This window comes from Topomyia yanbarensis, chromosome 1 (assembly GCF_030247195.1).
Source record: "Topomyia yanbarensis strain Yona2022 chromosome 1, ASM3024719v1, whole genome shotgun sequence".
Taxonomy (NCBI): Eukaryota; Metazoa; Arthropoda; class Insecta; order Diptera; family Culicidae; genus Topomyia; species Topomyia yanbarensis.
This window is the reverse complement of record NC_080670.1, coordinates 113,685,685-113,757,773: the sequence shown is the minus strand read 5'-3', so window position 1 is coordinate 113,757,773 and position 72,089 is coordinate 113,685,685. Positions and strand designations below refer to the sequence as shown.

The 72,089-nt window shown below is 39.0% G+C and overlaps 1 protein-coding gene across 1 annotated transcript; it reads right to left on the bottom strand.

The window, feature by feature from the left end:
- Positions 1 to 12,234: 12,234 nt before the first annotated feature.
- Positions 12,235 to 62,888, bottom strand: LOC131679320 (uncharacterized). Its single transcript, XM_058960061.1, has 4 exons — positions 62,827 to 62,888; positions 15,370 to 15,596; positions 15,069 to 15,301; positions 12,235 to 12,511 (listed from the first exon to the last, which is right to left on the bottom strand). The coding sequence occupies exons 1-4, from the start codon at positions 62,846 to 62,848 to the stop codon at positions 12,445 to 12,447; spliced, it is 549 nt and encodes a 182-aa protein (XP_058816044.1). The 5' UTR covers positions 62,849 to 62,888; the 3' UTR covers positions 12,235 to 12,444.
- Positions 62,889 to 72,089: the final 9,201 nt, after the last annotated feature.

Genomic DNA, 72,089 nt, shown 5'->3' with positions numbered 1-72,089 from the left:
TTGGCGTTGAGAGATTCTCTTTGTTTGCATTCTTCTCTGTTCATGGATTGGCCGTTTCAACATTTACCTCTTTACTACTTGCAAAAACCGTAGTCTTTCGATATGTTAAGGGAAATTTGTGGAAAGTATTTGAAAGTAGCAGAGACTAATTGAGACGGCGGACTCACGAGTTTTCCGTGGCTCAAGAGGTACTAACTCAGGTAGTACTAGACGGTCCCTCGAAATGTCAAACAGAAAACGCGTTGATCATCGAGCATGCTTTGCTTTTCTTTGCTACGTGTTTTTATTTTTCCTGCTGGGTTATCTGTTGTTTACGAAGCAGTGAAAAAAATAATTGTACAGCTGCTTTTAATGGAACTAACAGCTTTTTATGAATCTAACGGTTTTCAATTACGAGTCGCTCACCCCACAAACGATTTTTAGTAAACTTTCCTAGAACCATCCCTAAGTAAAGGTTGATGAGTTCTGAGCAATTTTTGTTTTCCAAAATATTTTAAAGCAATATGCAAAACACGCAAAGGTTTCATAGTTTTCAAACAACAGTGGCTTGACATTACACCCGGGAGAGAAAACAATACAGTGGCTGAAACATTACAAGAAATAAGATCCAAAAACGAAGTTTATGGTGCATCTTTCGTGCACCGAAATGCCTCGTACGCTATGGTACACATAGTTTCAGCAATTTAAATGCATACAAATTGCGATTTGTCATGAAATCCCCGAACGATTACAAGTTGGTCTGTGGTTGAAAGGGCAGAAAGTGTCGTTGCGTAGATGAAAAACGGAGACATTTTTGCATGTAAACAAGAAATGCATGCAGCGACGATCCTAGCAACGGTCAATAAATAATACCTGCTACCAACTTTACAAGCCCGATACAAAGGGGAACACTTTGGTTTGTTAAGGTTGGCAAAACTGAAGGGACCGTGATACTTCTACTACTTCTTAAGATCTAGTACACAGTGTACCACGGAATTTCGATTGTTTCTTCGTCAGTTGGTAGTCTCTATTAGTCTCTGGTAATTGTGATCGGCGGAGGACAGTTCGGCTTGGTAAGCCGAAGTCGTGTGCGTAAATATCTCTACGTGTGCGGTTTGTCTTGCAGCTGTTCGGTCGAATCGGATGGCGTAGCACTACATAATTTAACTGCCTCTGAAGTTTATGCAGTAGTTTGGCATTTTGATCATGTGCCGCGAGGAGTTTATAATAAATTATATATCATATCACTACATGCTTTACATGTACTGCAGTCGTCACATTCATTATATGCATTATGATTATTACAATCAATATATTATATCCGATGCAGAATATTACTAATAATCCCGTTTAATTTATAGTGGTAACAAACATACAATAGAGCAGAATGAATATGCACATTATGCTATTTATAATATTTTATTATATACCTAATATAACTGTAGATATTTTACGTTCCTTATATTTATTACATTTATTTGATTAACTGTACCAAAAAATTTTAATGTAAACATTTTACATTTTTGTGCCTCATGAATTTGCATATTATATTCAGTATATTTGTTTATTAATTTAGTTCAATGCCTTATTCTCATTATTGCCGCTATATACAACACTTTTTTAAATTATCTTAAAAGTATCCAAATTTTATATACATATAATATATATATATATATATATATATATATATATATATATATATATATATATATATATATATATATATATATATATATATATATATATATATATATATATATATATATATATATATATATATATATATATATATATATATATATATATATATATATATATATATATATATATATATATATATATATATATATATATATATATATATATATATATATATATATATATATATATATATATATATATATATATATATATATATATATATATATATATATATATATATATATATATATATATATATATATATATATATATATATATATATATATATATATATATATATATATATATATATATATATATATATATATATATATATATATATATATATATATATATATATATATATATATATATATATATATATATATATATATATATATATATATATATATATATATATATATATATATATATATATATATATATATATATATATATATATATATATATATATATATATATATATATATATATATATATATATATATATATATATATATATATATATATATATATATATATATATATATATATATATATATATATATATATATATATATATATATATATATATATATATATATATATATATATATATATATATATATATATATATATATATCCGTGTACATTCAATACAATGGAGATTGAATATCATATTTATTATGTTTATAGGCCAATTTCATAGATGTTTCATAAATTTATTGTAGGCATTATATTTATTACTCATTTTCAGTTTTATACGTTTGCTTATTGTATGTGTTATATCCATTAAACTCATACTGTATGTTACTGCACTTTATTTTCGTACCACAATCAGTATATTTTCAGGTATACATATTATAAACACTACGCCGATAATGGATGTTAACATTTTATGAAAGAGAAACGTTTTCTCTGTCGTCTACTGCTATGACTTATAATATGTGATTAATGGTTTGTCCGGAATTTCCCTTCAAAGTGAATTTTGACAGTATGCTTATTGGCCCTTTTCAAAAAACACGCGTGATCTTTCGTTGGTCGGATTCGTTTGATGTTGTATTGAACTGACGATGGTTGTCGGTCGTCCCGTCCACCCGATTAACGTATAGTTGCTATATTCATAGTTTGGCGGACACAAAATCCGAAAAACTGGCAGTTCTTGCTTTAGAAAGAAAACACAATAAGCCAATTATTGATCAATATATTGAGACATCTTGCAAATGTTGGTTCCATTGAGCTCTTGTCACCCGGTCGCACGAATTCTTAAGGGGACCCTATACGAGACAAGGATATTGTCAATAAAAATATTGACAAAACTGCTTCAATAAGCGGACCCTACACGTGACAGAATATTTTCAATAAAAATATTGACAAGACTGCTTCAATACGTCAATCCCATTTAAATTCTACAGAATCAATATTTTCAAAATGTCATTACACGATCAATATATTGATCAATAATTGGTTTATTGTCCATATTTCTGCTCGTGTAGGGTCCACTATACGTCAATCCCCGAGGGGCCAGCACTAGCAGGTTTGAGTGCGTCGTATTGAAAATAGCTGCGTATTTTAAATGTAATTAAAGTAATTAATGAAAGTAATTAAAACTACTTCTGTTGTATTTATTATAATACTTAATGTAACTAATGTCTTTGTAAAAGTACTTAAAGTAATTAAAGGACATAAAAGCGAAATTTAAAATATTTAAAGTCGGAAAGAAAACTTTCCGGTAATAGGGATCTTTAATTTGGAAAAATTGTTTCAGTTTTTCATATGTATTGATAGCGGGTGTCCTTACGAGTACACTCACATTGTTTTTAAACCTCGATTAGTCTTTTCTGAATTTTAATTTAAAAAAAACCAAATAAAATTCTGCTAACAAACTGACAGTTGTCCTACTAAATGACGATCTGCAAACATGTTCGTTTGCCTTATTGTTAACCGGGACAGCACACCACACAGCATGGTCTGGTACTTTTGCAATCCGCTAGCAGCTTGCAATCCCAAGTTTAATTTGCAAACTATAGTAGATCTTATGAGGCAACCTAAAAAGTCGTACTAGTCTCATGGGTTTGAATATGTTATTGTCCTTTGTTTCCTAATTAAAAAATGCTTTTTTCAATAGTTTCGGTCCTAGAAATAAGAAAAGGATTGAGATATTAACTCACAGTAATAACCTGAATCAGGAAATGCCGTAACCCGCATACCGCTAAAGATCCCTATTAAATTACAGTCAATTTGTCCTGTACTTTTTAAATATTGGCGGTACTTAATGTACTTTATGGTACTTAACGGTACTTAAAGTAACTAATTAAGTACGAATTTTAGCACTGCGTCGTATTGAAGATTTAGTGCTTGCCCCTCGTCAATCCCATTTGATATCTACATGATTAATATTTTCGAGATGCCCCTACACGGGACAAGAATATTGTCAATAAAAATATTGTCAAGACTGCTTCAATACGTCAATCCCATTTGATTTCTACATGATCAATATTTCCAAGATACCCTTACACGATGAATATATTGATCAATAATCGATTTATTGACAATATTTCTACACGTGTAGGGTCTGCTTTACACCATCAATATAATGATCAATGATCGATTTATTGACAATATTTCTGCTCGCGTAGGGTCCGCTTAATGCAGTACAGTTTGTTGGTTGGAAACAATCACATTTGATTTTACCCTATTTGTTTATTATTTTCAAACACGGGCTCTGCACGAGACAGCAATTTTGTCAATAAATATTTTGACAAGACTGCTTCAATTCATCAATCTCATTTAAATTCTACAGAATCAATATTTTCAAGATGACCTTACACCATCAATATATTGTTCAATATAGATTTATTGTCAATATTTCACGAGCAGAGATATTGACAATAAAACAATTATTGATCAATATATTGATGGTGTGAGGGGATCTTGAAAATATTGATGCCATAGAATTTAAATGAAATTGATGTATTGAAGTAGTCCGTAAATATTTTTATTGACAATATTCTTGTCTCGTGTAGGGTCCGCTTTACATATTCCATATATTGATCAATATTTCGTTCATTATCAATATTTCTACCACTGGAAGCTCTTGCAATACAAATTTTCGGTACGACGATACCTATTTCTATTTTGTTATTATTATTGTAATCTGAGTTTATTTTCTTTTCAGGTACTCAGAATTACAAAAAATGGTGTTATCGTGCAGGTGGACTTTACATATGTTACAATTCCTATCAAAGTATGTATGAAATTTTAATATTTACTTATTGTTGTAATAAAGTTTGGTATAATATATTCATGACTTTTTCTCTTTATTTACGTGTATTTCAAAAATTATTTTCCAATATTTTACAATTAATAAACTAATTGAAACACAATGCAGTTTTTTATAACAGACCACAGACAGACAACAGGACACACGCTACATTGCGTGTCCTCAAATAATCACCATGAGCTTGGTTCGAAAATCCATAGTGGTTATTTGGGGACACAATGTGGGGTGTGTCCTATTACCTCATCTGTGATCTGCATAATACAATATTCAACAATCTTTCATATCACACAAAAGGTGGAATTCAATGCTAAATCACATGATTTTTACATATGTTTTAATGCAATTCAAAAGCACACCACGTAACTACTATTAAAAAACTTTATAAAAGATACGGGAGAAATCACGTAAGTATTACGTGAAAATCCGGTGGAACGACAATTCATTTTTTTTAATAAAAGTTACCAACGCATCATATAGGTTCTATTGAGTTACTTAATAAAAAATACGTGAAAAGTCACTTAAGTATTACGTGAAATACGGGTGAGTGTTCATGAGTTCATTCTGTGTTATCTATGGTCCACCTAAGTGTTAAGTGAAAAGTGCGATGGAAAAAAATCACATATGTTTTCACATAGCATTAACGTGTGGATTATTTTGAGTGTAATATTTCAAATCAAGGATACTACTAGGAAGGGGGAGTACTACGAAAGGCCGAATCACATAAGGCCGAAGCACAAAAGGCCGAAATCACTAAAGGCCGAAAACCACAAAAGGCCGAATCACATAAGGCCGAATCACAAAAGGCCGAATCACAAAAGGCCGAATTACAAAAGGCCGAACTACAAAAGGCCGAAGCACAAGATCAAATCGCTAAGGTCATTGTAGTAACCCATGGCGTTATTTATGAGCTGGTGCATATCATATCATGAATTGATAGCTGAAAACTGCTTCAATTGATTTTTGATTTAATTAAATTAAATTCAAAAGAACAGCTCATGTTAAAAAGAAGGAAAAATACCCGAAAAGATAGTACAATAATTAACATGGCAGAATTTCTAAAAATCTGTTCAACATTGATTGACCATTTTTCGTTAAAATATGCACTATCCGCATTACATATTTTCTGATAAGGTCTTTTCGGGCATTTTGTAGTAGATTAGAACGATGCTGGGGGTCATTAGTCAAAGTGTTATCCGGCGGAAGGATATATAGCCGAATAGTCATTAGGGCGAGGCACACTAGGTCGAATGCACCAAATACGGTGAGAAATAAAGTCTTTGAAACTGAAAACAAGATTTAAACGAATGATCAGCTTTCAACAATTTAATTGGAACCTTTGAAAGAATTTGATTGGAACCATTGAAAATAATGTTTAGCATATTTACGTCATCTTTCTCGCTGTAAATATGCAGCAAATATCAAGGTGCTGGGACATTAGGCCGAAAGCCGGTAGGCCGAATGTCGTTTCGCCGAATGCAGTTAGGCCGACTGGTCCAAAAAGAATGACAAATATGTAGAGCAGTTGGAACTGAAAACTTTCAATGATGATATAGTAAATAATATCAGTTTGAGCGCAACTTTCCATACTACCTATCATGTAGAATGTTAAACACGGCAAGTTGGCCGCTGTTTCACAGGCTACTGCTTGCGTTAAGCCTAATATGGTTCCATAATCACCAACTCGAGACGGAACACAAAGAAGTTATTCCACGAAGTTGCCAAAAAGCGGGGTCTCCAAAATGTCGATATACCTTTTCAGTATGGTAAATATGTAGAGCGGTTGGAATTGGAAACTTTCTAAGAATGATTTTTTACGATTTTTTTCAATATAATAATAATGTTTGGAATATTTACGACACTTTTCTCGTTGCATATTTGCCGCATTAGTGGAATAAATAAACAACACGAAGCCTAATGTGGCTACGCCACATCGCTTCATGGCAAGTGCTGTCCGACATCGCTCCGCTCCGTCGGACATAAACGTCAGAAATGTCGGACAGCCCCTATGTTTCAGTAATCCGGGCAAACGAGTGGATCACAGGTTTGCTTGCGCGAGGCCGCCGCTTCCGACGGCGGGTCGGCGGCCACCTCATCCGGCGGATCCTCAGCGGCTTTACGCCGCTTCGGATCCTTGGCCTCGGTTATGCGGCTAGGCCGCATCGAACTGGCTTCGCCGCATGCGCTAGAGCAGTGTAACAACCAAACAATGGTTGTGGCTAGCGGTTACATTTAGCCAAACTGACTTTTTTATATCAATTTTCTTTTATTATCTATGCTTTTTATAAACGCGATTTTATTTTAAAATATTAGTCATAGGCAATACTAAAGTATCATCAATACCAACAGATTAGATCATTCAATTTATGATGCATGTTAGACTTGCGGTTTTATGTGATTCGGCCTTTTGAGATTCGGCCTTTTGTGATTCGGCTTTTTGTGATTCGGCCTTTTCGGGTTTCGGCCTTTTGTGGTAGGTTAGAACATCTTCGGCCTTTTGTGTTTCGGCTTTTTGTGATTCGGCCTTTTGTACCGCTCCCCTAGGAAGATACTTTTAGAAAAAGTCGTTGTCGAAGTAAAGTTTTTGAACTATGCACGCATGCACTTCAAAGGTAGCGTGATATAAGGAGCTGCGATTTCAATTCTTAGTTCATAGTCGCGTTGGAAATTTGAGTAAAGTATAAACTTCAAATCGATTAAAAAAAAATCGATTTTTTTGCTCAGCACAATATATAACCCCTTAAAGAAAATTCAGTTTTCGCACCACAATGCATTGATTGAGGAATGAAGACTGGCAACACGTGCGAGAAACGATCACACGAGTATTTCGCGAGTTATTATTATTGTTATTTATCAGTGTACAATCGGGCTGTCTCAACAACCTATTTCTGCAACCTATGTGCATTAACTGTACACCTACCGTCTATCCGTTGCATTTGACAGTGTGTGCAGTGCTTTATGGTCACACCTATGACCGCGCACCCGGCTTCCCATGAGCGTTTTGGTGGCTCAGAGGTGTCCTTCCATGTTGCTCAGGGATACATTGGTCCTATACACATCCATGCATACAGGCATACATTATTAGCGAGCATGATGCCAGTCGGGCTGGTCATTCGGGAAGATGAGGAGTGCTTTGAGCTACGTGGAAATAGGGGAGCCCGCGAGCGCACCAGGGTGACCTCGGTCGCCAGATGGCAGCGTGAGTGGGACAACTCCTCGAAAGGTAGGTGGACCCACCGGCTGATACCTAGCATATCGAGCTGGGTGGGAAGACCCCATGGGGAAGTTCACTTCCACCTGACACAATTCCTGTCAGGCCATGGCTGTTTCCGTCAGTACCTCCACAGGTTCGGGCACGCGGAGGTCCCAGTCTGCCCGGACTGCCCAGGTGTAGATGAAACTGCCGAACACATACTGTTCGTATGTCATCGGTTCGACGTCGAAAGAAGAGCAATGCTTGACGTCTGTGGCTGGGACACAACCCCGGATACCCTTATCCAGCGGATGTGTCAAACGGTGGAGAAGTGGAACGCAGTCTCGGCTGCTACCATCCAGATTGCCAGTAGGCTACAGGTAATCTGGCGAACCGAGCAACAGACGGCGGGCACGGCTAACTAGTGATTGGTTAGTTGGAGCGAAAAAGGCCAAGCGCAAAATAAGAGAGTGAATGGTCTGTTCATGCCGAGGTAGGTTGGCGCAGCGAATGGCAACCGCGTAAGGGGTAAACCCAGCCACCCCGAAGCAAGACAGAAGAGTGAGTGTATAGGCGTATAAGTGGACTGCCTCATGCCAAGACGGGAGGGTCGTAGCGTAGTATGTTGGAACTAAGCTATCGATGCCTCATGGCGTGGCAGAGGAGTGAAAGGGTGAGCATCCAAGTCAGTCTCACACTGCATGTTAAGGGTGAGCATAAAAGTCAGCCTCACAGGTTGGTAGAGGCTAGCACAAAAGTCAGCCTAGCAAGGAATGAAAAAGGTGAGCACAAAAGTCAGCCTCGCATGGTATGTCAGAAGTGGGGCCTAAGAAAAATGTCCCACATGGGATGCCAGAGGGAGTGACAAAGGTACAATAGAGTGGCACGATTGAGAGTGAATCAGGTGATAGGGTGAGCACCTAAGTCAGCCTCACATGTATGGGTAGGGCGAGCACAAAAGTAAGCCTAGCAAGGAATGAGCAAGGTGAGCACACAAGTCAGCCTCGCATGGAACGTAAAAGGTGAGCACAAAAGTCAGCCTCATGTGGGAGTGTTTGAGAGTGAATCAAAGTGTGATTGAGAGAGCACCCAAGTAAGCCTCATACAGGATGTATGATCGCGTGAGTGAGAGTGAATGAGTACATTTAGTACAGCCATCCCCCCAGAAGTAATACCGAGAGGTAGTTCCTGGGAGGAATGATGGCGGAGCCCAATGGAGTTTAGTCGGTATTAATGGCTGGTCACCATTCGAGTCCGACACGCCCCCAGTGCACCCCGTGTGGTAGATTGGACCCTACCGTTAGCACGTGTACTGGGCTAGGACATAAAGGTCTTCTCCATTGTAAAAAAAAAAAAAAGGCATACATTCGGGCTTACATTCATACATACATACAAACTATTTGGCGCAAGTTTAGAGCGTGTAACGTCGTGTCATCTAGTCTGTCATCCTATGGAAAATCATCCTACCATCGCCTTGAGGTCAACGTCATATTGGCAAATTTCGCAATGAATCCGCTTCTGTCTCTTCCTAATCTCCTTTTTGTCTCCTAGGTCCGAAGCGGATCAATCGACTATTAATTGAAACGGTAAACATACTAGCAGTATTATTAGTCCTTACTCGCGAATACTTTTCCTACGACTGTGCTGTTTCTACTCTATCTTATAACATAACTCGATTATCCCTGTTCTAGACAATATACATATTTATTACATTATGGACCAGGCAAACCCTTAATTTTTCTATTATTATTATCCTGAGTAGCTACATATACCAGTGAAGGTATTTTAGGATTTTGTTAAAAAGAATCTCTGCCAATAAAGGCGTAAGCAATATTTATCCACATAAAGTTTGCTCGAAACGAATGTCCGTTCGACTCGAACAGACCACACCGACCCGAAAGGGCTGCTTATCATTTCTGAGAGCCGGTGTGCTTGATCGAGTTTAATAATCATAAGAACAAATCCTGAATAATTAACTATCTCTTAGGTGCCAGTCCTGCACTCCTTTCCTGAACTAGCCTCATATTCACGATCAAAAGAATCGACAACTAGTAGGATCTACATGTCCCCCACCCAAGCGAATTGATCAACTTGCAAGTAGGAGCACATATCTACCAACCAGCCAAGAAGACTTCCGAATCAATGAGAATGAACCATGCCAGTCGAAGGCCACAGGCCCAGCGCCATCTCGTACAGTGTCATTGTCATTTCTCAGCCCACCCTCTGGCAGACGTTCATCCGCCCATCTAGACTCTGTCAACATGAGAACCTATAAAGCCTAACTGTTCGTATGTGCTAGTCCGTTTAGATTTTGGTTTGCTGAAACGAAACAAGAAAAGCAAAATAATTGTGATTAGTGTCGTAGTTACAATAAATAAGTAAACGATTTCCGTTTCCGTTCCCTTGTTCGTAGTCCTCCCTCCTGTTCCTGATCTGTTTGGGCCACTGGCTTTCCGTTTCCGTTCCCTTGTTCGTAGTCCTCCCTCCTGTTCCTGATCTGTTTGGGCCACTGGCTTTCCGTTTCCTTGGCTGTCACGCTCGAACCGCACCAATCCGTTCATATCATGGCAGGAGAAACAAATGAAAAGACAAAACAAAACAAAATGAAAATAAATGGACGTCTGCTATCTGTGCCTAAATTGATGTTGCTTCTCAGTTTTGCACGACCCAGGGGGGACTTGGCCTTGATCCCAATGCTCTGTCACCGATGTTACGTAATAATCGTTATGGAATATTCTTTGTTTGGGGGCCATTCATAAACCATGTTGTACTTTTTTATCCCTGATCCGCTGATACGTCTAAAATTCATGTTTAGTTTTTATCTCGTTACGTGACGCTCTTCCCCTATTGTCAATATCCATCATCATTTATGAATGGTCCCCTGGTGATATATTTAGAGCAGACAATCCAATGAAAAATGGATTGACAGGATTTTAGTGCGCTGTTGGCGCCTTGTGTCACATCTTCATGTTTGTTATACATATTAAGAATGCCAAAGCATGCGATGTGATGACCGGAAGATTAGAGAAGCAACTCCTCCCCTTCCCCCCCAATCACACGAGTATTTCGCGAGTGAAAATAAAATCGAAATTTAACGTGAAAGAATCGAAGAAAAAGTGGTATATGCCATGTTAAGCCACGGTTGTTGGAGGAAGTTGTAGGAAAAAGTAAAGTTCACCGTGAAAAAGGCTTGTGAAGTGTACGATTGCAGTTACAAATCTGCTTTGAATGGCAGTCGCCATTTTTACTTTCACGCTCTAGTGTGTAATGGTGGTGGTGCTCCAGAGCTTGTGAGCTGAGGTCGAATAAGTGATTCTTATTAGATTTTGAAAAGCAATGTGGAGAGTTTATTCGAGCAGGGCACAGTGCACGAAATATAGAAAAAATATGATAGATTTCTGCCGTGCCTTACGACAGCTCTAAATGCAAGCATATATCATGAAGCATGAAGTACATATGTATATGTGACTACGTCAGTCAACTATATCGATTCTAGTCATCGGAGTGCACAGAGTGTTCCAGAAGCAGCAGAAACGAATTACACTCAGTTTATTTGTGACGTCACCGTAAAGTATTCAATACCCGCAAACACCGCTCACTGGTGCTTTCATTGCGACGGTAATCTGGAAGAAAAGTCCAACACAGAGTAAGTTCGTTCCGATATAAGAGTTCATTACAGACACAAATAACCTCACTTTGTGAGAGTTCACTGGTACAGTGTGTATGGTCTTGGAGGGATTTTGTCGGCTATTCGGTTCACTCGAAACCGATCACGTCATGTACTTTCATTCAAGATTTTAGTAATGATATACTTTCATGTGTACTTCTGCAGAGTTCCCATATACACTGATTTTCTGGGTAATTCATTGATGGAAAACCGTTAAATTTATTGAGAAGAAATATTCCTACCGCATTTACAATATTCTCTTCTTTTTCGTATGTCTATAGTAGCTTGTGAAGACGACGTTCGGCGGGTGGCTATTCATCGGTGGTTTGTTTCTCGAAGGAGGGAGTGACGTCTTGTTCTGGCGACGGAAAATTGTATATTTGCACATGCAGGGTCTTGACTTGGAGCTTTTTTTCTTTTGACAGATAGCGATATTAGTACCTACATGTGGCTTTTTATGTATTTTGGCACACCCGATTGCAATTCGTCGTTGTCTTCTCCGTCTCTCTCTTTCTCTGGGAGTAAACAGTGATTGTTGGTGAGTGGTAGGCCGCTCAATTATACCACGGGTACACAAATGTGTGTGCTGGCATGAGCGACGCTGTGGGATCGGAGCATCACAGGTTACAAGTATTTTTTTATTCTGTCTCCCTCTCGATACGAGTCAGGAGCAGCGTTGCCGAAATTCCTCCTAGAAAATTTGACAAAATTTAGTAAAACTTCTTCAGATGTTGTGAAATTTGTCACATATGCAAAAATTTGTAAAATTAGCATTTTTAATGTTCCCCGCCCCTTACTTTCTTCTGCTGTGAATTTTGTTCATTGAGCAGATTCGGTCTATCCCCTCATTGAATGTTATTGGAGGTGTAAGCCCGAGAATACCTGGAAATAGCGGCCGAGTGGGGGTGGAGATGAAGAGTGTGTAGGTGAATGTTTTTGTTTCTCATGAGCTTTTCGATTGTTGTGCGCCGGTGTGGTAGAGTGCACTGGTTTTTCACCCTTTTTGCGCTTTCTAGCAGAGGTTCAGAAACTGGGTATGTTCCATTGGCATTTCTGCTGGTCTTTTTTCTGCTTCGAAGATGCGTCCCAGACCTTTGAATCGTGGGAAATACTTGAATCGCACGCGGAACCAATTCCCTTATCCCCTATTTTTAGCCTGTCCAACTGGTGTGACAATAACAATTGATTTTTTTTAATATTCTTGTCGCTGTTATTGTACAAAAATCCCTCTTATGACTGTGGAGCCACTACTGGAAGTTTGAAAAAGGTGTTCGCGTGAAACCTTTCGTGTACGTACCCAGTTTTTTTGCGTGTCATAATGCTGGCCTTATTTGTCTTGCTTATGATACGTTGATAGCCCTTATGTTGACGGTGGTTGTTTGCACCAGTTTGTAGACAGCGTCCCGTAAGAAATTTTACAACTCATTGGACAAACGTATGGCGTGGCCAGGTTGGAGACTATTGAGGTGTTGTGCGCGGGAGGATGTTGACCGCCGTTATTGTAGGTAGAGGAATCAGGATATACTATTACTTGGCCTGTCATGCGCATAATAATATCATTATTGTCTTGGGAGGGACCAGAACATGATTATCTACTTCATTTTTTGCATTTTCTGCTTATTCTAGCTATAATTAGTGGATTGCATTCTTGTCGTTCTGCTTGTATTCGGTGTTGCCTCTATTTCTGGTAGTTAGTGTAAAGCGCGCGTCATCGGTTGTATATCTGACATACAAAGCCGGTCGTTTTAGGTACTTAAGTGGTGCCGCTCAAAATGCATTCCAGTTAGCATAAAAACCCGCGCGAATATTCATTGCTTAAAAATCGGTATTTTATTCAATCGTTCGTGAAGAAAAAGCAATACGTAGCTGTCGTTTCATTGACTATAGTAGTATGAATGATGATTAACTATAAATGTTATATTACGAAATCTTGGTCTAGGCTTTATGTTATATTGTATTATTCTTGGACGGTTGTGTTTCGCCTGAAGGAAGAAGCAGGAAATAATAAATTCGTTCATGTCACCTCCAAAAATTGATTCATTTAAGCACAGGCAACACTCCCGGCAACCGGTTGCCCGGAGTTCACGTTGCATTTTTGTTACAAAGTATTTCCGAAATAATTCAACAAACGATAAATCTATCACAAATTCTCGGCAGCCGGCTGCCCAGAGCAACAAACAAATGATAACACTCCAGAGAGTTGCAAAGATCGTATCGCTTATCAAGGTGAATCCTGATTTGTGTAACGCTTTACCCCATCCCACTAACAAAAAATCCTTCCCATAGCAAACGTGGAGATGCAGAGGTATACACGGTCTCCATAACAACGTTTGCCACACTAAGGAAAGGACCCCGATGACTGTAAGGACGTGGCCGGCACCGTTATTGACATTTTAAAATAAAGAACTCTCGAGTTTTGCACATTGAGGATGGATAGCTACTCCCAGGCCCCATCTGTTGATTCTCTGTGCAATCACGAAGTAGCAACTACGAATTGTGCGGTCATCATGCTCATGCTCATGCTTATGCTCACAATGCATTAATTGAGGAATTTAGATATTTTATTAATAGAGCATTAGAAATAATTCGTTTGTATGTCTATCTTATGGGCCATTTTTTCGCTTTTTTTGGTTTGAGATTTCTAGCACTGATGTTGTCCTTTTGCTGATTTGAGCGATTATCTGAGTCTTGCCACTATCCCATGTAGTGTGTATTATCAAAAACGTCGCGAAGCATCAAGTTCTAAATGTTCTCAAATGATATAATATCCGAAGAGAGTGATAAGAGTTATAAGAAATGTCTCATCACACTGTTAAGTGGATTAAAAGCGTTTTTTATCCCTGATCCACTGATACGTCTAAAATTCATTTTTAGTTTTTATCTCGTTACGTGACACTCTTCCCCTATTGTCAATATCCGATATCATTTATGAATGGTTCCCTGGTGATATATTTAGAGCAGACAATCCAATGAAAAATAGGATTGACAGGATCTTAGTGCGCTCTTGGCGCCTTGTGTCACATCTTCATGTTTGTTATACATACTAAGAATACCAAAGCATGTGATGTGATGACCGGAAGATTAGACAAGCAACTCCTCCCCTTCCTCCCGCTAACTTTTGTAATTTGTAACAATATTTGTTTGAGGAGTCAATTTGGTTAATTACTGCAGAATTACGGAATGAAGGTGCAACAAATCGTTGTAACGTCACGAAAGAATGTCATCTGACAATAATGCGATGTACTTACGCAACTTTACCGGAATCGGATTCCAGATAACCAGCAACCAAATACAGATTAGTCGCATATAACACCAATATCGTCCTTGTAGATTCACCCGGTCGACGAATTTTCTGAATTGCTTTTATGAAACCGTTATTGACTGTCCCATTGATTAATATTTGATATATTTGAAATCTATCTTCCATATACAAGCATACTATCAGGTATCTTTTTTTTTCTAGAGTCTGTAATTCTTCAACCTGTAAATAAATCACAAATTACTAAATTATTACTACGTACTTTACTTATTACGGGGAATGTGCCATACCACAAACTCGCTAACTGTGTCGCCGATATCATCAATAGTAGCAATGAGATGTAGTACTAACTGGTCGTCGCAAATAGTCACATGATGTAATTTATTTCCCATCAAAACATGAAATATACCACTGCTGGTAGCTCGCGTGATCAATATTTTTTGTTGAATAGTGGTGGGATTCATTCCAATATTTTTGGAATGCAATATAATATCCAATTTCAATGTAGTATTCAGATCTTAAAATGGAAATAAATATTATGAATGAAACAGTGTAAAATCATTATTATTTTGTAATACTATAAAACAAAATTCTTAAGACACTGAATCCCTCTGGATAGAGACTCGCCATTTATATCTTTATCTTATTATTAATTTGTCAGTGTCACTCCTATCTAGCACGAGACCTCACAAAAATTGTTTCGAATCCATCTGGAACGAGGGCCATTGACAGGCATCGTGCTCGATTGGAATGACATTGAGAGATAAATGGTAAACAAACGACGTATCGAGTCTTTATGCAGAGATTCAGCGTCACTACAAAATACTATAACAAGTACGCGAGGGCTACACGACTTGAATAGGAATGTACAGTAACAAAAAAAAATTTGCCTTTCTCATATAGAAAGGTTATGCAATCGGTCAGAATTTCGACTCTGTAACCGAGGCCCCAAGTGTCTCATATACCATTCGACTCAGTTCCTTGAGATCTGCAAATGTCTCATTTTTTATAGTAACCTTCAAAAGCCGGGCCTATAGTGTATTGGCACTGTGTGGGACTCACGACTCATGTTCGTGCCTAACCAATAAAAACAATCCTTACTTTTCACGCCCTTCTTCCACACGGAAGTACGTCAAGGTATTACTTCGTGGGGGGGGGGGATCGTTGTGCTTTTGTCGCATTTTTTTTTAAATTCTGCAAGCATCCATGCTCGGACAAAAACTGCGTCGAATAGAAGTTCACCTCTCCATGCTTTCTATGCACCCAAGCAAACACATTTCGGATGAGTCGGTGGGTCCAGCTTCCTTTCTCCGCGTTATCCCACTCTTGCTGCCACTTCGCAAACGAGTCCGCTCGGACCGGGGGAGCATGGCGGCAATTCCGCTTCGGACGATATCGTTCTGTACGCACTCGCAACACGAACAGCCATTAAGCGAAACGTGCTTGGCGACTTCGTCCGGTTCCGCTTTGAGTTTAGCGCAGCAGCCCAGGCCGGTACACCATATCTCAGTATTGAGGATGAGACACCCGCCAGAAGTCTCGTGCTGCCTCTTGCACATCCGTGATTTGGCATGATCTTTGCCAATGCGTTAGTTGTCCTCGCAGCCTTCTCATGGCTGTTGTAATTTAGCCGATTGTCGACCATCACACCTAGGTGCTTCAGCGCACGCATCGATGGGATGGATTATCCCTCGACACTGATCTCGACGCGCTGAATTTTTTTAACAGTTGCTGACCAGCACTACCTCGGTCTTGTGGTGAGCCAGCTGCAACTTGACGTAAGCCAACCAGGTTTCCACGATGCCTATTGTCTCTGCCGTCAACATCTCCACCTCTTCAAGGGTCTAGCCCGTTATCATGCGAACAACACCATCTTAAAAGACGACGATCTCCACTCCCCTGGGCAGTTAACACTCCATTGTACATTATATTCCAGAGCGTTGGGCCGAGTGTGGAGCCCTGAGGTACTCCCGCCATAACCCTTATCGATCTCTGGCCCATGTTCGTTTCGTAGACCAGTACTCGGTTCTAGAAGTAACTTTTTAGAACCATGTACAGATAGTCCGGAACACGCAGCACCACGGCGATAGCTCCCTGCTAGCAGCTGTTTTTCACGTTTATCGTTACCACAACGCAGTCGCGATTGTCCCGATTGCTCTCACCGCGTTTGCGATGACTGTGCGGATAGCGCACAGAGGAGTATTTGACCGAGAAAGCTGGCCGAATGTTAAATTTTCAAAAATGCTATCAAGTGCATTATACTACATTATAATATTCCTTAATAATTTCTGAATTATATGGCAACCATGCTGCGTGTACTTACTAAAGGCTGGCAACACTGTTACCTGTCAATGTATCGATTCGAATTGTTCTGACTCAAATATCCTGTTTTCAATAAACCAAAGTCAGGGTAATATTTTGGTGTGGATGGATTCATATAATCTAAAAAATATCAGTTTTTTTTTTAAATTGAAAGTTTATATTCCCAATCCGTCCCAGTGAAAACTCTTGTATCCTGATTAAGTTTATTCTAAATACTACTAGATCGACTAAAAAACTTGCGAATAATTGCGAATTTTGAATGCGAGCTCTTTGGATAATTAGATATTTTACACATTTTCCTCGTTTTACTACAATGTCCGTGTGAAGTTTAAACTTTTACAAGGATATTTCTTATGCATTATTGCCTTTCTCATATAAAGAAAGGCTATGCAATCACTGTAAAAATCGACTTTTTAACCGAGGCCCGGAGGGCCGAGTGTCATACACCATTCGATTCAGTTCGTCGAGATCGGCAAATGTCTGTGTGTGTGTATGTATGTATGTGTGTGTGTGTGTATGTGTGTGTGTGTCATTTAAACTCACACAATTTTCTCAGAGATGGCTGAACCGATTTTCGCAAACTTAGTTTCATCTGAAAGGTATAACGCTCCCATAAGCTGCTATTGAATTTTTAGTTGATCCGACTTCCGGTTCCGGAGTTACGGGTTGAAGAGTGCGGTCACACAGCAAATTCCCATATAAACTGGTACCACCATGATGTTCAAATGATGTAAAACATATTAAAATTGATGTAACATTACTCTAGTTTGCGGGTCTGGATCACTAATGATCAATCAAAGCAGCTTTGACCACATTGGCCACCTATGACGATTCATGACGCCCCCGGGGAACCCGCCAAGTTCCTAAGCTAATATCACACCCATTCCCCAACGAATTCTCTACCGATTTTTACAAACTTGATTTCAAATGAAAGATACAGTAATGCCATTGACTGCTGCTGAATTTCATTCTGTTCTGACTCTTGCTTCCGGAGTTACAGGGGTGTTAGTAAGGATACACTGGAATTTCCCATATAAATCGGTACAATCGTAATACCTCAGAGGCTAAAAACTATTGAAATGGTCACCAAATTACTTCTAATCGCAGATCTAGATCACTGATTGCCAATCAAACATTCTTTGAATATATTGTCCACTATCGACGATTCCGGAAGTCCGGAATTCCGGGCATATTCCACAATTAAAGTCACATCGGTTCTTCGGTGATGACTGAACCGATTTTCTCAAACCAAGTCTCAAATGGAAGGCAAAATATGCAGTTGAGTATTACGTTGCCCCCCCTCCTACCCCCGTCTTGCCCTTACACCTCCCTCCTTCATCACTCCCCTCCCCTTGGACCACCCTCACGCCCGCATTTCCTTCATCTACCCCGTATACCGAAATAAGCTGAAGGATTTCTGACGCATCCTCCACTCTCACTCTACTAACCCTCCATTCCCTCCACTTTCAAACCCATTCCACCAACATTTCAAAATATAATTACATGAAGATAACATTGAACTCATGCTGATTAAGGTAATTAAATACTATTCTTTTGCCTTTCTCATATAGAAAGGTTATGCAATTGCTCCAAAAACCGACTTCCTAACCGAAGCCCGGAGGGCCGAGTCTCATATAACATTCGACTCAGTTCGCCGAGATCGCAAAATATCTGTGTGTATGTATGTGTGTTTGTATGTGCGTATGTATGTGTGCATGTATGTATGTATGTATGTATGTATGTATGTATGTATGTGTGTGTATGTGCGGATTTGTTAACAAAATGTCCACATCGGTTTCTCGGAGATGGTTGAACCGATTTTTAGAAACTAAGATTCAAATGAAAGGTATACTATTCTCATAGGTTGCTATTGAATTTCATTTTCAACCGACATCTTGTTCCGGATTACGAGTTGAAGAGTATGGTTACAAAACAAAATTTGTTGATTTGTCCACATCGGTTTCTCGGAATTTTCTGAACCGATTTTGACAAACTTGATTTTAAATGGAAGGTCCATCAGCTGCTGTTGAATTTTGTGTGGATCCGAGTTCTGGTTCCTGAATTACAGGGTGATACGTACGATCACGCAGCAAATCTTGATTCTAACGAATTCTGCGATGAATGTAAAAAGGTAAAATTTTTGCCTTTCTCAATAGAAAGGTATTGCAATTGCTCTGAAAACCGACTTTTTAACGGAGGCCCGGAGGGCCGAGTGGCATATACCATTCGATTCAGTTCGTCAAGTTCGGCAAATGTCTGAGTGTGTGTATGTATGTGTGTATGTATGTATGTGTGTGTATGTGCGTCTGTGTGTGTATGTGACCAAAAATGTCACTCATTTTTCTCAGAGCTGGCTGAACCGATTTTGACAAACTTAGTCTCAAATGAAAGATACAATGTTCCCATAGGCTGCTATTGAATTTCTGATGGATCCGACTTCCGGTTCCGGAATTACAGGGTGGTGAGCACGATCACGCAGAAAATGTCGATTTTAATAAATTCTGCAATGAATGTATAAAGGTGAAAATTTTTCCAAAATATGACCACAACTGCTTCGATTTGTAGTATTACGTCACTAACATCCATTCAAAGTCTTTTTGGCCCCATTGGCCACCATCATCGGTTCTGGAAGCCCCGGCGGAAGTATCCAAATTCAGAATAACAGTCACATCGGTTTCCCGGAGATGGCTAGATCGATTCAACCAAACTTAGTCTCAAATGAAAGGTGTTGCGCCTTCGTAAATGGTTATTTAATTTCATCCCGATCTGACTTCCGGTTCCGGAGTTACAGGTTGTGGCGTGCGATCACATAGCAAATTGCGATTCAAATCGATACTCCGATGAAAGCAAAAAAGGTAAAAATTTCGCTAAAATGTCTCTCAAACAACTTAAATTTGCTGTTCTAGGTCATCGACGGCCAACCAAACTTTCGTTGACTACATTGACCACCATAGACGGTTCCGGAAGTGCCCGGGAAAAGCGGCCATCTTTCAAAATTGACGTACTCACATCAGTTTCCCGGAAATGGTTGGGCCGATTTTCACAAACACTGTCCCAAATGATAGCTATAGTATCCCCACAGATGTCTATAAAATTTCGTACGGATCGCTTGGATGCGTCCGGAAATATAGACTAATCCATCCGGTCACATATGAAATTCCCATATAAGCCGGAACTAAATTTTTTTTCAAAGGGGGGACCCCATGAAATTTCAGAAATCAAATTCGTTTTTGATGCCAAACATCTTTAAAATGCATGAAACGTCGAGATTTTATGTTATCTCGAAAAATTTTTTTTTATGAAAATCGACTTTTTGGGACTGCCGATTTCGCACCTTTTTGCCTTTCTCATATAAAGAAAGGCTATGCAATCACTGTAAAAATCGACTTTTTAACCGAGGCCCGGAGGGCCGAGTGTCATACACCATTCGATTCAGTTCGTCGAGATCGGCAAATGTCTGTGTGTGTATGTATGTATGTGTGTGTATGTGTGTGTGTCATTTAAACTCACACAATTTTCTCAGAGATGGCTGAACCGATTTTCGCAAACTTAGTTTCATCTGAAAGGTATAACGCTCCCATAAGCTGCTATTGAATTTTTAGTTGATCCGACTTCCGGTTCCGGAGTTACGGGTTGAAGAGTGCGGTCACACAGCAAATTCCCATATAAACTGGTACCACCATGATGTTCAAATGATGTAAAACATATTAAAATTGATGTAACATTACTCTAGTTTGCGGGTCTGGATCACTAATGATCAATCAAAGCAGCTTTGACCACATTGGCCACCTATGACGATTCATGACGCCCCCGGGGAACCCGCCAAGTTCCTAAGCTAATATCACACCCATTCCCCAACGAATTCTCTACCGATTTTTACAAACTTGATTTCAAATGAAAGATACAGTAATGTCATTGCCTGCTGCTGAATTTCATTCTGTTCTGACTCTTGCTTCCGGAGTTACAGGGGTGTTAGTAAGGATACACTGGAATTTCCCATATAAATCGGTACAATCGTAATACCTCAGAGGCTAAAAACTATTGAAATGGTCACCAAATTACTTCTAATCGCAGATCTAGATCACTGATTGCCAATCAAACATTCTTTGAATATATTGTCCACTATCGACGATTCCGGAAGTCCGGAATTCCGGGCATATTCCACAATTAAAGTCACATCGGTTCTTCGGTGATGACTGAACCGATTTTCTCAAACCAAGTCTCAAATGGAAGGCAAAATATGCAGTTGAATATTACGTCGCCGCCCCTCCTACCCCCGCCTTGCCCTTACACCTCCCTCCTTCATCACTCCCCTCCCCTTGGACCACCCTCACGCCCGCATTTCCTTCATCCACCCCTTATACCGAAATAAGATGAAGGATTTCTGACGCATCCTCCTCTCTCACTCTACTAACCCCCCATTCCCTCCACTTTCAAACCCATTCCACCAACATTTCAAAATATAATTACATGAAGATAACATTGAACTCATGCTGATTAAGGTAATTAAATACAATTCTTTTGCCTTTCTCATATAGAAAGGTTATGCAATTGCTCCAAAAACCGACTTCCTAACCGAAGCCCGGAGGGCCGAGTCTCATATAACATTCGACTCAGTTCGCCGAGATCGCAAAATATCTGTGTGTATGTATGTGTGTTTGTATGTGCGTATGTATGTGTGCATGTATGTATGTATGTATGTATGTATGTATGTATGTATGTATGTATGTATGTATGTATGTGTGTGTATGTGCGGATTTGTTAACAAAATGTCCACATCGGTTTCTCGGAGATGGTTGAACCGATTTTTAGAAACTAAGATTCAAATGAAAGGTATACTATTCTCATAGGTTGCTATTGAATTTCATTTTCAACCGACATCTTGTTCCGGATTACGAGTTGAAGAGTATGGTTACAAAACAAAATTTGTTGATTTGTCCACATCGGTTTCTCGGAATTTTCTGAACCGATTTTGACAAACTTGATTTTAAATGGAAGGTCCATCAGCTGCTGTTGAATTTTGTGTGGATCCGAGTTCTGGTTCCTGAATTACAGGGTGATACGTACGATCACGCAGCAAATCTCGATTCTAACGAATTCTGCGATGAATGTAAAAAGGTAAAATTTTTGCCTTTCTCAATAGAAAGGTATTGCAATTGCTCTGAAAACCGACTTTTTAACGGAGGCCCGGAGGGCCGAGTGGCATATACCATTCGATTCAGTTCGTCGAGTTCGGCAAATGTCTGAGCGTGTGTATGTATGTGTGTATGTATGTATGTGTGTATGTGCGTCTGTGTGTGTGTTTGTGACCAAAAATGTCACTCATTTTTCTCAGAGCTGGCTGAACCGATTTTGACAAACTTAGTCTCAAATGAAAGATACAATGTTCCCATAGGCTGCTATTGAACTTCTGATGGATCCGACTTCCGGTTCCGGAATTACAGGGTGGTGAGCACGATCACGCAGAAAATGTCGATTTTAATAAATTCTGCAATGAATGTATAAAGTTGAAAATTTTTCCAAAATATGACCACAACTGCTTCGATTTGTAGTATTAGGTCACTAACATCCATTCAAAGTCTTTTTGGCCCCATTGGCCACCATCATCGGTTCTGGAAGCCCCGGCGGAAGTATCCAAATTCAGAATAACAGTCACATCGGTTTCCCGGAGATGGCTAGACCGATTCAACCAAACTTAGTCTCAAATGAAAGGTGTTGCGCCTTCGTAAATGGTTATTTAATTTCATCCCGATCTGACTTCCGGTTCCGGAGTTACAGGTTGTGGCGTGCGATCACATAGCAAATTGCGATTCAAACCGATACTCCGATGAAAGCAAAAATGGTAAAAATTTCGCTAAAATGTCTCTCAAACAACTTAAATTTGCTGTTCTAGGTCATCGACGGCCAACCAAACTTTCGTTGACTACATTGACCACCACAGACGGTTCCGGAAGTGCCCGGGAAAAGCGGCCATCTTTCAAAATTGACGTACTCACATCAGTTTCCCGGAAATGGTTGGGCCGATTTTCACAAACACTGTCCCAAATGATAGCTATAGTATCCCCACAGATGTCTATAAAATTTCGTACGGATCGCTTGGATGCGTCCGGAAATATAGACTAATCCATCCGGTCACATATGAAATTCCCATATAAGCCGGAACTCAAATTTTTTTTCACCCCATGAAATTTCAGAAATCAAATTCGTTTTTGATGCCAAACATCTTTAAAATGCATGAAACGTCGAGATTTTATGTAATCTCGAAAAATTTTTTTTTATGGAAATCGACTTTTTGGGACTGCCGATTTCGCACCTTTTTTCAATTTAATATTAATGTAGCTGTTTTTTCTTTTACAAAATTTTAGAACTCGAATAGTGATTTTTTCTTGTATATTTGTCATGTCATGTATAATAATAAAATGTAATATATTCATTTGAAAGCTTTTAATACATATAAACAACGCAAACATTCACGTGTGCATGATTGAGAAAGGCACAATTGCACCGCTAGGTGGATTAAAATAGGTTTTCTAGGTAAGATTTAGGTTTAGTTAGCTGCGAAAAAATGATGGTTTTATTGAACCAGCGCTCTCCAAAGTACATCGGCACCAGCTGAGTCATTTCGAAACTCAGTTAAAGCATAATATTTATTTCTTTTTTGCACAAAAACAAATCGATTCATAGCTGAAAATAGAGAATGGCTTCAGAAAACTATTTTATTTGCCTGTTGGAAGGTTCCATCGCACGCTGGGTGCCCCATTAAAATTTTGGAGAGGGAGGCGAATGTAGCAAATGAAAAACAAATAAACTCAAAATCTTAGATAAACTATTCATGTTATTGCATATTATGTACAATTCAGATCGTTGAACGTAGTGCAGGTAATCCAGTTGATTCTAAGATTATGGAAGTTGTTTTACAGTGTCCAGGAAGGCCGTAGAAACCAATCACACTTTGATATTTAGGACCCGTAACAAAATTAAGAAGCATTCTCCTGAATAAGGTTCTACGATGTTTAGTAAAGCGTACTTGACTAGAAGACAAAACAAACTAATGAAAAAAGCGAGCATAGATGTCTTTCCTAGTTAATATATCTTGAAATTTGCTTAGCTAGCTTGTTTTAAATCGAAATACTCTAGAATGATAATTTGGAAATACAATAGGTGAAATATATTTTTACGTACTACATAAGACAATCCTTGGATTGGCCAGAAAGCTTTTGTTGCACTTGTATATGAATACAAACCTAAGAATTACAGTAATGACTCGTTTTTATCAGCTCCTTGGCGAATTTTAAGCTGATAAAACAGGGAAATTGATAAAATCGGAACATATATTTTGCTGTCTTTTTAATAAACCGAAGCTTTTAAAATATTCAACTTTGTTCCTTAGATATAGCCTCGCAACCTTGTCTGATTATTTACTTTAAATTGCTCTTAAGGGGGTCTGACAGAGCAAAATTTTAAATAAATAATATTTTTATTTCTGCATTTTTCGAATCTCTAAGATAAGAAATATATGCCCAATAAAGGATTTACACGAATTCAACTTGGTTCGTCTGCTAGAGCCCATCAAACTACCAACTATCAATTTTCATATAAAGCTGATAAAATCAAGTAAAAACTGATAAAATTGGGGGCTGATAAAATCGGGTCTCCACTGTAATACTAAATCACTGACTTTATGTATGATATTAGCTAAATATTAATTTCTGCTGCAAACAAATGTTAAAATAATTTCGGCCAGGTTTTTCAATCAAATACTCCTATGTGAGGCGTCCACCGTCGACATCCCTTTCCGGAACCCGAACTACCTCTGCGATAGTCCGTCCTCATTTTCAGCGTAGGTCGACAGCCTGTTGAGGATGACTCTTTCCAGGAGCTTACCGAGAATATTCAGCAGGCATATAGGTAGCAAGACCAGCTTCTGCATCTTCCATCTATCCGGGAAGTAGCCATCCAGGCATATCTGTAGGACTATCTCGAACATGTCTGGAAACGCCAGGATCGCAGTCTTCAATGTCACGTTGGGGATACCATCCGGTACATGAACTTTCTTCGCTTTCAGCCCTTTTGCCACTATAAAGCGCTTGTCGTTGGAAACTAACTCAAATTTACTTATATATGCTATGTATTTGTATTTATTTGAAAGATTTTTCAATTCTCCAGCTAAAAAAAAAAATCCATACATGTAAGTTAAACCTCTACTTTTTGCCAAATTGGTAAAAAAAGGAAACGCTGTGTAAGACCCAATAGTTGTGATAGTGTTCCTATAGTTGGAAGTCTATGTTCCCATAGTTGTAATATTTGTTTTCGCTCATCCACATGGGTTATTTCGTACCATTTTAACGAATATAATGATTCGAACATTAAACATTATCGAATTCTAATAGTATAATAGTATAAATTGTATAAACAATTATTACTGTATTTTCAGTTTTTTGGTTTTACAGTAATGTGTTCGACAGAATACACGGGTATCTTTTCATATTTCAATCCATGAAATTCCAGTGTTCTTCTCCAAGCTGGGGATTGGTATTTAGTGACATCTTAGGACATCTCCAAGCTTAGCGTTTTGGGGAATAAAATTAATGATGTGGAAAACGGGGGCCTGAGCAAGGGCTTCTAGATTTTTTTACCCCGTAACAGCCGACAAGGGCACCCGGGTTCCCAAAAACTGAAATGCTCATAACTGCGGCATTGTCTAACCCATTTTGATTCTTTTAGCTTTTGGATTCCGGAACCCATCTACTTTTAGACTCTGTGAAAATGAACCGGATGAATTCATCTGGTTGTCGGGATTTCGGATGTTTCGGAGGAATGATCCGGTATTGGAATACCATTTGTAAATTTCAATGGGATACTGGCAATATGGGTACCAAAATTCATGATTTGACCCCGAAACGGACATTCCTGAACAGGTTTTCGTGGGGCCGTGGGTTGCCGTTTGGATGTCAAAGTATCATATGGTCCCGTAACAATGAATAACAGATTTCTGAAACAATTGTAACAAAGTTTATTTTTGGTTTTTAAAGGTTAAAGGTGTTTTTGTGTTGTTGGTTATAAATCATAAAGAGTAAATATAATAAACGAGGACAATTACGAACAATAAATTTAACAACTGGCTACTTGTGTACTTATTTCTATTTTTCCATTGAACGTCATTTTCGTAATGTATTGTCACTTTGAAGTTGTCAACCTCGTTAAAACGACCCCAATCTATTGAATGGAAACAAGATGTTACATATTCCCAAACTATGTAGGTAGAGAATAGAAAGAAACACAACTCTCATATCAGTGGTAGCTGGACTGGGAGAGCAGGCGATTAAAAAGTGAACCAGAATAAGAGTATGTGAGCAGCAGTGGAATCAAAAAAGAAAACATCTATCCGTACCATTTTGATATGAACTAATGCAACAGGTAACACAACTGTACCAACATGGCAGGTTGATTTGACCCAATAGTCGTGCTATACGTTTTTATGAGAACAAATAGCTATTTGTTTGATACTGGAAACTGCAGTTTAACTTATTTTTATGCATATGTATAAATATTCATGTTGCGTTTTGTTTTTACTTAGCTTTGCAGTTAGAAAAATAAAGCTATTACTATTGCAACTATACCGACATGGCAGACCGTATTGGCCCAATAGTTGTAATACACGTTTTGCGCGAAAAAATAGCCAAAACTATACCTTTTGATATTGAAAAGTACAGTTTAACTTAGTATTTGAATGCATATGTAAAAATATGCATGGTGGGTTATGTTTTCACCTAGTTATGGACTTAAAAAAACAACTGGCTTTACTATTACAACTATACCGACATGTTGGGTTACCCTGGCCCAATAGTTGTAATACACGTTTTTATGCAAAAGAATAGTCAAAACAATAACGTTTGATATTGGAAAGTACAGTTTAACTTCTTAGTAGAAAGTATATGTAAAAATATACACGATCGGTTTAGTTTTCACTTAGTTATACGCATAGAAAAAACTACTCCTGCTAGCGAAATGGTTAGCGCGCTACCGTCGTTATGTAGTCCGCAAAGAAAAAGCATTTTATGCAGATATTTGATACTATTACAGCACAAATTCTTGTAGTATTCTAAGTAATATTAGAAATATGAAATTTATAAACTGATATTTTTCCAACAGTTTTTTCGGCATTTAATTAGCAAGGGACTGGAAGGTGAAGTATATTTTTCAATATTTAGAGCCATAGTACTCAAGGGAGAGCAAGGTGTTGAAGGGAGAATATATGCAAGCTTAGAGCTCACCGGCGACTTAACCTTAACGTTATTTAAATGATCAAAAACAACCAATTCTCATCACTATCACAACTATACCTGCTATCGCAACTATTGGGTCAGCTGCCTTACCGCTGGAAATATTTATTCCTTAAAGAAACTTAGTTTTTAACGGCGGTCTATAAAATGAAAGGGTTTTTGCTATTCGTTAGCTGGTTGCTGTTCTCAATGAATTAAGTTTTTTAGTAATTGAATAATTTAGTGGTAGTTTTCTCTAAACTCGAATGTTCGCGACCAAACCTAGATGTTTTAAAACGATGTACAGCAACAGCAAAAATAACAGAAATACGTATTACCAGCACTCAGTAAATAAGGACCTAATCGTGAGTTTCCCCCCACTTGCGTCTGAGTTGCTTACCATATGTGAATAGCACACACATACACGCAATTGCCTCTGTGCAAGGATAGATGTATCAATAATAATAAGGATATATGTATACAAAATGCGAGTGTGTCTAGATTTTTTTACCCCGTAACATCCGACAAGGGCACCCGGGTTCCCAAAAACTGAAATGCTCATAACTGCGGCATTGTCTAACCCATTTTGATTCTTTTAGCTTTTGGATTCAGGAACCCATCTACTTTTAGACTCTGTGAAAATGAACCGGATGAATTCATCTGGTTGTCGGGATTTCGGATGTTTCGGAGGAATGATCCGGTATTGGAATACCATTTGTAAATTTCAATGGGATACTGGCAATATGGGTACCAAAATTCATGATTTGACCCCGAAACGGACATTCCTGAACAGGTTTTCGTGGGGCCGTGGGTTGCCGTTTGGATGTCAAAGTATCATATGGTCCCGTAACAATGAATAACAGATTTCTGAAACAATTGTAACAAAGTTTATTTTTGGTTTTTAAAGGTTAAAGGTGTTTTTGTGTTGTTGGTTATAAATCATAAAGAGTAAATATAATAAACGAGGACAATTACGAACAATAAATTTAACAACTGGCTACTTGTGTACTTATTTCTATTTTTCCATTGAACGTCATTTTCGTAATGTATTGTCACTTTGAAGTTGTCAACCTCGTTAAAACGACCCCAATCTATTGAATGGAAACAAGATGTTACATATTCCCAAACTATGTAGGTAGAGAATAGAAAGAAGCACAACTCTCATATCAGTGGTAGCTGGACTGGGAGAGCAGGCGATTAAAAAGTGAACCAGAATAAGAGTATGTGAGCAGCAGTGGAATCAAAAAAGAAAACATCTATCCGTACCATTTTGATATGAACTAATGCAACAGGTAACACAACTGTACCAACATGGCAGGTTGATTTGACCCAATAGTCGTGCTATACGTTTTTATGAGAACAAATAGCCAAAGCTATTTGTTTGATACTGGAAACTGCAGTTTAACTTATTTTTATGCATATGTATAAATATTCATGTTGCGTTTTGTTTTTACTTAGCTTTGCAGTTAGAAAAATAAAGCTATTACTATTGCAACTATACCGACATGGCAGACCGTATTGGCCCAATAGTTGTAATACACGTTTTGTGCGAAAAAATAGCCAAAACTATACCTTTTGATATTGAAAAGTACAGTTTAACTTAGTATTTGAATGCATATGTAAAAATATGCATGGTGGGTTATGTTTTCACCTAGTTATGGACTTAAAAAAACAACTGGCTTTACTATTACAACTATACCGACATGTTGGGTTACCCTGGCCCAATAGTTGTAATACACGTTTTTATGCAAAAGAATAGTCAAAACAATAACGTTTGATATTGGAAAGTACAGTTTAACTTCTTAGTAGAAAGTATATGTAAAAATATACACGATCGGTTTAGTTTTCACTTAGTTATACGCATAGAAAAAACTACTCCTGCTAGCGAAATGGTTAGCGCGCTACCGTCGTTATGTAGTCCGCAAAGAAAAAGCATTTTATGCAGATATTTGATACTATTACAGCACAAATTCTTGTAGTATTCTAAGTAATATTAGAAATATGAAATTTATAAACTGATATTTTTCCAACAGTTTTTTCGGCATTTAATTAGCAAGGGACTGGAAGGTGAAGTATATTTTTCAATATTTAGAGCCATAGTACTCAAGGGAGAGCAAGGTGTTGAAGGGAGAATATATGCAAGCTTAGAGCTCACCGGCGACTTAACCTTAACGTTATTTAAATGATCAAAAACAACCAATTCTCATCACTATCACAACTATACCTGCTATCGCAACTATTGGGTCAGCTGCCTTACCGCCGGAAATATTTATTCCTTAAAGAAACTTAGTTTTTAACGGCGGTCTATAAAATGAAAGGGTTTTTGCTATTCGTTAGCTGGTTGCTGTTCTCAATGAATTAAGTTTTTTAGTAATTGAATAATTTAGTGGTAGTTTTCTCTAAACTCGAATGTTCGCGACCAAACCTAGATGTTTTAAAACGATGTACAGCAACAGCAAAAATAACAGAAATACGTATTACCAGCACTCAGTAAATAAGGACCTAATCGTGAGTTTCCCCCCACTTGCGTCTGAGTTGCTTACCATATGTGAATAGCACACACATACACGCAATTGCCTCTGTGCAAGGATAGATGTATCAATAATAATAAGGATATATGTATACAAAATGCGAGTGTGTGCTCGAAATTCTTCGACAAACACCTAACCAGCGCAACCAGACGTGGATTAGATCTCATTGATACGACTATTGGCGATATAAATACAGGCCACTTTGAATGCATTGAGTGTTGTGAAGTTTCAAGTGATTTAAGTCAGGTTTAATTGATTTCATTAATTTTATTGATTTCAATAATATAATTGATTTCATTAATTTAATTGATTTTATTGTTTTTGTTATTTTATTGACATCGCTGATTTCATTGTTTTCTTTAATTTCAATTTAAACATTTTGACATTAACATCAATTTCTTTGCTCTGGCCAACTTTTCCAAATCAAACATATCTACATTTTATGGTTCAGCATTGAAACAAACATCAATTGTTGAACTTTTAACAACTGCTTACAACCAGCCATTTTGATATTACCCCATTGACTCTCAACAACTAATTGAACTCAATTCAGTTGTCTATTCGGCAGCACTGCAGACGAATTTACTGCTTCTTCTTTCAACCGAAGCACCGTATACGGAAAAAGCCAGGCTCGGTTTTCTAAAGCCAAACCGAAACCGTGCTGAGAATACATCAACACAAGTTAAAATTCGTACACACATGTAAACGGTGCTGAGTGGCTCGGTTTGGTTTTGGAAACTGACACTAGGTGGAGGTTTTTCTTTCGTTTACCGTGTGAACGAAATCCAAACCGAATACGATGTGCATCACTCGTTTACACGTGTTGAGATTTTGGGCACAATATCAGTGAATGTACGTACCGGTTGGTTTTCTTACCCACCTCTGCTGCTCACTAACTTCACTAACTTACTAACCAATTCATGTTATCCATCAGCGACGCGTTACAGAATGTTACGTCGATGATAGATTCCCGGTCGTCTTTACGGAATGTGCTAGCGGAATCTTCTTTGCCCAGCTTTACGTCCAGCTTCACCAGTGCTTCCGTCAGCCTGCTACCCCACTCCCGTCGCCCAACTAACGAGTCGGTTAATGCATCCAACATCCGTTTGTACTGTTCTGGTGTCCACTGTGGAGGAGCATGACAGCTATACACGAATACACCGTTGATCCTGATGATCAAGAAACCTTGGTGTGTGATATTCACCACCTCTTGAACAGGGAAACCGCCCATCACTTGGATTGCATCCATTCATGCACTGTCCACCACCAAGTTACCGTTATCGGGAGGGACATGATACGGCTCGGCAATAATTGCAACGTTGCACTTCGTTTCAGTTGTTGACTGCCATAACAGATGCTGTGAAATGTCACAATGATTGATATTAAGCTAGGCTATCCCCATCTTCATTGGCCTACCTTCGCCTTTTTGTACTCTGGGCATAAGAAACTTCCCGTCATGTGGTCTTCACTGTCCACAGACCAAGCGTTTCGGTTGCCTCGTGCAGTATCTAGCAATGCGTCCCTTCTCCCTACATTTTCTGCACAGATCATATCTGTCCGGACCTCTACAGTTTCTTGTCTGATGTCCGAAACCCAGGCACCATTTGTTTAGTAGCTCTATGCGTCAATCGCAACAAGCACACCAACCATCCGATTTTAATCTTACCGGTCGACATAAGCTTGTTGGCTGCGGTTGGTGATAAGCGTGTCACTGCTGTGTGCCACTGTACGCATTCCCCAACCCGATTGATATCTGCTCTTTCTCCAGGTTACATTGCTTTATTAGCGCGCTTCTCACTTTGTCTTCCGTTGTGATTTGGTCCACCCTCCTGCACTCGCCCACAGCTTCCACAACTAAAGCTCTCACATTCGCATTCTCTCCTCCCACCGCTTCTGCCAGGAGTTTTCGATATACCGAGATTTTAATCAATGGATCTTTTTTCAACTAAAACAGAATTTCGCCTTTCCGAGTGCGCCTGGTTCTTATAACGTTATCCCGAGCTTCTTCTACTTGAGATTCTCTCTCACCCTTTTTAAGGATCGCAGCGTACGTCACGCCGTCGTTTGCTTTGACGACTATTGCGTCGCTCCTATGCTTCTGCTGGCGTTGCCGAAGGTCTTCTTTCTTCTTTTTCTCATTTTCATTCTGTGTTTTCCTCCTCTCTCCTGCAGTTTCTACGGTTCACCATTCACTATGCGATTATCGACTGCTTCGCTCTCTTTCGACCTTCTTAGGCTTCTTTGGTTCCTCCTTTCCTGGTGTTTCCCTTATTTTTTCACAGAACGAGAAAACAGGTCACCCTTCGGCATCTCATAGGCTGCTGCTTCCGCTATCTCTCTGGTCTTCCGCATCCTTTTGGCATCGCTTTAGTAACGCATTAGGCTGTGCTATGGCGGATTTGATGCTAATCATTATATCCTTGATCTGTCCGTGCACGTCGCCCTTGCTTTTCAAGAATTCGTAGATTTCTTCAATTTCGTAGAGTTCTTCAATTTCTTGTCTAAACTTCTTTAGACTTCACTTTAGGTAACTCAGACTTGTATTCTGGGTAATTCTTGATTTGGCTTGCGCACCAGAAATCGCAGCTTTAATTGGCGTCCAGTTGGTTTGTCGCTGCTCGTGCTCGGTATGGCCTCTCTAGGCTGCCCTCGCAGCTGCTGCTGTTGCGGTTGCACTTACTGTTGTATTGTCGTTATGCTGGGTTGGCAACCTTGCTACCCCACCTTTGCCGAACGGGTTCACCAAAGTTGCTCCGTTAGAATTTTTATTTTTGTTGTTTTTGTATTGCATGCTTTTTGGGTCCCAACTCCATGCCGCTATCTACACCCGTAATAATTAGTCGCCTCACATGATCCCATGGTTACCTTTGCGGGCGGTGAGGTCGCATGCAAGGGTTGTCGCGGTCCTTCACGGGGTACCGCGTTCAGAGACGGATTGGCGCTAGTCAGGAACCTTCAACTGAACCTACTTCCACTGGTTAAGGTGCAGGGTTTCGAACGTACTAGGAGACCTACCAAGCTGTTTCGGGGAAGTGTCATCCATCCTTACTAGGGTAGTGAAATAGCGCGGCTGTCGGTCCGTGGATAAATTTCGATGAAATACTTATTCACATCCATATTCTGCCGCAAGTATCCCGTAATTAGGATCTTACTGGTAACGATCCTAATTTACTGGTTGGCACTTCAGTTGGATGAGCGTGCTTTATGCTAAAGTCTTGGAAAAACCTTAGCGGAAACGGCACCGACTCGCTTCGACGAAGCTGCTTTTGGATTTATATGGCTTTTTCTAGAGGTTTAGCAGAGCCCAATAATGCCTTGCCCCACCACATCCTAGAGAGACTCCCCAACTCTCGGTAGGTCCGGGGGCGTTAAAAGTCCCTGAGTTTCTGTCCTCCTGCTGCTCCCCAATGCCTGTGTGAATGTTTGTATGTATGTATGCTTGTATGTATATACGTATGTATGTATGTATGTATGTATGTATGCTTGTATGTATATACGTATGGATGTATGTATGTATGTATGTATGTATGTATGTATGTATGTATGTATGTATGTATGTATGTATATATGTATGTATGTATGTGTGTGTGTCAAATAATCTCACCCATTTTTCTCAAATATGGCTAAACCGATTAGTGCAAACTTAGTCTCAAATAAAAGGCACAACCTTCCCATCGCTATTGATTCTAACATTGAAAATGTCTTACTCCACTATCTCGGGCTAGGTGTCATTCTAAAATCTAAAATATGACCTATGCAACGAAACTATGTAAGGTTTGCACGCTTATAGCTCCGCTATTACTAGATGGATTTTAGTCATTTATACACCAAACGAATCAGAAATGCGTAACTTAGATATTGGTATTAATGCAATATCTCTGTAATTAAAGCTTTTGAAAATCGATAAAATTGAAAAGTTCACGAAAAACCGATTTAATCCACTTAGCAGTGAGATGAGAGATTTCTTACACATAACACTGTTGGATCATTCATTAGTTTGCAGAACTCATGCGAAGTAGGCACTCAATTAAAGGTGGGATGAAAACAGTTTCTTGTCCTGCACGAAATCTCGAAAAACTGAATAAATTATACAAAATCAATAGAATGAACGAAATAAAAAACCTGTTTTAATCCACAATTGTGCCTTTCTCAGTCATGAACACGAGAATGTTTGCGTTGTTTATATTCATTAAAAGCTCTCATATGCATATGGTCGGTCTTAAGTCAGACCGGACTAAGTGACAAAATCTTGATTTCGAGAAAAATGAGTTTAAAGTTTGAATCGCAGCATCCTTTACATTTTAACTGGAAATAATTTTTTGCCATAATTCTTGTTTATTGTTAAATATTTACAATCTGACAAAAGTCGGATGTAGCTGACGAAATGCTTTATCCAGTGCTATCATTTTCTCATTTTTTGATATTTTGCGACTTAGTCCGGTCTGACTTAACACCGACCAAATATTACATTTTATTATTATATATGGCATGACAAATATACAAGAAAATAAATCAACTATGATTTAATAACTGGTTCGTACAATATAACATTATGGAAATGTCTTTCATTCTTATTACACTTGGTAAGTATATACAAGAGCACCTTTTTGCATTCATCGCGGTATCGGTTTGAATCGGAGTTTTCTATGTGATCGCACTCCACAACCCGTAACTCCGGAGCCGGAAGTCGGATGGAGATGGAATTTAATATCAGTTTCCGGGGACGCAACACCTTTCATTTGAGACTAAGTTGATCAAATCGATCTAGCCATTTTCGAGAAACCAATATAACCGTTATTCTGAATTTGGATGCTTCCGGATCCGTTGATGGTGGCCAGTGTGGCCAGAGACTTTGAATGACTGTTGGTGACCTAGATCTACAAATTCAACAGTTGTGTTTACATTTTGGAAAAAATTTCACCTTTTTACATTCATCGCAGAATTCGTTAGAATCGGGATTTGCTGCGTGATCGTACGTATCACCCTATAATTCAAGAACCAGAACTCGGATCCACACAACATTCAACAGCAGCTGATGGACCTTTCATTTAAAATCAAGTTTGTCAAAATCGGTTCAGAAAATTCCGAGAAACCGATGTGGGCAAATCAACAAATTTTGTTTTGTAACCATACTCTTCAACTCGTAATCCGGAACAAGATGTCGGTTGAAAATGAAATTCAACAGCAACCTATGGGAATATTAATCCTTTCATTTGAATCTTAGTTTGTAAAAATCGGTTCAGCCATCTCCGAGAAACCAATGTGGACATTTTGTTAAAAAATCCGCACGTACATACATACATACACACATACATACACACACACTCTCCGTCGGCGTAAGCTAGATCCACCGCCGGGGACTAGACTGAGTAGACCGCGACGAAATACCACCAGTCGCAGGTCGTCGGGGCATCAGCGAACCGGACGCCCTGCTCCACCGGAATCGCCGAACTGACCTCGACATCTGGTTGGTTGGCTCGGTTTCGGGAGAACTTCTCTCGCCGGGGAATTCTCCGTCGGAGTAGGCTAGGTCCATCGTCGGGGACTAGACCGAGTAGTTCGCGAACAAGTCTGGTGCTCAATGAGTAAACGGCGCTGAATGGTGCGAGAAGGGAGTTGCGGTGCTAACTGGCATAAATCGGTTCAGAAAATTCCGAGAAACCGATGTGGGCAAATCAACAAATTTTGTTTTGTAACCATACTCTTCAACTCGTAATCCGGAACAAGATGTCGGTTGAAAATGAAATTCAACAGCAACCTATGGGAATATTAATCCTTTCATTTGAATCTTAGTTTGTAAAAATCGGTTCAGCCATCTCCGAGAAACCAATGTGGACATTTTGTTAAAAAATCCGCACGTACACACATACATACATACATACACACATACATACACACACACTCTCCGTCGGCGTAAGCTAGATCCACCGCCGGGGACTAGACTGAGTAGACCGCGACGAAATACCACCTGTCGCAGGTCGTCGGGGCATCAGCGAACCGGACGCCCTGCTCCACCGGAATCGCCGAACTGACCTCGACATCTGATTCGTTGGCTCGGTTTCGGGAGAACTTCTCTCGCCGGGGAATTCTCCATCGGAGTAGGCTAGGTCCATCGTCGGGGGCTAGACAGAGTAGTTCGCGAACAAGTGTCAATGCTCAATGAGTAAACGGCGCTGAATGATGCGAGAAGGGAGTTGCGGTGCTAACTGGCACAAGGGAGCCGAAGGGCTCGGTGAATTAGACAGTCTGAAGTTTGCCGCCCAGACTGTACTCGTAGGGGAGGAGTACTAAGCCTCGACTCACAGCCAGCTTTCCGACTGCCATGCAGAACTTGCCAGTCTGTGTGGATGGTAGAGAATTGGTGGTGTGTAGAGGAGTGGGGCTGTAACCCTGCGGAAGAAACGAACTAGTAAGTAGTTGAATTAGAGTGTGTGCTATGCACATAAATACCCCTCTTCGAAGTAATGCCGTAAGGTAGTGCCGGGGAGGAATCAGGTTCTGGGCAAGAGCAGTGGTTTTTAGCGGGTCGGGTGATGGCAGCCCAAACCCGTTTTGGGGTTTTTTGGAGTGTGTGCTATGTACATAAAAACCCCTCTTCGAAGTAATGCTGTAAAGGACACCTGCTTTAAGATGGTCATTAGAGTGGGACATGGTTATATGAAAAAAATAAAATTTCGCTCCGAGTAACTTTTTGGGTCCCATTTAGCTCCCAGAACAACTCTGCAAATTTTTAGTTCGATCGGTGAAACTATATTTTTGCGCCCACGGTTTAAAGTTTACATGGGATTTCGTATGGGGAAAACGTCTTTTGCAAATTAATTCTTCCATGAATCGCCCGTTACCTTCTAAAAATAAATAGATATCTGATTTTTATAGAAAATTTGTCAAGGAAACAAAGTCTAGAAGACCACGAAACGATCTAATGCTTGTGGAAAAAGTTATTAAGCAAAAACCGATTGATGCCGTGAAGATTGATGAAAATTTCACTTTTCATAGCATCACTGCTGCTGACGGTCGAATTATATACAAAATCTTTAACTTTCTCTTATTATGTACAAAAGAAGCCTCAATTTATCCCTCAAAACTCTTGCGAAGTGGCCAAACCGTATAGATAAATGATTTAGACACATTAAGAGAAGATCAACACAAAATTGCATATAATTGTACAACCAACAACAGTGGTGCTAGAAAAAATGAATATTTTATCAATCGTCAGAGCATCAATTGGTTTCAGCTTAATAACTTTTTTCTCAAGCGTCAGATCGTTTCGTAGTTTTCGAGACTTTGTTTCTTTGTTAAATTTCCTACAAAAGCTACATAACGGTTTATTTTTAGGAAGCAATGGGCGACTCCTGGAGGAATTATTTTGTGAAAGTTAATTTTCCCATATAAAATCCCATGTAAACTTTAAACAGTGGGCGCGAAAATATAGTTTCAGGGATCAAGCTAAGAATTTGCACAGATGTTCTAGGACCCAAATGGTACCCAAAAAGTTGCTCGGAGCTGGAATCTATTTTTTGTCCCACCATTGGTCATTGCATTACGCCTCGATAGTGGTGCATCGAGGAGACCGAGAGGGCTTATGGGCCTTTTTTCATTATTTGTGTTTTTTCATACTCTGCACCAGCCCAAACTAACAGTCAACTAAGATCCTGTGCACACTGGCGTGGCCGATTGGCGGGTCGCCGTGAGTTGACTTTTTCTGTGGGCTGTGTATGCAGATGTTGCTCAACAGCTTAACGGCAGTCTTTGTGAGCACGGCTCGCAGTGGAAGTCATTGTGTGTCGATTTATCGGTCGACCTCGTCAACGTGCACAGGCGCATTAAAAAATAACAGTAGAACCCTATTAGTTGTGTTGTGTTGTAATAATTGTAGTTTTTGGTTCTAGTGTACAATTGTGTGCTAGTCGTGTGTCTATCTGTGTATGTGGGCGTCTGAGTATTTGTGACATATGGACCAGGGAATGGATGCAGAACTGGCTTATATGATGGAATAGTGGGTGATCCTTCTTGGGATTCGTTGGTAAATGGTAAATATATAACATTTTCTGGCATTTAGACGATTCCAAGTAGTTTAATTGCATGGTACATGTGTGTGGTTCAATTAATATTCAATAACAGTACTAACTCTACGGTTTATTTCATTTTATTTTATTTATTTTCGGTCTCATGCGTCATATTCCTCTGATGACTTCTCCGAGTTAATTTTACATAAAAGGGCAACATTGCTGTCAACAATGACTATTCGCTGCCATCAGATGTCGCCAGGTTTTAGAAAAATTGAGATGTACTTTCATACTCAATTGAATCAGATAAAAACAAACTGCAAGTAGAATATTACACATGTCTTATTTTAACATCATGCATATTTGTATTAACATATTATTTACAGAGTTTTAGGCATTTTTCAATGCACGGCTAGCGACCTCAGAAAATAAAAGAAATCCGCTTCAAGATGTTGATTACAATACGCCTCGATAGTGGTGTATCGAGGAGGCCGGGAGGGCTGATATGAGCCTTTTTTCTGTTCTATACCTTTCTTCTATTTACCCTCTCATTGCCGATAAACAACCAGTAACAAATAAATAATTGAGAAAGGATATGTTTGGTGGTGGGCTATTCACGTATTGGTAGAGTTTGAAGTACTAATGTACGTGATGATCATGAATTCAGCTATATCCTGTACCTATCTAATCTATTACGTCTCTCATATGTTGTCCTTTATTTCTTCTTTTCGAGTCCTATACTGCCATTCTACACCCGCCTTCAGCTGGGTCAGCAAATGATAATGAACGTTTTAACACTCACACATTCTCAAACGCGGTCTCAAGCGGGAACCTACAAAAATTCCCTCGCGCACGCGATTACGAATCGATCACGTCCGGAAGTCTATCCTTGATCCTAGAAGCCTAGGTCCATGCCTTCAGCTGGACCAATTAAGAAAATACGCTCATATCTATTAGACAACACGTCTCATGGCGACATGACCGGGAACCCTATCGATATAAACGATCCCACTCTGCCAGAATTCTAACCGCGCACCGAAAATTTAATATCAGACTCACGGTTCGCGCGACCATTCAAGAACACACGTTATAAAATCACGTTAGCGCACAAACGTTAGAGCCCCTCGTAATTTTTCAAGCAACCTACGCCCACGATCTCGCAAACATGATTACACCCCGGTGATAAGGTGAAAATCTCAGCACTCATAAACTTACCAACGCGATCTCAAGCGTCAACCTACAAACTCCCGCGCTCGCGCCATCATGAATCGGGATTGTCCGGAAGTCTCTATCCTCGGTACCAACAATATAGGTCCTTCTTAATTATTAAAAAAATAATAAAATTTAAAAATAACTCCCATATCCACTAGACAAAACGTTCGATGGCGACATGACCGGAAACTCTAGTGATATGGGGTAACTATCTCCCTGTCAGAATGTGATCCGTACACCGAAAACTAAAGATCAGAATGACGGTCCGCTAATGTATGAATGGCCGCAGGGTTTCAAAATCGAATTTATACACGCGAAGTTACATACACGCGAGCACACGCGACAAACACGTCAACATACGAAGTTTAAGCCCTTCGCGATCATCTACGTACACCTATGCCCGCGATCGCGTAAACTTGAGAACACTCCGGCAATTGTGTAAACGTTTTAGTACTTACGAAGTTACAAACGCGGTCTCAAACGCGAACCCGGAAACGCGCGCGATCATGAATCGGTCACGTTTGGAAATCTTTAGCCTTCATTCAAGCAATTTAGGTCCATACATTCAGTGGGACCAATAAAAAAAAAATAAAGCTCATATCCACTAGACCACGCGTTCTACGGCGACATGGTTGGGAACTCTAATGATATGGAAAAACCCACTTTCTTCTGGAATCTGAACCGTACACAAAAAAATTAAGTATCAGATTCACGGCCCGCGCGCGATCATTCTAGAACACACGCGAATGTGCGAAAGGTACACGGTTATGAAATAGAATTTATACACGCGAAGTTACATACACGTTAGCACACGCGACATACAAACGCACACGCGATCGAGCACGTACAAATGTTCGAGCCCTTCGCGATGATACACGCGATCACGAGTCCCTGCGCTCGCACATACCTGAATCGTACAATGGATATCACATTCAGAATCACGGCCCGCTACAATTGGCCTAATGCAGTGTTTTATTGGGCGACATTGCCTGTCTCGTCTGCAAATTGTAGTATGTGATTCTGACGGGGAGCCCTTCCGAGAACCTAGCTCTACAGCTCCAGTAGGACAACTCTCGAAAAAAAAAACCGATTTTGAATATCCGGAATTGGAAACACATCTGTGTGATTCAAGGAACTCGATTTCGAAAATTTACTTAATAATTAATTAACTATTTCTCAAAAATTAATACGAAAGTTCACTTCAAAGACAAAACAATGTGTAAATTCACTTCAAAATGAAAACTTGTCCACAGTTGATGTATTTACCCGTTGGATTAAGCATTGCGTTCAGTCGTGAGAGAGACGTTGGATGCTATATGAATACACAGATCACCAAGTAATCCACCTAGTAGTGAGAGAATAGATTTCTTATATAATTCATAATCATATTATACTTGTAGCATCACCAGAGAGCAACTGTATTTTTGAATATTCAAATTCTAGTGAAAATTTATCTTCTTTTGCAAGATTTATGTTATACTAATTATGGTGTAAAACTTACCAGTTGCATTATGTATAATGAATATGTAAGGAATCAAAATTTCGCCCCATATACAAAAATAATGTCACAGCACTAACCATCATTTACCATTCCCAACTTTAATTTATCTCTCTTAATTTTATAAATTTTTTTAAATATTGTCTAGCTTTCATTTGAGCTAAACTGAGCTTATCTCACATCTAGTTGCTTGCCATCTTCGTGTGAGTCCGGCAAACTAAAGAATGATGCAACAGGGTGTAAGAATTTTTTTTATTTCGATTATAGAGGTTTTAACCTTAAGGTCATTCGCCTCTTCGGGTTAGAAAAATCTCTTATGAAAAATTTCTAACCCTATGTGCGGGGTCGGGACTCGAACCCAGATGCACTGCGTACAAGGCAATCGATTTATCAACTACGCTACACCCACCCCCGGTGTGTAAGAAATGTCTCATCTCACTGGTAGGTGGATTATATCGGTTTTTAATCAAACATTTGCTGTAGCTCGATAAAATTGAAAAAAATATCCTCAAAAAATGGGTTGTAGCGATTAATGTGGGACACAGTGAATAATAAGTACAGCAAAGACCCCTTTTTATCAGCCCCATGGTAAATTTTAGACTGACGAAATGGAAACATTTACTAATTCGGGACATATCTCTTTCTTTCCTTAGAATAAACCGAAGCTGATAAAATATTTAATATAAATTTCCCTTAAAGAAGTTCTTTCAGCATGAAATTTAAAAATGCTTGAAATTTTTATTTTTGCATAATTGCATCTTTAATATAAGGAAAATATGCTCAAGAGAGGATTTACTTGAAGTCAGCCTCATTCGTCTACTAGAACCCATCAAGCATATTTTCATATAACACTGACAATTGACAGTATTCGAAGAAAATTCTTGTGTACGAGTATAGACTTTGTTTCTACTTACTTGGACTCAGCGGAATAGTCAGAAATTCGGTTTCGGCAGGATTTGGTGAAAATCGAACTTACTGTCCAAATGGTATAAACTCTCATATTTGAAGTTTTAAAATTATGGAGAAGAGATTTATAATAAACAGTAAAATCATAATAATGTATATTAATGGAAAATACAAATTGCTTAAAATATTTTGATATCCTGAACACGGAGCCTTCATATCTTCAACAAAGTGGTTTGGAGTATCACTCCTGAAAATGTTGCTGAAGACATTAAGACATTGGAGAAGTTTCTTTGAAGAGTTAATTCTCCATAAATACTTCTTGGAGGATGTAACGCCAAAATTATTTTATCAGATGATGTGCTGTTTAACATTTGTAAAATTCATCGAAGATACCAAACCTTTTGGCGGTTTCAAAATGATGTGATCTTGACTTTAAATTATTGTTTTCGAACATATATTTTAACTATTCATATAATTGGTTATACAACAAAAATCAAATGTTAACAAAAATCGATCAAGACCTGTTAGAGTCGAACGGAAAACGCCATTTTTCATAAATTCCCCTACTTTAGGAAAGTGTTATTCTCGTTATTAATTCTATAACGTTTTCGTCTCAGCTCAGCGCATTCCCAAAATAAAGGCATTTTCAGAAAATGTTGAAGTTATGCAATTTTTCGGTCAGCAGTTTTAGGTTTCATAGACATTAAATCAACTCCAATTTCGCTTCCTATTAAAAAAGACCCTAATCCATATTACAAAACATTCCTTCGAAAGTGAGCTCAATATGATAGGAAATCTAAAGATTATGACAGTTTTCAGCACTCTGAAATGAGTTTCTATTATAATGTTTTCATGCAGTCATTTGATATTGATATGATTACACAACTGTGAGATCAAGACAAATAGATCAGTTGCAGATCAGAATCCCATTTCCACAATTTTTCAAAAGTCATCATGATGTTTTAAACAACAGGTTATCAATGACCTGATCAGATAATTAGAAACATTATTAAATCAGTCAGCATCCATAAATTTTTAACTTCAATCCAATTATTTTTTGGAAGGGCCGGAGGTGGGTATTAAACCCCAAAGCCTCCTCTTGGTTACGCCGTTGCTTGTTTATATATATCGTTATTTATATCGCTTTTCATTTTCCGAGATATGGTTCAGATCGATCCGATGTTTATAAGTTAGACAATTTGCAGTCAGAAGAATCGCGCTAATGAACATTTTAGCACCGATAAGTGATCAAGTTCCACAAGACAGACAAGTTGGAATTGTTCGGCGGTTATTTCTAGCGATTGTAGATAGTGTAACGTTTCAATTTTTGCGTGTACATGTCGAATGCAAAGATTAAACACACTTCACATTTTGACACATCTTACAAAGAAATCGTCACACGCCCTTTTGAAAAAACTATGCACCGAAAAATGACGCATCGAGAAATGTCAAACGACAAACGAAAATGAAAATGAGAGAGACATTTCCGCTTAAACTCTACATCGACAAATGTCACAGAGAAATGGAGAGGAATATTTCCGCTGGAATAAGCAGTGACACAAGACTAAGAAAAGCTGATCGTCGTCATTTCATATGCCAGTGTTAAGCCGTGCAGGTGTGTCTGGAGTCTCCGTCACCAAACATAGTCTTGGCACATGCGACACAGCCAAGTGGCATATAAGCTGCAAATATTTATATAAAGACAGGAAGAGTTCGTTCCGTTCGTCCGGTAAAAACCTTGCGTGAGAGCAGCCTGTCAGAAAGGACGCTGCGGAGTGGTGCAAAAGCACACGGAAAGAAAACAAATAAGGCTTCAGCACGAACCACGTGCAAGGCAAGCAGCGAGCCGAAAAAGAGTCTGAAAGAAAGGATTGATTTCCGGCGAGAACCGCAACCATCAGACCATTTCTTGGTTTTCTTTCTCCAGAGACGGACGGCACGGAACGGGACGTTTTTCTTGGCCAAATACCGGGTTGAGCACGAAACAAACAACGGCACGGATCGGAGTGATACACTTGTCAAGCCAGCGACAAACGACGCACATCGAGTGGATACAATTGTCGTTTCAGGCGCGAAGGAAGGCGCAGATCGAGCGCGCAACAGACTTCGACAGGGATCGAGCCAACGCATCTGTCGACCCTGAGATAAACGACGGCACAGATCAACTCGGCGCGACTCACACGAACGAGCCAAACGTCGGTACGCAGGGCGCCGGCGTGAGACAAGGAGTGGAAGCATTCCACTACTGGAGCGAAAAGACGGGGGATTGGCCGCCCGCATCGAACGACTGTTTCCCGAGCCGACGGAGGCGAGCTCAGAGTCATCGTCACGATCCTACGATACCGTGTGACGTAGAGTGCAGACATGTCGATGGTGAGTACGTTCCGTCACTGGGGATGAAGGCGAGGAGTAAGCTGATAGAGTGAGCGGAGATTAGGTTCAGATCGAAGTGGAAAATGGTGGAGGAATATAGTGAAGGAGGAGTGATTAGAGGAAGAGTGTAGAAGATAAGAGCATGACTTGGGGCGTGTGAGACTGTCGCAATAAATTTATGTATGAGCAAATTTTGTGGTTCTTTATTGGTATGGGGAAGTGCAATATTGGCGCCCCACGTTGGGCGTGTAAATTGTCATGTAGACTTGCTGCAATATTTCTTTTTGTCGGAGAGCAAACGCCGTAAAACCACTAGACCAAGGCAGATGCTATGTTCTGTATTCTGAAAACAAGTATTGGCACAAACTGATTAAAAACATTCAAATTTCTGTGTGATTTATTTGTTTTTTATGTAAATTTGTTCTCAGGGCAATTTTCGTCAGCATAATTATTGGAGTGAAATTAGAAACAACGTCAGAGTTGCCACTATTTTTCAAAGAAAATCAGACAGTTCAATTAAAAATGTTTGGCAAAGTCTGTCATTTGACAGCAACCTCCAAGTCATCGAAATTTGGCATACATTTTGGTCTTCATAGAACGTGTATTAATCGATTTTTGTATGGTAAAATATGACAGATTTCTAAAATTTGTGTGCAATAACTTCTATTCCGGATCTTCCAATCAACGCGGATTTTCCAATCAACGCAGATTTTCCAATCAACGCGGTTTTTAATGTAGAATACATTTAAGGTTTCAATATAGGGGTCCCGTTTCAAAATATTGGCTGCGGCGCCGCGTCAGATTTTGAACGTTAATAACTTTTATCATACTAAACAGAATGATTTGATTTTTAGGCCAATTTGTTGCAAATATGTTCCTCTATGCTGTATTAAAATTTGAAGTATGTATAACATGCACTAATAACAAAAAAATGTGTTTTGAAAAATCTTTCGAAAACGACTCGGAAAAGTGAAAATTTTCAGCCCATCCCGCACAGAGCCGTCACTTTGGTAGACCAACCGAACAATAAAATAATGAAAAGTTTATATATAGGTCCACTACATGTTTGTTCCTATGGTTATTCGCATTGGGTTGCTTGACGAGAGCAGTTGGTGGGGGAAAGACGGCATATTCCTTTGGTTAGGCCATTAGAAGCCGGACGGAAAGGAAAGGCTCATGCACGGCACGAGAACGAGCGAGAAAGCGATAGTAGTGCATATTAGCGCGATTATATAAATATCTGTCGGTCGGTTTTTCTCATCATTCGTATTCGTTCAAGCACTAGCAAGCAGCCAGTCCACCGAAGGAAAGCAGTTGGCGATGACGACGGCGGAAAAAGTGCCCCAGCTACTGGTGACTCATCGCAACCCGATCAGGAACTGTCGCCCTGCAAGAATTTCGCCCCAACTAAAGGGCAACAGAGTAGGCTATCGTTCCAGCGTCTGGGTCGTGAGATTGTGCAGGACTGCAAAGTCGAGCTACGCTTACAAAGCTCAGTCGTAATGATGCCCCGAGAAGTCAACGATGCATACTTGGTCGGTTTGTTCGAGGATGCAAAATAGTGCTTTCTGGCTCACCGTGTCCGCGGGGAGTGCGTCTGAATTATGCTCCCGCAATAAAACAATAAACGGTTCTTTACAGGACCAATTAATTGTGTTGTAATAAGAGTTAAACTGAAATTTACATTTTATGGTGTATAACAAATAATTTTCAGAAAGCTATATAAGAAATACGATGTGTGGAAAGAAAGAAAGAGAATTTAAATTATCCTCTCTCGCTCGTTTTTGTGCACTGCTTTTCCATTCCTTTCTGCTGCTACTACCATCATAACTAAAACGAATGTGCGTGTTCCCTCACAATCTCTTGGCCAGTGTTGCCACAATTGCATGTCGCTATTACAATTTGAATTATTTTATTGATCCTCTCTAGTATTGATAAAATATAGAACGTGCAAAGTACACTAGTCGCATGCTTTTATTCGAACTTTTTGGCAGCCTCCGTTGATTAACTGCATAAATCGATTTGTGCAGCTCCTTGCTAGTAGCAAACTAAATAGCCTTTATCAGCGCTAACAAATAACACGAAAGAATTTAAATTTGTGAAAATCTTTTTCTTCTTTTCAAATCTGCAACATTCTTTGAAAATATTGTTTGAATGTTGTTATTAAAAAACTGAACATGCAAGTTTGCTAGCACTGGCCACTGATTGAAGGCGATGGAAAGACAGAATATTCGTTTTGGTTATGCTAGTATTGGTAGCCGAACGGAAAGGAAAGGCACAGGAATGGCACGAAAACAAGCGAGAGAGCGATAGTAGTGCTTTCTCGTGTGTTCATATATGAATATTGGTCGGTCGGTTTTTCTCATGATTCGTATTCGTTCAAGCACTAGCAAGCAGCCAGTCCACCGAAGGAAAGAAGTTGGCGATGACGACGGTCGGAAAAAGTGCCCCAGCTACTGGTGACTCATCGCAACCCGATCAGGAACTGTCGCCCTGCAAGAATTTCGCCCCAACTAAAGGGCAACAGAGAAACTAATCTGTGTTCTAATAAGAGTTAAAGTGGCTCACCGTGTCCGCGGGGAGTGCGTCTGAATTATGCTCCCGCAATAAAACAATAAACGGTTCTTTACAGGACCAATTAATTGTGTTGTAATAAGAGTTAAACTGAAATTTACATTTTATGGTGTATAACAAATAATTTTCAGAAAGCTATATAAGAAATACGATGTGTGGAAAGAAAGAAAGAGAATTTAAATTATCCTCTCTCGCTCGTTTTCGTGCACTGCTTTTCCATTCCTTTCTGCTGCTACTACCATCATAACTAAAACGAATGTGCGTGTTCCCCCACCATCTCATGGCCAGTGTTGCCACAATTGCATGTCGCTATAACAATTTGAATTATTTTATTGTTCCTTTCTAGTATTGATAAAATATAGAACATGCAAAGTACGCTAGTCGCATGCTTTTATTCGAACTTTTTGGCAGCCTCCGTTGATTAACTGCATAAATCGATTTGTTTGTGCAGCTCCTTGCTAGTAGCAAACTAAATAGCCTTTATCAGCGCTAACAAATAAGACAAAAGAATTTAAATTTGTGAAAATCTTCTCCTTCCTTCTCTTCAAATCTGCAACATTCTTTGAAAATATTGTTTGAATGTTGTTATTGAAAAACTGAACATGCAAGTTTGCTAGCACTGGCCACTAGATTGAAGGCGATGGAAAGACAGAATATTCGTTTTGGTTATGCTAGTATTGGTAGCCGAACGGAAAGGAAAGGCACAGGAATGGCACGAAAACAAGCGAGAGAGCGATAGTAGTGCTTTCTCGTGTGTTCATATATGAATATTGGTCGGTCGGTTTTTCTCATCATTCGTATTCGTTCAAGCACTAGCAAGCAGCCAGTCCACCGAAGGAAAGAAGTTGGCGATGACGACGGTCGGAAAAAGTGCCCCAGCTACTGGTGACTCATCGCAACCCGATCAGGAACTGTCGCCCTGCAAGAATTTCGCCCCAACTAAAGGGCAACAGAGAAACTAATCTGTGTTCTAATAAGAGTTAAAGTGGCTCACCGTGTCCGCGGGGAGTGCGTCTGAATTATGCTCCCGCAATAAAACAATAAACGGTTCTTTACAGGACCAATTAATTGTGTTGTAATAAGAGTTAAACTGAAATTTACATTTTATGGTGTATAACAAATAATTTTCAGAAAGCTATATAAGAAATACGATGTGTAGAAAGAAAGAAAGAGAATTTAAATTATCCTCTTTCGCTCGTTTTCGTGCACTGCTTTTCCATTCCTTTCTGCTGCTACTACCATCATAACTAAAACGAATGTGCGTGTTCCCCCACCATCTCATGGCCAGTGTTGCCACAATTGCATGTCGCTATAACAATTTGAATTATTTTATTGTTCCTTTCTAGTATTGATAAAATATAGAACATGCAAAGTACGCTAGTCGCATGCTTTTATTCGAACTTTTTGGCAGCCTCCGTTGATTAACTGCATAAATCGATTTGTTTGTGCAGCTCCTTGCTAGTAGCAAACTAAATAGCCTTTATCAGCGCTAACAAATAAGACAAAAGAATTTAAATTTGTGAAAATCTTCTCCTTCCTTCTCTTCAAATCTGGAACATTCTTTGAAAATATTGTTTGAATGTTGTTATTGAAAAACTGAACATGCAAGTTTGCTAGCACTGGCCACTAGATTGAAGGCGATGGAAAGACAGAATATTCGTTTTGGTTATGCTAGTATTGGTAGCCGAACGGAAAGAAAAGGCACAGGAATGGCACGAAAACGAGCGAGAGAGCGATAGTAGTGCTTTCTCGTGTTTTCATATATGAATATTGGTCGGTCGGTTTTTCTCATCGTTCGTATTCGTTCAAGCACTAGCAAGCAGCTAGTCCACCGGAGGAAAGCAGTTGGCGATAATGACGGTCTGCAAAAGTGCCCCAGCTACTGGTGGCCCATCGCAACCAACTACCGATCAGGAACTATCGCCATGCTAGTATTTCGCCCCAACTAAAGGGCAACGGAGCAACTAATCCGCTGGCTAACATTCCAGCGTCTGGTTCGTAAGGTTGTGTATTACTTCAAAGTCGAGCTACGCTTACAAAACTCAGCCGTAATGAAGCCAGTGATGCCTACTTGGTCGGTTTGTGGGAGTGGGCGTAAATTACAATAAAAGCAACGGTTCTTTTCAAGACCAATCAATTGTGTTCTAGCGAGAGTTAAACTGAAACTTTCATTTTAAGGTGTGTAGCAAATTTCAACAAGCAACATAATACGTTGTGTGGAAAGAAGTAGCTTGCAGATGGAACAAAAATTTAAATTATCCTCTCGCTCGTTTCGTGCACTGCTTTTCCATTCCTTTCTACTGTTATTATCAGTATTACCAAAACGAATGTGTTGTTGCATGTGTTTAAGAGAAACGTTGAAGTCGCATGCTTCTATTCAAGCTTTTTGGCAGCCCCCGTGAACTAACTGCATATGATTTTTTTGTGCAGCTCCGTGCTAGTAGCAAACAAAATGGCCCTACCGGTGTCTGATTCGTGAGATTGTGCAGGATTTCAAAGTCGAGCTAAGTTTATAAAGTTCAGCCGTAATGGTACCCGAAGAAGCCAGTCTTGTCGTTTTGTTCGAGGCTACAAAACAGTTCGCCAGGCACGTAACTATCATGCCAAAAATATCCAACGATCCAGCGCATCACCATCAACACCAACGCCGATACCAAAGGATTTTTTTCAGAACCACCATTATTACCATAGAGAATTATTTGAAAATTTCCCATTCAAACGTGATTCTGTTGAATATTATTAGATTTAAATTAACGTCTCGAATTGAAATCACGACGCTCCGGTTATGTGACAGACATTACCCACCCATCTTTTTTTTTATTGTGACCACGACTAACGGTTTAATATAGACACCCCATTTCAATATTTCTGAAGGAACAGAAGGTCGAGTTTGGAAAGTTTGTAACTTTCATTGTACTTAACCAAATTACACAATGTTCGCACTAATGATTCAGAAATATGATCAGGAATCTTCTGTTAGATTTGTAAGTATGTATAATTTACATGAATAAAGAAAAATTGATTTTCAGGAATCAATTATTATCTGTTCTTCCATTGGCCAGTACTACGCGACTTCCTCATGCTAACAATTAATTTCATCGTTAGCCATCTCCCTCACCAAGGCCAACAACGCCAACAAAACCGGTCCTTTTCAGGACCACTATCATTTTTGTAAAGAATAATTTGAAATATTCCTCGCCCAAATCACCTTTTGTCCGAAAATTCCAATGAGTATCAACATATTTGAAGAACGTGTTCCTTATGTATTCTACATCTCTCCGGTTATGTCGCAGACATTACCCACCCATCTTTTTCAAAAATATTCTAAGTCCTTTTGAATGCAAAAGACTTAAAAGATTTTCGGAAAGATAGAATGGGAGGAATTTGGAAGACTCCTTACGACCCACACCTCAACAATATGGGTATTTACGGAATGGACTTAACGAGTAGGTGCTAGAAATTCATGTTTGACGCCATTTTGAAATCCAAGATGGCGACTTCCGGTTTAGCGAAATTCGCTATAACTCAATCAATATGGATATTTTTGGAAGACGAAGTTGTAGTACAAATAGTTTTAATTAAACAACTGAATTTACTTGAATTTTAGCATTGTGTTTAATTGAAATCAATTCAAACCCCAAACTTTTTTTTCTCCTCTCACTTGCATTCTCACCACACTCTTCCGGATTAACACATACAAATATTTTGCATTTCGCTGGTTTATGACTAGATCTTATGTTCGAGTTTTGGATGATCCCCCAGATTTTGCATGCGGGAATTTCGTTAAACCGGAACTCGCCGCCTTGGACTTCAAAATGGCGCCAAAAACCAATTTCTGGCACCAGCTCGTCAAGACCATTCCAAAACTAACTATATTGATTGAGTTATAGAGAATTTCATTAAACCGGAAGTCGCCAGCTTGGATTTGAAGATGGCCAATAACCAATTTCTAGCACCTGCTCGTCAAAACCATTCCGAATTGATTGGGTTATAGTGAATTTCGCTAAACCCGAAAAGGCCATATTGGATTTCAAAATGGCGTCAAACATGAATTTCTGGCACCTACTCGTCAAGTCCATTCCGTAAAGACGTATATTGTTCAGGTGCGGGTCATAAGGAGTCTTCCATCCTTCCGAAAATATTCGAAGTCTTTTGCATTTCAAAGAATACTTTTTGCAAAAACCCTGTCGATTGCGAAATCCGTGTAAAAAAACTGCCAAAATTCTTCTTTGTTCTTTGCATTTAAAAGGACTTAGAATTTTATTCTGCAAAAAGTCTATCTTTTTCATTCAAAAGGACTTTGAATATTTTTGCGAAATCCGTGCAAAAAAAAACTTCCAGAAATATTCTTAGTCTTTTGCTGAGGGTTTTTTTACACGGATTTTTTCAGTTAACGCGGTTTTATACGCGGTACGTATCCCCCGTATAAAAAAAACCTGGGTGTATTGCAATTTTGTGTACCGTCATCATGCTCACACTATGTATAATCAATTGAATATCTCACAAGACGCATTGATCCTGCAAAGTGCTAACACGCCATATTAATATTTTAGGACCATCATTGCACTATGCAATGGGTGATTTATGGTAAAAATCAACCATGTTGTTTTCAAAGGACCTTACTATGGTATATTTATTATAATTAGTTATAATTTAGTCGTTTACGTTTATTTATATATGCCCTTATAAACTGGTAACACCATGGTGTCCGAATGATACACAGTGAAGACCCGGTTTTATCAGCATCCGATTTTATCAGCCTCCGGTTTTTCTATCCCCGATTTTAATAGCTTCATATGAAAATTGATAGTTGGTAGTTTGATGGGCTTGGTTTGATAATTTGCGCTGTCAGACCCCCTTAAGGAAAATTTAAAGTAAATAATCAGAAAGGGTTGTGTGGCTATACCTAGGAACCGAAGAAAAATATTTTAAGAGCTTCGGTTTATTAAAAAGAATGAAAAATATATGTCCCGATTTTGTCAATGTACCCGTTTTATCAGCTAAAAATTCATCAAGGGGCTGATAAATACGGGTCTTCACTGTAATACATATTCAAATAGATTCAACATTAATTGGATTTGCGGGTCTAGATCACTAACTAACTAACTAACGACCCACTAAAGTTTCTTGTTCCTAAGCGTATTTCACACCCCTTTTTCCAGCGAGCTCCTATTCCTAACCGATTTTTACAAACTTGATTTCAACCTAAAAGATATAATACTTTCATTGACTGCTATTGAATTTCGTTCGGTACTGACTTTTGGAGCGTGGTTAACGCGGTCACATAGGAATTTCTCATATAAGCCGGTACAATCATAATACCTCATAGGTTAAAAATCCATTGAAATTAACATCAAATTATCTCGATTCGCTGGCCTAGATCACTGACGGCAAATCGAAGATTCTTAGAATAAATTGTCCACTATCGATAATTCCGGAGGTTTCGGGTTCTGGACATATTCCAGAACGGTGGTGATTGACCCAATTTCCACTAACCTAGTCTCAAACGAAACGTATAATATGCTGTTTGGTGTTGCGCCCTGCCATCCACCGCTCCCTCTCTTATCTCCCACACCCCTCCCCAACACCGCATTTCAAAATATGTTAACATGAAGGCAACATTGATCTCACGCTGGTTAAGCTCATTAAATATTATATGTTTGTTTATTTAAAGAGTGTCAGCGTCGATATGGTGCTCATCAGGTTCGTGGCAGTCTTGCACTCATATATACTTACCAATTGTAGTAAGAATGTAATAGATATTTCCACAATGTTATATTGAATGTAACTAGCTATTAAATCATAACTTTGATAAATGAGAAAGGCACAATTGCGCCACTAGGTGGATTAAAACAGGTTTTTTTATGCAAATGAAATCTTTCAGATATCTACTTGTCTCTTTTACGAATCGCATTTTTCCTCTTTCGCTCTCTTTTTAAGGGGCTTGAAAGCACAGGTGACCTTGTCTCACTTTACTATATTCAATTGCGCGTTAAATTACTGGACCAACAAATTCTATTCAGCACAAATTTTTTTCGGGAATATGTGACCAAAAAGTAAACTTTGAATTCCAAAGCAAATTGAACGTTCCAGGTTCCTGATAACTAATTAAAATCCATCAATAATTTAGAAACACCAGACAATCTTAAAACGACGCCGTCAAGTAAAGAAGTGTGAAAACAAAAAGACTAAAACAAAAACCCGTTTTAATCCATCTAGTGGTGCAATTGTGCCTTTCTCATTTATCCAAACTACGATTCCTCATAACAGTTTTTGCAACCGACTGAGACGGTTGTGCCTCCAGGTGGAAGGTTTTGTTCTCGAGAGAGCGGCGGAGTGCGAGACGCTGTATGCGTTTTTGTGGGAGAGAGACCAGTTTATTAAGTGTGAGTAGATAGTTGATACGTCGGAGGCGTGGTCAACGGCATCCTCGACATGTGGTGTTTTGACAGCAAACCGCGAGTAGACGAATTTGCTTACCGCGATGGCAGAAATCGACAGTGATCGTGCCTGTACACACAGAAAAAATATATTGTATTGGTGTCGTCGGGCAATTCTAATCGACGAGAGAGGAAGCGTCATAGGTAGACCCATTTGCTCTATTTGTCTACCGCAGAAGCGGTACGACGAATAAGGAAAACAAGTGACACCGAAAAGTGACGCATCGACAGTGGGGTTTTCGCAGAAAGCCACAGGTAGCCACATTTGTCTACCGCGGTGGTGGAAACGGAGAGAGTGCGCTTGTGGTGGTGATACCGACGAGCAGCTTAACCGGAGAGAGTTTTGAAGTGTTGCAGGGAGGCCTATTTTTCTACTGAAGAAGCAACGTGACGAAGAAGGACAGCAAGTGTCACATTGTCAAACAACGGGCAACGAGTTTACAACGTAACACACGAGGTGTGTTCTACCGGTGTCTTCGTCACCTCAGAGATAGCAGATAACAGGTATGTTTTTCATTCCTTGTGATTGTTTTTCTTGCTAGGTAAAATGGATGACGCGGAGAACGAGTAACAGACCCTCCTCCTAAGCCTTCTGCTGAAAGTGTAAACCCGATTAGAATTAAAATTTACCCAGAGTCGTCAACGGGACCATGGATTGTATTTATTAGGCGTTAAGTAAAGGCGCTAAATATTATCCAAATTTCGAAAGTTTTGACTTCGCGATTCTCGGATGTAAAAGAGATCGTCAAAGTTAATAAAGATATAATAGCATTGTCGTTGGTAGTCTCAAACAAGCCAAAGCAACTGCTTCTTGCGAGCTTTTTACGCGTGAATATAGAGCGTATATTCCTTCAAAGGAAATTGAAATTGATGGGGTCATTACAGAATCGAGTTTGACTGTTCATGACTTAATTAAGCATGGAGTTGGTCGTTTCAAAGACACCATACTTGAAGACGTAAAGATACTTGAATGCAAGCAATTGCATTCAGTATCACACGAAGGAGATAAAAAAGTTTATCGACTGTCTGACTCGTTTCGAATGATTTTCGCTGGGTCTGCGCTGCCCAACTATGTAATTATCGATAAGATTCGTCTCCCTGTTCGCCTTTTTATCCCTCGTGTAATGAATTGTCTTAATTGTAAACAGCTTGGCCACACAGCCACTTACTGTTCCAATAAGGCACGGTGTGGCAAATGTGGGGGTTCTCATCAAGGGGATACATGCAATAAATATTCAGAAAAATGTTTAATGTACGGAGAAAACTCGCATGAGCTCCTTGCATGCCCCATTTATAAATCGCGCGAGGATAAAATTAAACGATCCTTCAAGGAGAGGTCTAAGCGCTCCTATGCAGAAATGTTGAAAAATGCTACCCCTAAACCCATCTTCTTAGAAAACACTTACACATCTCTATTTTCGGAACAGTCTGACTCAGGCGGACCGTGCGAAGGTACATCATTTGTTTTACGCGGAAATTCCGGAAAAAGAAAACAGTCTTCTTTTCCCAAACTGCCAAGAAATGGCCGTAAAATTTCTCCACCAATAGATAAACTGCGCCCAAAAGAACACCATTACTGGAAATAATAAAATTTCGACTTCCTCTGAGCCTCAGCTGGTGTTAGGATTATTGAAATTTTCTGAAATTGTTGATTGGATTTTAAAGCATTCGATATTTCTGAACCACTAAAGAGTATACTTTCAGCTTTCCTCTCAACAATTAGAACATTTTTAGAGCAGTTGATTGCTCAATGGCCCATCCTTGCAGCAATTATATCTTTCGATGGATAATTCAACTCCTAAGGTGAAAGACTCCATCACTGTTTTACAGTGGAATTGCAAAAGAATCATACCAAAAATTGATTCCTTCAAAATTTTACTGCATAATTTAAAATGCGATGCTTTTGCTCTATGTGAAACATGGCTTACCTCAAACATTAATTTCAACTTAAATGATTTCAACATTATGTAACCTCAAGTGCTAACACTAGTTTCACCCAAGTGATCTCTCATGCGACATGAAATGTCGCAGCCGTTTGTAGCATCAGAGGTGATGTCGCAGAGTTGTCGCGATTCATTTTATAATTAATTTTTGCCATCTCTTTCCCTCAACGATAGCAGCGATAATTACGAACAATTAAGTTAGAAACAATTACCTCAAAAATCAGACCATTTCGATTCTGTGTAAGAAAACTCAAGCCTCTTTACAAATTGGCCTTCTTACGGAGCAGTTCAGTGATAGTGATAGTTAAAAATCCAACAAAGTGAAGATTGACCACGAGGAGCTGAGTGAGTTAAAGTTTAGGATTGTATAACATCATATTTCTAGACATACGAAACATCATAAATATAAAAGTACACAGTACCGTTGATGATATGTCCTCGCAAAGCGAGCAATCGTAAAATTTGGAGAAAAGTAAATTGTGACTCCAAAGTAATATCATGCACTATCTTTAACATCTATCTATGTGTAGAAGAACTGCTCCATACAGTATCAATTGCCATTTGCAAAGAAAGATCTGTGAGCGAATTGTAAAAGCAGTACAGGTATGTTAGAATTTAATGCGTGCTGGTCAACATAATAGCGAGACACGTGTTTCTCGTCTGAAGGCAAACTAAACCTTCAGGCGAAGGTTTTTATCTTCGGCAGGTTCTGATCAATGTTACAGGGAATCATCGAGGCGATTTTAGCTTGCACACGTGTTTGAAACGTGGTTTCGGCCATACGTCTCATATTGTCCGTAGGGGAACAACGCCAGTCTCCCTGAGCCAAGGGACACAATCGCTCAGCGTTCTAAGACGCCGCCTAGCGCCGGTGTATGTGATCGTGCTCACCGATCGCAAGAATCCGTAGGGACACCAGCCACGGTCCTGAGTCATTGGATCCCGACGTTAAGTGATTGCTACATGCATCGTTAGTCCGTAGGAGTGCCAGCTTTTCACTCTGAGCCAGTGGACGCAGTTGATGGTTAACACTAGCATTCGCTGGTGATCGATCGTGCTCACCGATCTCGCATCGTTCGTAAGGGTCCCAGTTAAACACCCCGAGTCAGAGAACGTGCAACATTCAACTGTATATCCGCCCGTAACACTCAGTCGGTCAGTTCCCGGCACCCTAATCAGCCGCCGCATAAGGTATCGGCTCGACAGCATCCAAACCGAACACATCGCTCAGTCTGGCGGTATCGCTAGTCGCCGGCTGCCTTGTGTGCTGCATCGCTCGCCTGTACATTTTGTTCCTGGGAATTAACCACTCTTCATCACAATCGCTGCATAGCTAGCAGTACGCAGCATAAACGTACGTCGCCGTCATCCTCGTCGTCGTCGACCAGCAGCATGCACATAACAACAACAGAACAGGTCAGATCTTTTTAACGTTCTTCTAAGTTACTATTATAAACAGTTTGAAATCCATACCGATACATATTATACAATTGGAAAAATGAGTCAGTGAGCGTTATGACTTGTTGAGTCCCCCTTGAGTTACAACAACAACCAGGGACTTAGGAGTGAACACATCGTTTCCATTCCAACACCCAGACACTATTCGTAGGCAGGATAAACACTCAGCACAAACACAACAAACACAATTTCAATCACCTCAACTCTCACACTACTACAATCATCTCAGTACAAAAATCGAGAAATGGGGGATCCAATTTAATGGAGATATAGGACCGAAAGCATTGTCCGCATCTGAATTTTTCAGACAAGTTTCAATCTTAGCGAATGCAAACCAAGTGAGCGAGCAGGAGCTGCTGCAAAAAGCCTACCTGTTTTTTGTCGGTGATGCAAGGAAGTAGTATTTCACGTACTGTGAAGAATTCCAAACCTGGCAACATTTAGTATAACATCTGATGGTGAATTTCGAAAATCCAAACAAGGACAAAGCAATCGAGGACGAAATGAGGGAGGAAACAAAAACCAAACGAACGTTTCAGCACCTACCTTGCTGAAATGGAACGTCTTTCGAAAAGTCTATCTTACAAAATGAATGAAAAACGTAAACTCAAGTGGATTTTTGATAACACAAAAATTTCTTACCGACGAAGGTTGGCATTAACACCAATCACATCGGTTAAAGAATTGGCAGAATATTGTTTCCATTTTGATTCCTTGGAACCAAGCTTATTTGCTCCTACTTTCCAGAGAGCTCCAAATCATACGTTCCATCAGCTTGAATGTGAACTGGAGAAAGACGAGGGAAGTGAAGATGGGGCCGAGGAAATAAACGCTATTGGGGGGCAACCCCATAGGTTCTAACGTCAAGGGGTAAAGCAAAGTGAAGCGAAACCCACTGGACAAAACATTAGTAAAAAGGTGGGCGACTTGGTAACTGGCAGGGAGGGCGAAGAAGAAACAGGTCACAGACATTGGACGAACATTTCCGTTTATTGGAAATTGTTGCTAACAGGTTTAAAATGGCAAACCTAACAATTAGCGTTGAAAAGTCACGGTTCTGTCAAAAATCAGTAACATATTTAGGACACGTCATCAGCGAAGAGGGAGTCGCACCCGACTGTTCAGAAATTGAACCCATTTTGAATTACCCCGAGCCCAAAAACATTAAAGACATCAGAAGACTTCTTGGTTTAGCTGGATTCTACCAGCGGTGCATACAAAATTACAGCCAAATAGTTTGCCCTATTTCAGACTTGTTAAAAAAATCATGCACAAAATTTTGCTGGACAGAAGCGGCCGACAAAGCACTTACTGAACTGAAATCAGCGCTGACTTCACCGCCCATTTTGGCAAACCCTAATTTCTCTGTTCCATTTACAATCGAAACGGACAGCTCCGACTTAGCGGCAGGAGCCGTTCTAACCCATGAAATTGATGGGGAACGGAAACGCATCGCTTATTATTCGAAGAAATTGTCTTCAAGTCAGAGGCGATATAGTGCAACGGAGCGAGAATGCCTGGCAATGCTAATGGCCATTGAGCATTTCCGCCATTTCGTGGAAGGAACAAAGTTCACAATACTCACTGACGCAATGAGCTTGACATTTTTGAAAACTATGTCGATCAATAGTAAGAGCCCAAGAATTTCCAGATGGGTAATGAAAATACAAGGGTATGATATCAACTTCCGGTATACTAAAGGTAAGGACAACATAAGCGCAGATGCCCTGTCGAGATCCATTTACACTATATCGACTCCAGTTTCCGACACGCCATACGATGAATTGAGAGAACTAATCATAAAATTCCCAGAAAAATATGTGGATTTTAAGGTAGTTGAGGGTAAAATATACAAATTTGTAACAAACGCTGCTCGCCCAGACGACCTAACGTTCCGTTGGAAATATGTACCTAGAAGCGCCGAAGAAATAACAATAATAAAGGAAATCCATGACGTTGCTCATTTTGGTTTCGAAAAAACACTCCATTCTGTCGCAGAGCGCTACTTCTGGCCAAGAATGAGTGCAGACATGTTGCGCTATTGCAAAGCCTGCATGGTGTGCAAGAAATCAAAAACCGACAACATAAATCAAAATCCGCCATGTGCAGCCGACCAAATAGTTTCGATTGATTTCCTTGGCCCATTCACGCGCTCGAGAGCGGGAAATTCCTGGGTTTTAGTGGTCACAGACTTTTTCTCAAAATTTACAATGGTTCAAGTGATGAAAGAAGCGAAAACTATGCCAGTGATCAGGTTTATCGAGAACAACATATGGGTCATTCCACGCGAAGTGATCAAAAAAAGATGCAAACTTGAAATCGACCTTCACGGATTTGAACAAAATTTGGAGGAATTGTTCATCTAGGGCCAATATATAAAAACCCAAATTTTTGTGTCAATTGAACCACCCCTCGGGTCATGGGAGCACCCCCCGTTTTGGCAAATTGCCAAAACCCTTGATTTTCTTTTGATCATATCTCCGGTTCTATTTAATCTAGAATCAAACCACAAGATGACTTTTGAAGAAAATTGTTCAAGGAGACTATAAAAAATATTATTTTTTGCCGACAGTGTTGCCAACTATGCAATTTTTTCAGTTAAATATTAAAAGTTAATTTTTCTCAAAATACGTATATTTTAATTTTGAAAATTTTAATGCCATCGCGTTCCTCAGACATTTTTACATAAAAAACACTTATCATCCCAATATAATATGAGCGCATCCTGAGATATACCGTTTTGAAGGGAAAAACTCCGATTTTCTCATATAAAAATCCATTTTTATTGGCCAAAATTGAGAAAATCTTCAAACTGTCATAAAAATCGACCCTGATCTGCTAGAAGCAAACCAAATACGTAGTTTTTCATCACTTCTCGTCTACTGCACGAAAAATTATGTTTGAACTCAGAATACTCAAGTTGGTTTTTTAGTGTTGTTCGCTTGTGATTTTGTATGGGAAATTGCGGTTTTTCCTCTTCAAAACAGTGTATCTCAAGATGCGCTCATATTATATTGAGATGATAAGTGTTTTTTGTGTAAAAATGTCTGTAAATTTCCGTTTATTGGAAATTGTTGCTAACAGGTTTAAAATGGCAAACCTAACAATTAGCGTTGAAAAGTCACGGTTCTGTCAAAAATCAGTAACATATTTAGGACACGTCATCAGCGAAGAGGGAGTCGCACCCGACTGTTCAGAAATTGAACCCATTTTGAATTACCCCGAGCCCAAAAACATTAAAGACATCAGAAGACTTCTTGGTTTAGCTGGATTCTACCAGCGGTGCATACAAAATTACAGCCAAATAGTTTGCCCTATTTCAGACTTGTTAAAAAAATCATGCACAAAATTTTGCTGGACAGAAGCGGCCGACAAAGCACTTACTGAACTGAAATCAGCGCTGACTTCACCGCCCATTTTGGCAAACCCTAATTTCTCTGTTCCATTTACAATCGAAACGGACAGCTCCGACTTAGCGGCAGGAGCCGTTCTAACCCATGAAATTGATGGGGAACGGAAACGCATCGCTTATTATTCGAAGAAATTGTCTTCAAGTCAGAGGCGATATAGTGCAACGGAGCGAGAATGCCTGGCAATGCTAATGGCCATTGAGCATTTCCGCCATTTCGTGGAAGGAACAAAGTTCACAATACTCACTGACGCAATGAGCTTGACATTTTTGAAAACTATGTCGATCAATAGTAAGAGCCCAAGAATTTCCAGATGGGTAATGAAAATACAAGGGTATGATATCAACTTCCGGTATACTAAAGGTAAGGACAACATAAGCGCAGATGCCCTGTCGAGATCCATTTACACTATATCGACTCCAGTTTCCGACACGCCATACGATGAATTGAGAGAACTAATCATAAAATTCCCAGAAAAATATGTGGATTTTAAGGTAGTTGAGGGTAAAATATACAAATTTGTAACAAACGCTGCTCGCCCAGACGACCTAACGTTCCGTTGGAAATATGTACCTAGAAGCGCCGAAGAAATAACAATAATAAAGGAAATCCATGACGTTGCTCATTTTGGTTTCGAAAAAACACTCCATTCTGTCGCAGAGCGCTACTTCTGGCCAAGAATGAGTGCAGACATGTTGCGCTATTGCAAAGCCTGCATGGTGTGCAAGAAATCAAAAACCGACAACATAAATCAAAATCCGCCATGTGCAGCCGACCAAATAGTTTCGATTGATTTCCTTGGCCCATTCACGCGCTCGAGAGCGGGAAATTCCTGGGTTTTAGTGGTCACAGACTTTTTCTCAAAATTTACAATGGTTCAAGTGATGAAAGAAGCGAAAACTATGCCAGTGATCAGGTTTATCGAGAACAACATATGGGTCATTCCACGCGAAGTGATCAAAAAAAGATGCAAACTTGAAATCGACCTTCACGGATTTGAACAAAATTTGGAGGAATTGTTCATCTAGGGCCAATATATAAAAACCCAAATTTTTGTGTCAATTGAACCACCCCTCGGGTCATGGGAGCACCCCCCGTTTTGGCAAATTGCCAAAACCCTTGATTTTCTTTTGATCATATCTCCGGTTCTATTTAATCTAGAATCAAACCACAAGATGGCTTTTGAAGAAAATTGTTCAAGGAGACTATAAAAAATATTATTTTTTGCCGACAGTGTTGCCAACTATGCAATTTTTTCAGTTAAATATTAAAAGTTAATTTTTCTCAAAATACGTATATTTTAATTTTGAAAATTTTAATGCCATCGCGTTCCTCAGACATTTTTACATAAAAAACACTTATCATCCCAATATAATATGAGCGCATCCTGAGATATACCGTTTTGAAGGGAAAAACTCCGATTTTCTCATATAAAAATCCATTTTTATTGGCCAAAATTGAGAAAATCTTCAAACTGTCATAAAAATCGACCCTGATCTGCTAGAAGCAAACCAAATACGTAGTTTTTCATCACTTCTCGTCTACTGCACGAAAAATTATGTTTGAACTCAGAATACTCAAGTTGGTTTTTTAGTGTTGTTCGCTTGTGATTTTGTATGGGAAATTGCGGTTTTTCCTCTTCAAAACAGTGTATCTCAAGATGCGCTCATATTATATTGAGATGATAAGTGTTTTTTGTGTAAAAATGTCTGAGGAACGCGATGGCATTGAAATTTTCAAAATTAAAATATACGTATTTTGAGAAAAATTAACTTTTAATATTTAACTGATAAAATTGCATACTTGGCAACACTGTCGGCAAAAAATAATATTTTTTATAGACTCCTTGAACAATTTTCTTCAAAAGCCATCCTGTGGTTTGATTCTAGAGTAAATAGAACCGGAGATATGATCAAAAGAAAATCAAGGGTTTTGACAATTTGCCAAAACGGGGGGTGCTCCCATGACCCGAGGGGTGGTTCAATTGTCACAAAAAATTGGGTTTTTATATATTGGCCCTAGATGAACAATTCCTCTAAATTTTGTTCAAATCCGTGGAGGTCGATTACACGTGCCTTGATCACTTCGCATGGAATGACCCATATTCCTTCTGTTCGGAGTACCGGCAGTGCTAATTTCCGATAACGGCCCGCAATTTAAGGCGAGAGAATTTCAAAAGTTTCTGGCGAACTATAATGTTCAGCACTGGAATTTGGCATCCTACCACCCAGCACCAAACCCCACTGAAAGGGCCAATCGGGTGATTACATCTGCTATTAGAGCATCACTAGAAAACAAAACACAAAAAGATCGGGACAAGGGAATTCAGCATATAGCATGCGCAATAAGGAATAGTGTGCACAGTTCAACTGCCTACTCTCCTTATTTCGTCAACTTTGGCAGAAATATGATCAACTCTGGAAATGAATATTCGCGATTGCGAGACAGTAATCTTACATTAAACCATTTCGAACCTCCCAAAACGTCAGAAACTCTGAAACATGTATACGAGGCTGTAAAAATAAACTTAAAACGAGCCTATGATAAATACGCGGCGGGTTACAACCTGCGATCGAAGCGATATGTGTCCTTCGAAGAAAGGGAAACAGTTTTAAAACGGAATTTTTTTTTGTCAGACAAATCTAAAGGATTTACCGCAAAATTAGCCCCTCGATATAGTGAAGCAATCGTCCACAGAAAAGTGGGGACTTGCTGTTATGAATTAAGGGATCACACCGGTAAAATTTTAGGAGTTTTTCATGTCTCAAAAATCAAAAAATATAAAAACCCACACAACCAGTCTAGTACTCACCACAGGCATAAGTGAAGGTCATCGCTCTTACTCGTCATTTATCCAGCTACGTCGGTTCAACATTATGTTTTGACACAAACAAAATTTTTTACAAAAAATACTCTAGCCTGAGGTATAACGGCAGCCACGGCGTTCGAGATGTCACTTTGTGGCTTCCTCATGTCGCTGGTATAGCATAAAATTTTAACTTCACATAAAACAATAGACATTTTTGTAGAGATTTGGTACCGTCAAATTCCACATAGAGGTCATTCACCCCAACAACTATCCATTTTTCCTCCGAATCACTAATTTTCACATTTCAAACTATGCAGAACTAAAACTGGCTTTCATCACACACTAATAACACTCCATATCTTTATTTCGACACATCTAGTATCCATCCGGCACATTAAATAGGGTGGCATTACGCATCTCGATTCGATCAAAATTCTATCGACTCGACCTTGTTTCGCATTATGTATTTCGAACCGAGCTCGAAAGTAAATTTTCGTTCGAGTTCGCTCGAAGAAGTACTAGATTATCGAGAAGTGTTGGCATTATGGAACCATAACAATCGAACTCGAAAGCGACTCGAGTCGAACGTATTTGCTCGATAGTTTTCTTGCTGTCGACTGTCGTTCGAGATTATGATTTGTGTTTTTATTTCACGTCATTCTTTAAATTGGGTAACAATCGGAATACTTAGAGGATATAAAATTATCAAAAGGTGTGAAAAGCTCCCACGTACTTTATGTTATATCTATTTTCACCATCAGGAACATACTTTTTTTGAAAAAAGTAATACTAAATATTGCTAATAGATTATCCTACACCAAGTAATAATAAAAAAGTGTTAAAACAAATCGATGGAGCAAAGTGAAGACACCTAGACTTGTCTAATCGCTATTTGATAGATGTATAGGATCACAATTATTCTTGATTTCAAAGTGGTGATTTAAACAATTTTATATTCTAATTGATGCATTTGTTCCCGACTATACCTTAATTGTTTTCAATATCACAATATAGCCTTGAATTCAATGCCATAATTTACGTTTTATACACCAACAGAATTAGGTGTTATATCGTCATTTGTATTAAATGCATGAAAATACAGAATATTATCTTATATAGCAAAGAACTTTGAATCAAATTGAAATACTAACAAATTTGAATGCATCAACAGATTAAAAATTATACCATCTACAATTTCTAGAAACACTTCATTTTTATTTTGTTCTCCCTATCTCTAGTTGTGCGCTATAACAAAATAATTAACTAACAAGTACACGGCCCCGCAAACACGAAAACGAATTATTGTCTCGACTATTTCAACTTCCAGTTTTTAAATTTTTGCTTCATCAATTGCTGAAAAAATTGTTGCTTTTGGAAGCTATCAGTTTCCTGAAAAAAACCTGAAAGCCTAAATTTTAATGCAAAATTAGCCATTTTTATTGAAAAGGGCAGTTTGCTCGCTATGAATATTTTCTAAAAGATTTGATGAAAGCGATTTCTGTAGATAATACATTCCATCGTGCGACTGAGGTCCGAATAAGAGACACTACCAGCGATGTTTCGGTGCTTCAACTTAAACAGCGAGATATATTAAAATTTTGTGGTAAGAAGTTCAAGAATACAATTACATCAAACTAAAATAATGCTCAAGCATTGAAAAAAGACGGTGAGGGTGAGTGACCTGAACAAATTATGAACATGTTCGGGTCAATTTATTTACCACTATCACTATTTTTATTCTGTGAATTTGACGCTCATCGAAAAAAAACTAAACAAACTGCAATTTTGTTCACACTGAAAAAAATTCTTAGGTGGAATTAAAATTATCATACGATGAACAAAATAATTATTAGTTTTCTGCAACGAAGCATTTTCGTGCATTGTAAATAGTTAGTTTCGTCTAATTCACGAATTGAAAAAATGGCATCTTGATGAACGAAAAGTTGAGTAGTTTTACATATTTAATGTACGGGTTATTCCACGTCAAATTTACAACCACAATTTCAATTCCTACCAAAAAAATTTCTTGCACTCTTAGCACAAAATAATTGACATCTATTTTTTGTTTTGGCTGAATACGATAGATTTTAATGATTTAAGTTATGAGTTTTTGAGTTCTATGAATTGAACCATTTTTCAACTACTGATAACTCAGAAACTCTTAGTTGTACGGAAAAAACTATTAATAATAAAAAGTGCATTTTCGAATGAGCTCACCAATGAAAATCTGATATAGTTTTTTTGTTATTTATGTTATGAATTCTGCAAATGTTAGAAACATATTGAAAAGCAAGCTTGGACTAATAATTCTTTTATTCTATGAAAAAAATTATAATTATATTGAGAACCTTATTACTTTTCGATATATTTCAATTAAAGTTGGCCCATAACATAGCATTTAATGTAAAATTGCCCTTTTTTAATCTTATAATTGTAATATCTCGCAAAACATTTTGAGATCCACTGCAAAATGTTTACACAATATTTTTAACATGATTTTTATTATTTAAAGAAAAAATAAGCAAAAAAATTTATCTAACTTTCAAAAAAAATCTCAATTTTTCCGGCAAGCTCATACGAAAGTGCATCTTTTTAAATTTAATAATTTTCCATGCATCAATTACTTTCCGAGCTACCAGCGATTAAAAAATGTTCAATTTTTCTAACTTCGAAAGCTGAAACCTCATACCTTGAAGTAAATATTATATTCAGCCATAACAAAAATACCTGTCAAATATAGCTAAAGAATGCAAGAACAAAATTTAGAAAGAACTAAAATTTTATTTGTAAATCTGACGTTGATTGGCTCGTACGGTGCATAAAAGTTATCATCGATGTCTAAACTATTTTTCGTAAATGAAACGAAATGATTGGTTCTTTTATCAATTGTTTTAAGTAGTATAAATATTTTTGGAAAGGGTAAATTTATTTTTCGTACATAAAAGGAAAAAAAATGTATTTCTTTATTACATCGGATCTTTTTGGATCGATGTTTGACAACATCGATTTTATTTCACAGTGCTCGCCCCTATTGTGTACTACAAAAATGGTTATACTTGCGAAACTTATCCATATATATTTCGATAACAATCAATTAAAAACTAAATAAATAAAAAAAACCAAGGTTGGTTTTATAAAACTTATTTGTAGCAGAATTAAAAATATTTTTTTCTCAGTGTATACTCTTATTTGACAGTTTGAGCTCGAACAGGCCGTCGAAATCTAGTACCGCAATCTAACAAGCTCGAACGCTTGGTCGAATGCGACACGTAATGCCGAAACGACATCAAAACGTTTCGAATCGAGATGCGGAATGCCACCCCAGCGTTTTAGTAAAATTCCTGCCATCGTAAAACATTCATTCTAGCTTCCACTACCAGCCATATTTTGCTTTCGTTAAGTTTAGACACACACACATTAGAACGGATAAATAAATTTGAAAATGAACACCACGACAAATGACAGTGAACGATGTATAGATACAGACAATGCGCAATTTTGCAATTCCACGTTATAATTGCAAATTTCCGTGACAGTTCAGTTAATCCTTTCAGTCTGTTTTAGAATTACAACAAATGATAATGGAAGTTAGGGATTGATTATATGTTGAATAGTTTAGAAACACTAGTATGAATCGGCCGTTTTTGCTGCGTGATCGTGCGTATCACCCTGTAATTCAGGAACCAGAACTCGGATCCACACAAAATTCAACAGCAGCTGATGGACCTTTCATTTAAAATCAAGTTTGTCAAAATCGGTTCAGAAAATTCCGAGAAACCGATGTGGACAAATCAACAAATTTTGTTTTGTAACCATACTCTTCAACTTGTAATCCGGAGCAAGATGTCGGTTGAAAATGAAATTCAATAGCAACCTATGGAAATATTATACCTTTCATTTGAATCTTAGTTTGTAAAAATCGGTTTAGCCATCTCCGAGAAACCGATGTGGACATTTTGTTAACAAATCCGCACATACACACACATACATACATACATACATACATACATACATACATACACACATACACACATACATACACACAGATATTTTGCGATCTCGGCGAACTGAGTCGAATGTTATATGAGACTCGGCTCTCCGGGCCTCGGTTAGAAAGTCGGTTTTTGGAGCAATTGCAATATACCTTTCTATATGAGAAAGGCAAAAGAATAATATTTAATTACCTTAATCAGCATGAGTTCAATGTTATCTTCATGTGATTGTGTTTTGAAATGTTGGTGGAATGGGTTTGAAAGTGGAGGGAATGGGGGGTTAGTAGAGTGGGAGTGGAGGATGCGTCAGAAATCCTTCATCACATTTCGGTATATGGGGTGGATGAAGGAAATGCGGGCGTGAGGGTGGTCCAAGGGAAGGGGAGCGATGAAGGAGAGAGGTGTAAGGGCAAGGCGGGAGGGAGGGGCGACGACGCAATACTCAACTGCATATTTTGCCTTCCATTTGAGACTTGGCTTGAGAGAATCGGTTCAGTCATCACCGAAGAACCGATGTGACTTTAATTGTGGAATATGCCCAGAACTCCGGACTTCCGGAATCGTCGATAGTGGACAATATATTCAAAGAATGTTTGATTGGCAATAAGTGATCTAAATTTGCGATTAGAAGTAATTTGGTGACCATTTCAATAGTTTTTAGCCTCTGAGGAATTACGATTGTACCGATTTATATGGGAAATTCCAGTGTATCCTTACTAACACCCTTGTAACTCCGGAAGCAAGAGTCAGAGCCGAATGAAATTCAGCAGCAGTCAATGGTATTACTGTATCTTTCATTTGAAATCAAGTTTGTAAAAATCGGTAGAGAATTCGTTGGGGAATGGGTGTGATATTAGCTTAGGAACTTGGCAAGTTCCCCGGGGGCGTCATGAACCGTCATAGGTGGCCAATGTGGTCAAAGCATTAGTGATCCAGACCCGCAAACTAGAGTAATGTTACATCAATTTTAATATGTTTTACATCATTTTAACATCATGGTGGTACCAGTTTATATGGGAATTTGCTGTGTGACCGCACTCTTTAACCCGTAACTCCGAAACCGGAAGTCGGATCAACTAAAAATTCAATAGCAGCTTATGGGAGCGTTATACCTTTCAGATGAAACTAAGTTTGCGAAAATCGGTTCAGCCATCTCTGAGAAAATTGTGTGAGTTTAAATGACACACACACATACACACATACATACAGACATTTGCCGATCTCAACGAACTGAATCGAATGGTGTATGACACTCGGCCCTCCGGGCCTCCGTTAAAAAGTCGATTTTTACAGTGATTGCATAGCTTTTCTTTATATGAGAAAGGCAAAAAAATAATTCATAATGCTTCCGTACGAGATGAAGCTATGGAATTTTGTTCCGTACCGTTCAGTGAAAATGAAATTTTCTTTTCCAAATGCCTTGGAGTAAATTTGGTCCCGTTAATATCGTACCGTACCGCGAAAATATTTATTTCCAAACGCATTGGAGTTAAATGGAGTATCGCTTACAATAAGAATAGTAGCGGTAAAGAAAAATAAAATCTATTGAAAGTTGAAGTTAAAAATGTCCGCCATTGTGGAGCACATGAAGGAGTATTGAATTGAAGATTATATATGGTATAGCAATAATGAAATAGCATTAGTGCGACGTTGAACACTTGTTACGAGAGCAATTTCATCCAAAAAGTGCAGATCAGTTAAATTTCCGACGAATAAAAGTGAGTTCCCATGTATCCAAATTCCCGTACCGGAAAATTTTAATTAAATTTATACTGCCAAAAAATTTAATTAAAATTTTCCACTCCGTAACAGGGGGTAATGTAACCTCAAGTGCTAACGCTAGTTTCACCCAAGTGATCTCTCATGCGACATGAAATGTCGCAACCGTTTGTAGCATCAGAGGTGATGTCGCAGAGTTGTCGCGATTCATTTTATAATTATTTTTGCCATCTCTTTCCCCCAACGATAGCAGCGATAATTACGAACAATTAAATTAGAAACAATTACCTAAAAATCAGACCGTTTCGATTCTGCGCAAGAAAACTCAAGCCTCTTTACAAATTGGCCTTCTTACGGAGCTTCTTCAGTGATAGTGATAGTTAAAAATCCAACAAAGTGAATATTGACCACGAGGAGCTGAGTGAGTTAAAGTTGACTATCAAATATTATATGTATAACATCATATTTCTAGACATACGAAACATCATAAATATAAAAGTACACAGTACCGTTGATGATATGTCCTCGCAAAGCGAGCAATCGTAAAATTTGGGGAAAAGTAAGTTGTCACGAAAACGAATTATTGTCTCGACTATTTTTTTTTTATCCCTTTATGGGCAGCTAGGGCCGAGGGTGGTGGCTAACAGGTTTCATACATCCTTGACCTGACGGACAAAGCTATGGTGCCTTGAACACAGGCAACGCAGATTCAAGGCCATCATTGAAATGATAAGTTCTGCGTTTGAGATGTACTTCCCCCGGTTGCCAGACGTATGTATGTATGAATCTAATGTTCAGTCCTGGGTGGTGTATGCGTGGAAGGTGTGGTTTTTAGCGTTCGAGTCCAGGAGTGCATATCTGTCTGGGTTAGCGTGGGCGTTTACTAATTGTGTAATAGTGTGATCGCTAAAGGCTCGAGCATATGAATGCCAGCGTGTCTCCAACTTTGCGTGCATAAATCCGATTTTAGATCCGTGTTGCCATTCGCACATTCACGTGTATTCTCGAACGATCGCGCGCGGACCGTGAATCTAATAATTAATTTTCAGTGTATGGTAGAGAAACGTGTTGTCCAGTGAATCGGTCCAACTGAAGGCATGAGTCTAGGCTGATCGAGAGTAGAGAATTCCGAACGTAGCCAGTCTATGATCGCGCGAGTGGTGGGTTAATGCTTGAGACCGCGGTTGTAAAGTTATAGGTGCTGAAAAGTTCACTTAAGTAAAGGGGTGTTGGCGAAATTGCGAGCGTAGGTGTGTGTGGATGATTGAAATTGTAATGTAATGTAATGTTCGCGTTTTTGACCAGGTTTGTGTTATCGCGAAAGTTAGCGGCGTTTGGACGTTTTGGATGTGAATGTATATGGGAGAATATGCAATTGACTGTGCTTATGAATATCAGTATGAACCCAACTCAAGATACAGTAATAAAAGGAAAAATAACATGCCGAATGTTTCTTTTTTTAGGTCAATAACCGTGCATTGAAGAATGCTCAAAAACTCTGAACTAGGCCCCATCGAGTCCAGTCTGTCCGTCTCGTCCTGTCGTGTCTGGGGTTTCCAGGTTACATGCATTCACCAGATGAGACTAGCTTATGTCAGCTTACTTGTGCACTGGTTTCGTAGAATCGAGGCGATCATCGAAATGATAGATCCTACGAGTGAATGCACTTGGCTCAGTCACCTGTCAAGCTTTTGTGTATTTGTGTGTGTTGAGATATGTGTGGAGCCTGTAAATAATATTTTAATACGAATAATATTTTATACTTCAAAACAAGAAATGTGTAATATACTACTTGCAGTTTGTTGATCGTTCCTACTTATCTGATTCCATCGAGTATGAGAATACATCTCCATTGTTCTAAAACCTGGCGACGTCCGATGGCAGAGAAGAATCATTGTGGGCAGCAATGTTGCTCTTCTTGGATGTGTGAGCTCGAAAAGGTCATCACAAGAATATAAACGCATGAGACCGAAAATAAATAAAAAAAAATAAAGAGAAGAGTTAGTATTGTTATTGAGTATTAATAATATGCCGATTTTTTTCGAAAGTTGTCCTACTGGAACTGTAGAGCTAATTGATTTAATTAAGGCATGGACCTAGACTTCTGGAATCGAGGATAGAGACCTCCGGACGCGAACGACTCATGAATGCGCGAGTGCGGGGGACTGTAGGTTCACGTTTGAGACCGCGTTTGAGTGATTACAAGTGCTGAGACGTTCACATTATCACCGGGATGTTATAATGTCTGGAAGAGCGCGAGTATAGGTTGCGTGGATGGTCGCGAAGGGCTTCAGCATTTTTATATTTGTTTGTCGCGTGTATGTGACTTTGCATTCGATTTTTATGTAGTTTCGCGCGAACACGGGCATTTAGAGGTTCAGTCTCGAGACCGGGATTGTTAATTTATAAGTGCTAAACCGTTCACTTAGTCACCAGGGTGTTATACTTTTTACGAGATCGTGGGTGTGGTCGTGCGTGGATGATCGCGAAGGACTCGAGCGTTTGTATGTGGACGTTTTTGTCGCGTGTGCTAGTATGTAACTTCGCGTGGACACACCATTTTTATAAGCGTGCGGCCATTCGCATGTTCGCGCATTCTTCAACGATCGCACGTGGACGTCTTGTCTAGTTTTTATTTCTATTGGTCCAACTAAAGGCATGAATTTGAACTACTATGATCAAGGGCGGAGACTTCCGGACGCGACCGATTCATGATTGCGCGAGCTTAGGTTCTTAGGTTCCAACGTTCACCTAATCAATCGGGGTGTTCGAATATTGGCGAGATCGCGGGCGTTCGTATTTGTGACCAGGTTTGTGTTATCGCGTAGGCCACGTTTGTACGTTTGGAATGAGGTGCCTGCAGAGAGAATTGGGCCCTAAACCCACATTGTATATTATTTGACCATGGCAGTGGATAATAAAGGTTGCCAAGTTAAGTACTAAAATTGATCACAATGTAGCTTAACTAAAAAGAAAATAATCGTATCCCAAGTTTATGTGATATCATCACTGTAATACTGCTTTGGTGGAAAAGCCCCCGGACCACATCAACGTACAGTATCATGCCGAGGGGAAAACGAATTATTGTCTCGACTATTTCAACTAAAAATGGCTATTTAACGAACCAGTTTTTAAATTTTTGCTTCATCAATTGCTGAAAAAAATTGTTGCTTTTGGAAGCTATCAGTTTCCTGAAAAAAACCTGAAAGCCTAAATTTTAATGCAAAATTAGCCATTTTTATTGAAAAGGGCAGTTTGCTCGCTATGAATATTTTCTAAAAGATTTGATGAAAGCGATTTCTGTAGATAATACATTCCATCGTGCGACTGAGGTCCGAATAAGAGACACTACCAGCTAGGCATTACGATGTTTCGGTGCTTCAACTTAAACAGCGAGATATATTAAAATTTTGTGGTAAGAAGTTCAAGAATACAATTATATCAAACTAAAATAATGCTCAAGCATTGAAAAAAGACGGTGAGGGTGAGTGACCTGAACAAATTATGAACATGTTCGGGTCAATTTATTTACCACTATCACTATTTTTATTCTGT

Bases quoted from the DNA above. Each gene is read 5' to 3' on its own strand.
- LOC131679320 (XM_058960061.1), bottom strand. From the start codon at position 62,848: ATGACCTTCACTTATGCCTGTG. The intron at 15,302-15,369 runs GTATGGCACATT...ATTTATTTACAG, and splicing joins ACACAGTTAGCGAGTTTGTG to GTTGAAGAATTACAGACTCT. The intron at 12,512-15,068 runs GTAAGTACATCG...CAAATTTTCTAG, and splicing joins TCCGATTCCGGTAAAGTTGC to GAGGAATTTCGGCAACGCTG.